Raw genomic sequence first — 72,089 nt, 5'->3', positions numbered from 1 at the left:
CGGAAGTAAGTGGAGTGAAGGGTGTAACCTGGTCAGTGACTGGAAGAGTTTGCTCAATCTGCACTTGAGTTGGAGGAATTGTTGATTGATCAGCAGAGAGTTGAGGTTGAGAAGTTGTAATGCGAATACTGTCTGTGCTGACGGCAGAAGGATGGGGAGTCAGCACCATGCTTGAGGAAACAGCATGAACAGTAGACGACTCAACCTGACTGGTTGATGTTGCTGAGGCATTGGGGTCGGCATGTTCCTGTTGAGAAGAAACAGAGGCTTGTTTTTCCAATTACGCCGATGTAGTGGAAGTGGATTGGCGATTGAAGAATTTAAGTTGGACGGTAGAAGGGTCCTTAGTTGTCTTAGAGAGGACAATGTTAGGAAGAGTTGGAAGTTGCACAGGAAGTTCAATGACTGGTTTTTCACTGGCCTTAACCAACTTTCGCTTTCTGCGAGGTGGAGTATCAGTAGGAGCAGGTTCTTCTGAGTGAGTAGGAGAGGATCCCTGTTGCTCAGTATGAGTCTGGTCAGCTTGCTCTTTACCTTGATCAACAGTGTGTTGGTCAAGTACTTACTCAACTCCAGTAGCCAACTCAGTGTTGACATGCACATCTCCACCAGCTAACCCAGTGTTAGCATCCTCAGCTTCAATTTCGCTGGCATATTCCTCAGAATCCTCAGCGTCATCCTGACCGCTGGCTTTTTCTTCTTCTTCTTCCTCAGTACTATCTCCATCAAGTTCTTCCTCAACTTGAGAGATGAAGTGATCATCTAGTTGGACCTCAGGCTCCTCAGACTCAGCACCTGTACCTTGACACTGGGTGAAGTGAGAGTCACCCGGTACAATGAAGTCGGTCGGTATGGCTTCTAGAGGAGTCAAAGTTGAAGTCTTCTGCTTCTTCTGAGGTTGCTCAACAGCTTCCTCGGTTCCAGGCTCACCTTGCCTGGTTCTCTTCTCAGCTGACTTACCAGTTGACCTGTGCCTCTTCGCTGGAGACTCAACATTTTTAGAAGGAGTCTCAGCAGATTTCCTCTTGCGAGAAGCTGGGGCCTTAGTTCTTCGCCCTTTCTTTGGCTCAGAAGTTTCCTCAGCTTGCCCAGCATCAGCAGCAGCAGCAGCAGCAGCTTTACCTTTCTTCAAAGGCTGTCCAAACTTCAGTGCCCTCAGCGAGGCAGCTGTGATCTCGGTTCCTCTGAAAGATTCCTCACCTTCGAGGTCAATCTTGTGGTCGATGAGAATCCTTGTGATAATTGACCCTAACCTCAGTGTACCCGTGCTGTGTAGGAACCCAGCAACTAGGAAGACCGGCATGTTGATGGCTGTGTATGTCAGCATGTGCCATATGAAGCACTGTTCAAAGTTGGTTGCTGATGTAGTGCAGTTGATCTTTGGGTAGATAAAATAGCTCAGCAGGTAGTGAGCCATTTTCTGATGCTGACCCATTGAAGAAGCTGAGACTTCTCCTGAGTAACCATCTGGCTTGCAGAAGGTATGGACATAGTTGGTTTTCTCCTGATCACCTGACTTCCTCAGGCTTACTCCCTCAGTCTTGAGCTGGAGGAGATTTCCTATGTACAGAGGGTTGATGAAGATGGTTTTTCCTCTTACCTCGGTGCATAGGTAGTCAGCATTGTCATTAGCGACCTTGAGGTTGTGGTAAAACTCCCTCACTTCGTCAGGATATGTCTCATCCCTGACCGAGAATAGCCCAGTCTATTCGTTTTTAGAAATCCATTCGGCAAATGGCTGTTCATGTTGCACGAAATGCTCAGAGACCCATCTGGAGGGCTCAACCTTCCATTCGCGGACATTTTCGAAGACCTTGGAATAGGTCCTGATCTTAACAGCTTTCCCTTGGCCAGAAGTTTGGCCAGTTTTACCCTTGCTTGGTGTAGAAGGGTTTCGTGAAGGTTCATCGGAGCTGGACTATTGGTGGCGGCACCGGAGACGTTGAAAGATAACTTAGTCATTCTTCGAAGATGGAGGAATTAGAGGAATTTGAGAGAAAAGAATTGATTAAGCGTAAAGAGTAAAAGATGGGGAAATACCCATAATTTATAGACGAAATGAACGGTGTGGATCTTAATCGAATCCATGTGTCAGTTTTGCCTTGGGATCATGTACCGACAACGATCCTGGCATTTATGACACATTACGGCGAATACGTCATCCTAGGCTATACGCGTGCTTTGCATTTATGCTAACGGATTAATCACTCAATATTTAGAATGTCAAGCGTTTGATATTCTGAGTGGTCAGTGCATTATTTAAGGGTGATTTTAAGTTCAAGTTCTAAACTAATTTACTCAGTGTGCAAGTTTACTCAGTATTGTATATTCAGTCAGTTTCAATGAGATACTCAGCAAACAAACAAATCATTCAGCATGTAATTCACTCAGCATTCATATTCATTTAGCACAGGAATTTACTGAAGAGGATTAAACATACCAATTGCTTCTCTCAGTATGCTGAACTGCTCACGGGCCAGTGGCTTCGTGAAGATATCCGCAAGCTGTTCGTCCATTGGGACAAAGGTCAGCTTGATCTCACCCTTGAGTACATGGTCTCTAATGAAGTGATGTCTGATGCTGACATGCTTCATTCTGCTGTGTTGAATTGGGTTCTTGGAAAGATCAATTGCGCTTTTGTTGTCACATTTGACTTCAATTGTTTTCGTTTGAACACCATAGTCTTCAAGCTGTTGCTTGATCCATAGGACTTGAGCAACACAATGACCAGCAGCAATGTACTCAGCTTCAGTGGTGGACAAGGCTACTGACGTCTGCTTTTTGCTGAACCAGGATACAAGACAGCTTCCTAAGAAGTGGCATCCTCCAGAGGTGCTTTTTCGTTCCAGCTTATCTCGTCCATAGTCAGCGTCAGTGTATCCGATGAGTGTAAAATCATGAGTATTTGGATACCACAAACCTGCGTTCACTGAGCTTTGCAAATATCTAAGGATCCTTTTTACAGAAATGTAATGAGATTCCTTAGGGTTAGATTGATATCTAGCACAGTAGCATACTGAAAACTGAATGTCCGGTCTACTGGCTGTTAAGTAAAGTAGAGATCCTATCATACCTCGATATAACTTGCTGTCTACAGACTTACCATTCTCATCAGCGCAGAGGACAGTGTCAGTGCCTATAGGAGTGGATATTGGCTTGCAATTTTCCAAGTCATATTTCTTTAAGATCTCCTTGGCATATTTGGCTTGACTGATGAAGATGCCATTCTTTCCTTGTTTAATTTGAAGACCGAGGAAGAAGTTGAGTTCTCCCATCATGGACATTTCAAACTCAGTCTGCATTTGTTTGCTAAACTCCTTGCACATTGATTCGTTAGTTGCACCAAATATTATATCATCAACATAAATTTGGGCCAGCAGGGTATCTTTACCCTTTTTCTTAATGAATAAGGTTGTATCAGCTTTACCCCTGACGTAATTTCTAGTCAGCAGGAAACTGGTCAGCCTCTCATACCAAGCACGTGGTGCTTGCTTGAGGCCGTACAGAGCCTTTTTGAGTTTGTAAACTTGGTTTGGGAACTTAGGGTCCTCAAAACCTAGAGGTTGATTTACATAAACCTCCTCGTTTATAACTCCATTAAGAAATGCACTTTTGACATCCATTTGGAATAATTTAAAATTCATGTAAGATGCATATGCACATAATATTCTAATTTCCTCTAGCCTTGCCACTAGGGCAAAGGTCTCACCGTAGTCTATACCTTCTTGCTGACTGTAGCCCTGAGCTACAAGCCTTGCTTTGTTCCTGACTACGTTTCCTTGTTCGTCCATCTTGTTCCTGAAAACCCATCTTGTTCCGATGGTCTTTTTACTCTTTGGATGAGGCACTAACTCCCATACATCATTTCTTCGAAATTGATCGAGCTCCTCTTGCATTGCGTTCATCCAGAATTCATCGTACTCAGCTTCAGCGAAATTCTTCGATTCTTGTACTGAGACGAAAGCAACATTGCTGAGGTACTTCCTGAGTTGATTCCTCGTCATCAGGGTATTCCCAGCAGAATCAAGGATTGCACTTTCGGAGTGCCCTCTTGGAATCCTTATTTCTTTGGGTAGATTTATGTCTTGTGCTGTTCCTGTTTCAACAATCTCTGCAGAAGTAGATGGGTCAGTAAAAGTAATCTTAGGTTCACTCTTACTCTTGGTCAGCCTTTTCGTGAATGACTCAGTAGCTGGTTCTGGGTCAGCGATGGTTACTGAGTTTGGATCATCTTCGGTCAGCGGCTGATATCTACCTGCAGGGTCAGTTTCATCGAACTCTACATGTATTGACTTCATTCGGGAATACTTCCTTTATTGCCCCATGCTCTAAGGATTGCTGATCTGACTCTAACCTGGATAGATGGTCCGCTATCACGTTTTCTACCCCTTTCTTATCTCTGATCTCGATGTCAAATTCTTGGAGTAGTAAGATCCAACGGATCAGCCTAGGTTTTGCATCCTGTTTGCTCATCAGATATCTCAGGGCTGCATGGTCAGTAAAAACAATTACCTTAGATAACACCAAATAAGATCTGAATTTGTCAAAGGCAAATACTACGGCTAGCAATTCCTTTTCAGTTATTGAATAATTCTGTTGTGCATCATTTAAGGTTTTGCTAGCATAGAAAATTGGGCGAAAAAGTTTATCCACCCTCTGCCCAAGACAGGCTCCTACAGCCAGATCACTAGCATCGCACATTAACTCAAAGGGAAGGGACCAATCCGGGCTTACCATAATGGGTGCTTCAATTAATTTCTTTTTCAGCAATTTAAATGCAAGCATACATTCTTCATTGAAATTAAAATCAGCATCTTTTAGCAATAATTGAGTGAGGGGTTTAGTGATTTTTGAAAAGTCTTTTATAAATCGTCTATAAAACCCCGCGTGTCCTAAAAAGCTCCTAACTAATTTCACATTAGTAGGAGGTGGCAGTTTTTCAATCACCTCAATTTTTGCCGGATCGACCTCGATCCCCTTCCCCGACACCTTGTGTCCTAATACTATGCAGTTTTGGACCATGAACTGGCACTTTTCCCAATTAAGTGCCAAGTTCTTGTCTTCACAACGTTCTAAGACTCGGTCCAAGTTTTCAAGACATTGGTCGAAAGTAGGTCCTACAACATTAAAATCATCCATGAAAATTTCTAGGAACTCCTCGACCATGTCAGAAAACATAGCCATCATACAACATTGGAACGTGGCAGGGGCATTACATAATCCGAAAGGCATCCGTCTATATGCAAAAGTCCCATAGGGGCAAGTGAATGTTGTTTTCTCTTGATCCAAAGGGTCCACAGGGATTTCCATATAGCCAGATAGCCCATCTAAAGTGCAGAAAAATTCGTGCCCTGCCAATCGTTCCAACATTTGATCAATAAATGGTAAGGGAAAGTGGTCTTTACGGTTGGCCTCATTTAATTTCCTATAATCTATGCATACACGCCAACCCGTAACCTTTCTAATTGGGATTAATTCTCCTTTTTCATTTTCCATTACCGTTGTTCCCCCTTTTTTGGGCACACATTGAACCGGGCTTACCCATTGACTATCAGAAATTGGAAAGATGATACCTGCGTCGAGGAGTTTTATAACCTCGACTTTTACCACCTCTTTCATGTTAGGGTTGAGCCGTCGTTGAGGTTGGGAAGATGGCTTGATCTCCTCCTCAAGAAAAATTCTATGTGTGCAGATTTTGGGGTCGATACCTTTGATGTCGTGGATTGACCATCCAAAGGCTCCTTTATGTTCCATCAGCACCTCCACCAATTTTTCTTCCTGTTCAACTGTCAACAAAGAAGAAATAAAAACGGGTAAATCTGTGGGAGGTTGAAGAAAAACATATTTCAGGTTGTTGGGCAAGGGTTTAAGCTCCAACTTTGGAGGTTCCTCCAACGAGGTCTTAGGTTTAGGTTTGATCTCACGATCAAGGTCCTCTTTTCTACCCTTAACCCAATAACATTTTTCAGGTGGGAGATCTTCAAATGGCTCACTTGAGTTTTCACATGTCTCACCACCTAGACCGAGTTCTAAAGAGGCATTTCTTATATCGAGATCAACTTCCTCAACACATTCATCTATAAGTGCATCCACAAAGTTACAACTTTTGGAGCGTTCTTGAGGAAATTTCATAGATTCATAAACGTTAAATGTTACCTCTTCGTCCTGCACCCTTAGGACCAATTTACCTCCATGGACGTCTATTAGTGTCCTACCGGTTGCAAGAAACGGTCTCCCGAGGAGAATGGGGACGGAGTCATCTTCTTCCATATCGAGGACCACAAAATCGACCGGGAAGATCAGTTTGTCCACCTTTACAAGCACATCTTCAACTATGCCTCTAGGCCGTGCAATTGACCGATCCGCTAGTTGCAGTGTCATGTTTGTTGGTTTAGGTTCTCCGAGCCCCAATTTCCTGAAAATTGATAGAGGCATAAGATTAATACTTGCTCCTAAATCACATAATGCCCTATCTATGTGCATGTTGCCTATCCTACACGGGATGGTAAAGCTCCCTTGATCTTTAAGCTTGGGGGGTAATTTATGGGTGATTATGGCCGAGCATTGTTCTGTTAAAGCCACTATCTCGTTTTCCCCAAACTTTTTCTTTTTTGACAACATGTCTTTAAGAAATTTTGCATAGTTCGGCATCTCCTCTAGTGCTTCCATTAATGGAATGTTTATTTCTAATCTACTAAGGATTTCCGAGAACCGGGCAAATTTCTTATCTAGGTTGGCCTTTTTCTGCTTCTGAGGGCATGGCAGTTTTGGTGTATAAGGCCTAACCACTTTTCCTACAGCTTTTTCAGAGGCTGAAGTTTCAGATGCGGGACCGGGGTTGCTTACCACTTCCGGTTCCCTACTTACCTGAGGTGACAGAGGTATTTGCGATGGAGATGCCACGAGTGTATCCACTTCCTTGCCGCTCCTTAGGGCGATGGTTTGAGCCGCCTCTCCTTGCAAGAGGAACGCCTCGTGGCATTCCCTTTCTTCTTGTCTGATTGTGGCGAGTTGGTCACTCAGGGTCCTGCATGCCTTCTCGTTGGCTGCCAGTCGGACGGATATCTCTTTTAGGAGAGTCATTATTCCTTCTGAGTACCCTGTTTGCCTGCCATAAAAATCAGAGTTAGAATGAGGACATGGAAGGGTATCCATAGGTGCCACGTAGGGCGCCGGTGGATATCGTGTATGCTCCTGATCGTAGTAGTTGTAAGTTGAGGGTTCAGAATTATACCTTTCATGATTACCCAAATAACTTACATTCTCACCTCTAGGTACGTAATAGTTGATGTGGCATACCCTACCGGGGTGATTCTGGCCGCATCTCTCGCAGAATGGTATCCTTGGTTGGTTATTTTGGTTGTATGAAGCCACCAGGAAGTCCAATTTTGTGTTGAGATCGTTCATGGACGGGTTTGATGCTCTGTTGTCCATAATTGCTGGAAGAACGATCCAATTTAAGTAATAGTATATCAACAAGTATATATATCTATACAAGTATGAATGATATTAACAAGGAAAGTATTCACAAAGAATGCCTAAACTAACAAGTTGACCTTTGGTTCGATATTGCAGAAGAAATAAATCCCCGGCAACGGCGCCAAAAACTTGATGCGGATTCCGTGAAGAACCCGATCTGAGGGATAAGTGTACCCCGTCGTTATCAAGTAATAAATTTCTGGGTTTAAGTCCAGGTTATCGTCCACAGGATTTATTTCTGCAAGTATCAAGCTACTCGATCTCGGATGTTATCTAGGCTTAGGGGGTTTTGAGTTTGGTTTTGTTTAATTAATCTACTCCTAGGTTGAATTACACTAATTCTAATTAAGTTATCTAATTCTAGCTAAGTTATTCTAAGCCTAACTAAATTACTCTACCCCTAATTGATCTTTTACCAAAGCAATTAACTGAATGAACATGAAGGAATACGATGATAACAATGATAGAGTGTTTAAGCAATTGAATTGAAACTAAGTCGCTTATGTCCAAGGCGATTAACCCGACCTATCCTCCTAAAGTCCCTAGTTCGTGATTCCCTTGTAAGGCCGAAACTAGCTCTAAGGCTCAGTAATTTGGGCTTAATCTTCTATAGGGTCGTCAATCCTATAGGCACTGACTAGGTCAGATTCAGCTCGCAATATGTGCCAACCTAATTTTGGGATTATCGAATGAGTTAAACCAATCAGACAAAGCGTAAGACAAAGATTAAAACATCAAAACAGTTGAATAAACAAAATCTATATTATATATCAAAGATGAAGGAATTGTCACGAAGTTACAATAAACCTAGAATTCATAGCATGTATCAGAGGCTAGACAGAATATAAAAGAAGAAAAATCCCTTTCAGGGAACCTGTCTACCAATGCAGGCGTCTTTCTAGGATTTAAGGATGGAGCTTGAGTAATCCTCGGTGAACGGAGCTTCGGAGGTGTCTTCAATGGAGGTTTGAAGGTTATGGAGGAGGTGGAGAGGATTTCTCAAGGTGGAAGCTAAGCTAATTACAAAAGTAAAAGATTTTTAATTTACAATTGAAAATTCCTATTTATAGACGCGTCTCGGGCCTCGTTTTGACCTAATTTCGTGTCCTTGTTGGTGTAGGAAGACGTGGGGCCGAATGTGGCTTTGTGGGGGCGGAATTGGTCTTTTTGACCAATTCCCGCAGGTCTGCTCGTCGAGCAGGAAAGGCTGCTCGCCGAGCAGAATTGCCACGAGCAGCCCCTGCTCGCCGAGCAGGCGCCTGGTGGCCTGCTCGGCGAGCAGGCTCCTGCTCCTGCTCGCCGAGCAGGCCACCAGGCGCCTGCTCGGCGAGCAGAAATGGCCCGAGTGGCCCTGCTCGCCGAGCGTTTTCGCTCGAAGCACGCTCGATCCGTACCGGATGACTTCCAAACCCTTTTTCGTCCGAACTTACACCTGCACACGCATAAAAACTCCAGAAAACATTAGTCCAAAAGCCGAATTGATCCGTCAATCGCTTATTTTGAGCAAACGCTTCGTTTGGTGCGACTTTTGACGGACCAATTAGCTTCAAAAGATAACGGAATTCTAATATGCATGTTATTTCGGCCGTATTTGCCTAAATTGATCACAAAACGAGCCTAAACGACGAAAAGTAAATAGAATGTTTCCAATTTCTAACTAACTCACACAAAAGCATTTAAATGCGAGAATTGCTCGCTTATTAACCAAATAACTCTAAAAACCGTCCTAAAACCGTACCCAAAGATAGGGGTTTTTGACCCCTATCAAACCTCCTCGCACTTAAAACTTTACTTGTCCCCAAGTAAACTAAAAAACTAAACCCGCCATCGCAAGCAAGCTAGAAAACTTCCCAGTTTGACTAGGTGCTTGACACAATTTCGAGCATCTGTAATTACATGCATTCGGAAATACAAAGTAGAGACACGATATCCAAAAGCCGCATTTCAATTACAATAGGTCATAGTTTTAAGTAAAGGGACACATGTTCAATTGAACGAGCTTGAGGGGATCGCTAAGTAAAACACCTCACCATAGGTAGTTCACTCATTCACACAATTTTGGTGGCTAAAGTGTTTACTCTCGGCTTATATTCTTGCTTAGGATTACGTTGATTTTGAACGTTCATCCGAGTTCCTCTACTATGCTATATGACTCCGATGATATCAAAAACAGCCTCTAATTGGGGTTGTAATGTGGTTAGAGGGTTAAAGGTACAACAAAGGTTAAGTGTTCTAGCGCTACAACAACAAAGTTTAAATGGCTTTAGCAAATATGAAGTGATTGAGCTTTTTATTCGTCCCTTATTGTTTTCTTTTTGGGATGTTTTCTTTGAGACATTTTTTATTTTTCTAAGAACTAGGGAATGGAGTTCTTCCCTTTTGTTCGTCTCTTTTCTTTTCTTTTTCTTTTTCTGTTTTTCTTCTTCTCTTTTTTTTTTCTTTTGGGATAGTGATGCTCATTCACTTCTTAGCCTTTTGGCTTGCTACTATAATGCCATAAACAACGATAAAGCGCTAGAGAAAAACAAAGGCTCAATTTGAGCTTTGCAAAAACAAAGGTTAAGTAGCGAACCAAGTTGTGGTTCGCAAAAACGGGTTAGAACGAAAGAAAAATCTACAAACTACAATAATGTCGGCTCAAAGGGGCTTCCTAGAGTGGATGAAAAAGAAAAACAAGGTAAAGAAAAGGTTAATTCTAATGAGGCTGATTCATCATTTATCATCTCAAATCATTGCATGTAGGTTCAACACAGTATTAGGTGCAAAATCTGTAATCTTCCACAAGTCAAAGCATTCACACAAAAATGTCAAGAAAAAGAGCTTTTTGATGTTCGCTCTTAGGCTCAAATTCAACTCACAATTCTTTGGGTTTCAATTTTGTGTTTACTAGTTTTCCCCAAACTCAAGTTTAATATCACATGCCTTCAATTCTTAAGTTATCTACCTAAGTAATGATTTTAGCATTTCTTCAAAAGTAGGGTCTAAATGCAAACTGTAGCTCATGCTTTTACAGATACAAGAGTTGTGTCCTACGCCTAAACTAGTTGTCATGCAATTTTAGATTCGGTTTTCAGCCCTCAAAGACAAATAACGAAGTTTAGATTCGAAGGAGGTTCACGGTTTTAGGTCCTAAACATGCAAAAACATAAGTAAAGCAAAAATAAAACACCAAAACGCAAACCTAAACTAGACACAACGCAACAAAAATTTAAAAATTTATACAATTTTTGTAAGTTTGTCTACCCCTCCTCCTCACACTTAAAATATGCAATAAGTTCCAACATTGCATCACAGATCATGAAATACGAGTGTAAAAAGTTAGGGTGGAGAAGACAACTTACTGATCATCTTGAAGTCGGAGGATTTGGACACCCGAAGTGTCTTTACCGAGATAAAGTTTAAGTCGGTGTCCATTAACTTTTTGGGTGGTTCCATCTTTCAACATGATCTCAACCATACCGGAGGGATGTGCGTCAAGAACTGAAAATGGTCCATACCATCTACTCTTGAGCTTGCCTGGGAAGAATCTCAATCGGGAGTTATAGAGTAGCACTTGGTCGCCTTTTTGGAAGGTTTTCCGCTGTACCTTTTTATCGTGCACCCGCTTGGTTCGTTCTTTGTACAATTTGGCATTCTCGTAAGAGTTATATCGGAGCTCATCCAGTTCGTGCAGTTGTGTTAACCGTAGATCACCTGAAAGTTTAGGGTCAAAGTTTAGAAATTTTAGCGCCCAATAAGCTTTGTGCTCTAATTCAACAGGCAAGTGGCAAGATTTCCCAAAAACCAGACGGTAGGGGGACATTCCTATGGGAGTTTTGAATGCTGTCCGGTATGCCCAGAGAGCATCGTCCAGTTTAAGACTCCAATCTTTTCTAGCATTCCCTACCGTTTTCTCAAGAATGCGTTTTAGCTCTCTGTTTGACACTTCTACCTGACCACTTGTCTGAGGGTGGTAAGGTGTTGCGACCCTATGGGCTACGCCATACTTTTGGAGCAATGTGTCAAACTGCTTATTGCAGAAATGGGATCCCCCATCACTAATGATAGTCCGGGGTGTACCAAATCTGGTAAAGATATTCTTTTTCAGGAATTTTATCACTACTCGAGCATCGTTTGTGGGTAGGGCTTCGGCCTCTACCCATTTAGAGACATAATCAACCGCAACAAGAATGTATTGGTTGGTGTGTGACATAAGGAAAGGTCCCATAAAGTCTATGCCCCAAACGTCAAATAGCTCACAGACGAGTATGCCTTGTTGAAGCATTTCATTTCTCCTAGAAATATTCCCTACTCTCTGACATGCATCACAATATTTAATATAATTATTGACATTACTATGCATTTGTGGCCACCAAAGTCCACTTTGGAGAATTTTAGCCACTGTCCTATCTGGCCCGAAGTGGCCGCCTGGTTCCCTAGAGTGGCACATGTTAATCACTGACTCTACCTCTTTCTCAGGTATACATCTCCTAATCATGCCATCAGTGCAGAATCGAAATAAATAGGGCTCTTCCCAAAAATATTGTTTGCTTTCAAACAAAAACTTACGTCTTTTATTTGCATCTAAATCAAGAGGAAGAATGTTACCGACTTTGTAGTTCGCGATGTCTGCAAACCAGGGGAGAGTTTTTACCGAATATAGTGTTTCATCCGGGAATACTTCCTTTATTGCCCCATGCTCTAAGGATTGCTGATCTGACTCTAACCTAGATAGATGGTCCGCTATCACGTTTTCTACCCCTTTCTTGTCTCTGATCTCGATGTCAAATTCTTGGAGTAGTAAGATCCAACGGATCAGCCTAGGTTTTGCATCCTGTTTGCTCATCAGATATCTCAGGGCTGCATGGTCAGTAAAAACAATTACCTTAGATAACACCAAATAAGATCTGAATTTGTCAAAGGCAAATACTACGGCTAGCAATTCCTTTTCAGTTATTGAATAATTCTGTTGTGCATCATTTAAGGTTTTGCTAGCATAGAAAATTGGGTGAAAAAGTTTATCCACCCTCTGCCCAAGACAGGCTCCTACAGCCAGATCACTAGCATCGCACATTAACTCAAAGGGAAGGGACCAATCCGGGCTTACCATAATGGGTGCTTCAATTAATTTCTTTTTCAGCAATTTAAATGCAAGCATACATTCTTCATTGAAATTAAAATCAGCATCTTTTAGCAATAATTGAGTGAGGGGTTTAGTGATTTTTGAAAAGTCTTTTATAAATCGTCTATAAAACCCCGCGTGTCCTAAAAAGCTCCTAACTAATTTCACATTAGTAGGAGGTGGCAGTTTTTCAATCACCTCAATTTTTGCCGGATCGACCTCGATCCCCTTCCCCGACACCTTGTGTCCTAATACTATGCAGTTTTGGACCATGAACTGGCACTTTTCCCAATTAAGTGCCAAGTTCTTGTCTTCACAACGTTCTAAGACTCGGTCCAAGTTTTCAAGACATTGGTCGAAAGTAGGTCCTACAACATTAAAATCATCCATGAAAATTTCTAGGAACTCCTCGACCATGTCAGAAAACATAGCCATCATACAACATTGGAACGTGGCAGGGGCATTACATAATCCGAAAGGCATCCGTCTATATGCAAAAGTCCCATAGGGGCAAGTGAATGTTGTTTTCTCTTGATCCAAAGGGTCCACAGGGATTTCCATATAGCCAGATAGCCCATCTAAAGTGCAGAAAAATTCGTGCCCTGCCAATCGTTCCAACATTTGATCAATAAATGGTAAGGGAAAGTGGTCTTTACGGGTGGCCTCGTTTAATTTCCTATAATCTATGCATACACGCCAACCCGTAACCTTTCTAGTTGGGATTAATTCTCCTTTTTCATTTTCCATTACCGTTGTTCCCCCTTTTTTGGGCACACATTGAACCGGGCTTACCCATTGACTATCAGAAATTGGAAAGATGATACCTGCGTCGAGGAGTTTTATAACCTCGACTTTTACCACCTCTTTCATGTTAGGGTTGAGCCGTCGTTAAGGTTGGGCAGATGGCTTGATCTCCTCCTCAAGAAAAATTCTATGTGTGCAGATTTTGGGGTCGATACCTTTGATGTCGTGGATTGACCATCCAAAGGCTCCTTTATGTTCCATCAGCACCTCCACCAATTTTTCTTCCTGTTCAACTGTCAACAAAGAAGAAATAAAAACGGGTAAATCTGTGGGAGGTTGAAGAAAAACATATTTCAGGTTGTTGGGCAAGGGTTTAAGCTCCAACTTTGGAGGTTCCTCCAACGAGGTCTTAGGTTTAGGTTTGATCTCACGATCAAGGTCCTCTTTTCGACCCTTAACCCAATAACATTTTTCAGGTGGGAGATCTTCAAATGGCTCACTTGAGTTTTCACATGTCTCACCACCTAGACCGAGTTCTAAAGAGGCATTTCTTATATCGAGATCAACTTCCTCAACACATTCATCTATAAGTGCATCCACAAAGTTACAACTTTTGGAGCGTTCTTGAGGAAATTTCATAGATTCATAAACGTTAAATGTTACCTCTTCGTCCTGCACCCTTAGGACCAATTTACCTCCATGGACGTCTATTAGTGTCCTACCGGTTGCAAGAAACGGTCTCCCGAGGAGAATGGGGACGTAGTCATCTTCTTCCATGTCGAGGACCACAAAATCGACCGGGAAGATCAGTTTGTCCACCTTTACAAGCACATCTTCAACTATGCCTCTAGGCCGTGCAATTGACCGATCCGCTAGTTGCAGTGTCATGTTTGTTGGTTTAGGTTCTCCGAGCCCCAATTTCCTGAAAATTGATAGAGGCATAAGATTAATACTTGCTCCTAAATCACATAATGCCCTATCTATGTGCATGTTGCCTATCCTACACGGGATGGTAAAGCTCCCTTGATCTTTAAGCTTGGGGGGTAATTTATGGGTGATTATGGCCGAGCATTGTTCTGTTAAAGCCACTATCTCGTTTTCCCCAAACTTTTTCTTTTTTGACAACATGTCTTTAAGAAATTTTGCATAGTTCGGCATCTCCTCTAGTGCTTCCATTAATGGAATGTTTATTTCTAATCTACTAAGGATTTCCGAGAACCGGGCAAATTTCTTATCTAGGTTGGCCTTTTTCTGCTTCTGAGGGCATGGCAGTTTTGGTGTATAAGGCCTAACCACTTTTCCTACAGCTTTTTCAGAGGCTGAAGTTTCAGATGCGGGACCGGGGTTGCTTACCACTTCCGGTTCCCTACTTACCTGAGGTGACAGAGGTATTTGCGATGGAGATGCCACGAGTGTATCCACTTCCTTGCCGCTCCTTAGGGCGATGGTTTGAGCCGCCTCTCCTTGCAAGAGGAACGCCTCGTGGCATTCCCTTTCTTCTTGTCTGATTGTGGCGAGTTGGTCACTCAGGGTCCTGCATGCCTTCTCGTTGGCTGCCAGTCGGACGGATATCTCTTTTAGGAGAGTCATTATTCCTTCTGAGTACCCTGTTTGCCTGCCATAAAAATCAGAGTTAGAATGAGGACATGGAAGGGTATCCATAGGTGCCACGTAGGACGCCGGTGGATATCGTGTATGCTCTTGATCGTAGTAGTTGTAAGTTGAGGGTTCAGAATTATACCTTTCATGATTACCCAAATAACTTACATTCTCACCTCTAGGTACGTAATAGTTGATGTGGCATACCCTACCGGGGTGATTCTGGCCGCATCTCTCGCAGAATGGTATCCTTGGTTGGTTATTTTGGTTGTATGAAGCCACCAGGAAGTCCAATTTTGTGTTGAGATCGTTCATGGACGGGTTTGATGCTCTGTTGTCCATAATTGCTGGAAGAACGATCCAATTTAAGTAATAGTATATCAACAAGTATATATATCTATACAAGTATGAATGATATTAACAAGGAAAGTATTCACAAAGAATGCCTAAACTAACAAGTTGACCTTTGGTTCGATATTGCAGAAGAAATAAATCCCCGGCAACGGCGCCAAAAACTTGATGCGGATTCCGTGAAGAACCCGATCTGAGGGATAAGTGTACCCCGTCGTTATCAAGTAATAAATTTCTGGGTTTAAGTCCAGGTTATCGTCCACAGGATTTATTTCTGCAAGTATCAAGCTACTCGATCTCGGATGTTATCTAGGCTTAGGGGGTTTTGAGTTTGGTTTTGTTTAATTAATCTACTCCTAGGTTGAATTACACTAATTCTAATTAAGTTATCTAATTCTAGCTAAGTTATTCTAAGCCTAACTAAATTACTCTACCCCTAATTGATCTTTTACCAAAGCAATTAACTGAATGAACATGAAGGAATACGATGATAACAATGATAGAGTGTTTAAGCAATTGAATTGAAACTAAGTCGCTTATGTCCAAGGCGATTAACCCGACCTATCCTCCTAAAGTCCCTAGTTCGTGATTCCCTTGTAAGGCCGAAACTAGCTCTAAGGCTCAGTAATTTGGGCTTAATCTTCTATAGGGTCGTCAATCCTATAGGCACTGACTAGGTCAGATTCAGCTCGCAATATGTGCCAACCTAATTTTGGGATTATCGAATGAGTTAAACCAATCAGACAAAGCGTAAGACAAAGATTAAAACATCAAAACAGTTGAATAAACAAAATCTATATTATATATCAAAGATGAAGGAATTGTCACGAAGTTACAATAAACCTAGAATTCATAGCATGTATCAGAGGCTAGACAGAATATAAAAGAAGAAAAATCCCTTTCAGGGAACCTGTCTACCAATGCAGGCGTCTTTCTAGGATTTAAGGATGGAGCTTGAGTAATCCTCGGTGAACGGAGCTTCGGAGGTGTCTTCAATGGAGGTTTGAAGGTTATGGAGGAGGTGGAGAGGATTTCTCAAGGTGGAAGCTAAGCTAATTACAAAAGTAAAAGATTTTTAATTTACAATTGAAAATTCCTATTTATAGACGCGTCTCGGGCCTCGTTTTGACCTAATTTCGTGTCCTTGTTGGTGTAGGAAGACGTGGGGCCGAACGTGGCTTTGTGGGGGCGGAATTGGTCTTTTTGACCAATTCCCGCAGGTCTGCTCGCCGAGCAGAATTGCCACGAGCAGCCCCTGCTCGGCGAGCAGGCGCCTGGTGGCCTGCTCGGCGAGCAGGCCTCCAGAGGCCTGCTCGGCGAGCAGAAATGGCCCGGGGGGCCCTGCTCGCCGAGCGTTTTCGCCCGAAGCGCGCTCGATCCGTACCGGATGACTTCCAAACCCTTTTTCGTCCGAACTTACACCTGCACACGCATAAAAACTCCAGAAAACATTAGTCCAAAAGCCGAATTGATCCGTCAATCGCTTATCTTGAGCAAACGCTTCGTTTGGTGCGACTTTTGACGGACCAATTAGCTTCAAAAGATAACGGAATTCTAATATGCATGTTATTTCGGTCGTATTTGCCTAAATTGATCACAAAACGAGCCTAAACGACGAAAAGTAAATAGAATGTTTCCAATTTCTAACTAACTCACACAAAAGCATTTAAATGCGAGAATTGCTCGCTTATTAACCAAATAACTCTAAAAACCTTCCTAAAACCGTACCCAAAGATAGGGGTTTTTGACCCCTATCACCTCTCCCCAAAAATACTTTGGAAGCCTATGCTCATCCAGCATTATCCTGGCTATTTCAACCAGAGTTCTGTTCTTCCTTTCTACAACCCCATTTTGCTGAGGTGTTCTAGGAGCAGAAAAATTGTGGTCAATGCCGCTGGCTTCACAGAATTCAACAAACTTTTGATTTTTGAACTCTCCACCGTTATCACTACGGATATGAGCTAATTTTAGGTCTTTTTCATTTTCAATTTTTTTAACCAAATTTGAAAATGTCTCAAAAGTCTCATCCTTGCTGGTCAGCAAGATGACCCACGTATACCGAGAGAAGTCATCTACAATGACCAAGGAAAATCTTCTTCCACCCAGACTCAGCGGCTGGACTGGACCAAAGAGATCCAAGTGTAGTAACTCTAACGGACGTTTAGTTGAGACAATGTTTTTACTGTGAAAAGATTGTTTGGTTTGTTTTCCAGCTTGGCAAGCGTGGCATAATTGATCTTTTTGAAATTTAAGTTCAAGCAGTCCCTCAACCAATTGCTTTCTTGCTAGTTTGGCCAGGAGGTCCATGCTTACATGACCAAGTCTCCTGTGCCATAGCCAGGAATTTTCTTCCTTTGTTACTAAGCACACAGTTTTTGAAAACTTTTTCTCTAAGTCTAGCATAAAGACATTATCTATCCGAGGGGCAGTTAAAATTAACTCATTTGTTTTACTCTCGTATATTTTACATCCAGTAGCATCAAATATAACTTTTCTCCCATTGTCACATAGCTGAGCTATGCTGAGTAAGTTATATTTGAGTCCGCTGACTAGGGAGACAGATTCAATAGTAGGATTACCTCCGATGGTTCCTGAGCCTACTATCTTACCCTTCTTGTTGTCTCCAAAACTTACGCTCCCTCCTCGTTTACGTTCAAACGTGATGAACTGAGTTTCATCACCCGTCATATGCCTTGAGCATGCGCTGTCAATATACCACATCTTTGACTTCTCGGCACATCTCAGGCATACCTGCATTGTAACTAGTTACTTTTAGGTACCCAATTCTTTTTGGGTCTTGACTTGTTAGGTGCAACAGATTTAGCATCATACTTTATTTTATGGCGGCATACATGGACAGTATGGCCATTCTTTCCATAGAAGTCACAACTGACCTTCTGTTTAGGATTTTTTACTGACTTGTTAGCACCTCAGTGCTGAGCATGCCAGCACACCTTAGTGGTGTGTCCTAACTTCCCACAAAAGTCACACTGGACTTTTCGCTGGGGATTCCATCTCTGCCGAGTACCTTGGTACTGAGTTCTCAGAGGAATGTTATTTTTATTTGGAACCTTTAGTTGGTTCTGGATGGTTGTGACGTCCTTCCTCAGTTTCTTTGAAACTGACTGGACTTCAGAGACATACTCATGCATGATCTTCATGTTATCATGCAGAGTCGAATTGTCCTGAAGAAGGTATCTGAGGTCACTTAGTTTGACCTCTTCCACTTCGTCACAGCGCCTGCTGAGTGCTCTAACTTTCTTATTACACTTCTTGACAAGTGTATAGAGATCACTCAGGGCATTAACCATATCGTTTCTGAGCTGGGGAAGAGAAATTACCTCATTTGATTGTTCCTCATCATCTGATGCGATGGATGGGTCAGCATGCTCAGAGACGCATGGCTCAGCAAGTTCGTCAGCCATGAAGCATATCTTCGCTGACTCGGTGGCCTCAGTTTTTGTGGATGAAGACTCATCGCTGTCGCTCCAAGTAGCCACCATTGCTTTCTTCCCACTTTTCTTGTCTTTCCTCAGCGTGGGGCAGTTTGACTTAATGTGGCCAGTTTGATGGCACTCAAAACATGTAATGGGCTTTGAGCTGTCCTTTCTGTATTTGATGTCCCTTGAGTCAGCCTTATACTTATCAAACTTTTTGTAAGGCTTTTTAGAGTATTTGTCATTCTTCCTGAACAGCCTTTTCATCTTCCTTGTGAACATAGCCATCTCCTCATCATCAGTTGAACTCCCGTCAGTGGAGTCAGCTTTCATGACAAGTGACTTCTGCTTCTTGTCATCAGATTTTTCCTTCACCTCAAAGTTTTTCATGGATATTTCATGGGTCAACAATGAACCGATGAATTCGTCATATTTGTAGGTGGTTAAATCCTGAGCTTCCTCAACTGCTGTCTTCTTTGCTTGCCAGTCCTTCGGAAGACTCCTGAGTATCTTTTTGACTTGTTCTTCCTCAGTGAAGATTTTCCCAAGTCTCTTGAGCTCATTTATGATGTTGGTGAACCTTGCGTTCATGTCTGAGATGCCCTCATCATTGTTCATCTGGAACAGCTCGTACAGTCTCATCTGCTGATTCACCTTGGATTCTTTTACTTTGTTTGTTCCCTCGTAGGTGACTTCCAGCTTTTTCCATATCTCTTGTGCTGACTCGCAACCTGAGATTTTGTTATATTCTGCAGCATCGAGCGCACAGTGAAGCATATTGATAGCCGAAGCATGGTTTTGAAGCTTCTTAAGATCATCCTCTGTCCATTTGGCCTCAGCTTTTATAACTGTTTGGCCAGCCACAACCTCGACAGGTACAAACGGGCCTTGGACTATGGATAGCCAGGCACTCATGTTTGTAGCCTGAATGAAGTTTTTCATCCTATTCTTCTAGAAGGTATAGTTTGACCCGAAGAATAGGGGATGCCTAGTAATGGACAGCCCCTCAGGCAGTATTTGAGTTGTTTGGTTTCTAGGGAGAAACCGAGTGCTATTTTCGCCCATGGTAGGGATCAGCTCAAGGTTGTTAGACCTTTTAGAGTGAGCTTTTAAGCTCTGATACCACTTGTTGGTCCCTTGTTTAGTTGCAAGTATAGTTCCAAGGGGGGGGTTAGGAACTATTTAAGCTTTTTGCAATTTAGGCAGACTTCTTTTTCTAAAGAAAAAGATTTGAACAGCGGTGCTGAGTAAACAATAAGATACTGGCTTAGTCAACAGGTGACTAGGTCAGTTTCTTAGCTTGAGTCAGGAAATAGCACTTAGAGTCTATTCCTGAGCTCAGATGTTCAACGCGCACAACTCAACTTGACCTCTTTACTTGGTCAGTTTTGATTATTTAAAGCAAGCAATATAAATAAGGAGTTAAGGTAAGAAATACTTCACTCAGCAGATTTATCCAGGTTCGGCTTCTTCTAAGCCTACGTCCTGTCCCCGGAACACGTTCCGAGATTTCAAATACTCTACTGAACTCTTTAAAGGTAGAGCCTCAAACCTTTTACAATATCAGCAATTGAGTATGACAAGAGTACCTTCCTCTATACTTCTACTCAATCCTAATCTCTCCGCTGAGTACTTAAAACCGAGTACTCAGCCTCTCCTTTCTATCTCTAGAAATGATAAGTGTTTTGTCCTAATACAAAGATGTGCTAAGACACTTTAGACGATTTACAATCACTTTAGACTTTTACACAGATATGAGAAATGTAGTGTAAGAATTTTTGCTTTGCTTCTTGCTTGCAGAACTTGTAGAGATTTGGTCAGCGTAATGGCTTGATCAAGTTCTGTATATAATGAAGCTTGTGATGGCACTATTTATAGAGACGTCTGGGCATCGGTCATTTCGAATTTCGAAATAACCGTTGGAGGGAAACGGCTATATGTCGTTGTCATCCTGACTTGCTCAGAGCTCTCGGCCAATCACAATCGTGTATCTTCTGTCCTCGGTCAGCTCAGCAGATGGTCTCTCCTTTTATGGTAAGGTCAACTGGACAGCATACTGTGTCGTCTGAACTTTGCCAAAAGAGGAAACATTTTGTCTGGAAGTTTTCCTTCGCCAGCTGCTGTCTTGTACGTTTGTCGAGACTACTCAGCAGCTTCATCTTGAAGTTGTTCCCGAAGGTCTTCTAGATCCTTCCGTTTGCTGAGTTGCGTTTTGTTCAAAACGACAACGTCTTGACATACGCGGGCCGAGTGTACTGAGTTGTTTGACTTGGGCCTTGGCTTCCGTATTGGGCTTGGGCCTTTTTATCCTTATGTCTTATAACAGTTTTAACTCAATATTGAACAAACACATTAGTAGAATAAATCAAAGCATTTAAACTTAGTGTGTTTAGAATATGTATTTTAAGTTATACTTAAACAATTTTGTCAAATCAAAATTATGTGGAAAGGTGTTTCAACAGTACCCCTTTTAAGCGGTTTGCAAGTACCTTGGCAGTGATTTTATACATCACATTACAGAGAGAAATGGGCCTTAGGTCTTTCATTGATGAGGGGGTCTCACACTTTGGAATGAGGGAGATAATTGTTTCATTTAAGCCATTAGGGAACATACCAGATTCAAGCCAATTTGAGCTTGCTTGGAAGATATCCTCTCCCATTAGAGACCAATAGCGTTGAAAAAAACCAGGACTGAAGCCGTCAGGGCCCGGGGCCTTATCGGGATGCATCTCAAACAGTGCAACTCGGAATTCCTCCAATGTAAAGGGTCTAGTTAATTGCTCATTATCGCTGGTTGTGATTTTGGGTTGAATTAAATCAGTAATCGTGCTGAAATCGCCCCTCTCACCTGTAAATAGTTTATCAAAGTAAGCCCGAGCCGTGTCACACAAACCATCTGAATCAGAGACCCATTCACCATCATCCCGTTGTAATCTGACAATCCTATTCCGCTTCCTTCTGCTGTTTGCAACTGCATGGAAAAGTTTTGAATTGATATCGCCATCCACAAGCCACTGAAGCTTTGCTCTTTGCTTCCAGTGGTCCTCGGCTTTCAGTAGATTATCAATTACATTTAATCTGGCTCTTTCGTATTCGATTGCAGCCTGCTCGGATGAATCACGCCTCAACTGATCCAATTGGTTCATATATTGTTGCGTCTCCCCTCGTTCCTTACGCATCAGATTCTTGCCCCAACCTTCTAGCAGGCCTGCTAAATTAAGCAGACGATCAGTAACCCCTCGGTGCCTACTGTCATGCCAACCCCGCTGGACCGTAGCATCAAGAGACTCCTCTTTGAACCATTTTGACTCAAACATAAAGCGAGGACTTGAGTTATGAAGGGTCGACGGTGTGGTTTGCAGCAGTATCGGACTATGATCCGAGAGAGGAGCCGTAGTATTCAAGGAAAAACCATTAGGAAAGCTATTCTGCCATGATTCGTTGACGAAGACCCTATCAAGTCTTTCCTGAACTTCGTTAGGTTTACCCCGATGGCGAATCCATGTATATTGGTAGCCATGTAAAGGTAGAGCAAACAACCCACGATCATTAATAGCCTCCCTGAATCCTCTAAATATACTATCTTTTATACCATAGTAGAAATCAAAGTTTTCTATATTTCAATATCATGTAACATTATTTCAAAAAAAACTCATGTAACACATTGATGAGAGCAGAAATTCCGAAAGTGTTCAACCATTTGATAAAGTTTTTTATAATATCATTTTCATAAACTCACAATGAAGATTTATATGCTATTGAGAGGTCATTTTTGAATGACTAGTATGTTAGTAAAGTGCAAAGTTAAAAGGATAGATTGTTCAATTTTGAAGTTCACGGGTGTTAATGAAAGTATAAGCGAAGTTAAGGGGCCATAGGCGTAATTTACTCATGGATTGGGTTAGATGCCGACCGCTTTCCGTGCGGCAGCAGTTGGCTGTTGGTGTCGTTAATATTTGTTTCAGCTTTATTCTGTAGAAATTTCGAAGAAAAAGAAAATGCCGAGCAAGAAAAACTGCAAGAGGAAGAAACCGGAACGACCAACTATCCATCCCAACAACAAATACGCAAATAACCCTCCTGATTTTTCTCTGCTAGCTTCTCTTTACCCTTCTTTTAAGCCTTTCGTTTTCTATTCTCGTGACGGTAGACCCAGAATTGATTGGACCGACTTCAACTCCACTCGGGAGCTCACTCGAGTCCTCCTTCTCCACGATCACGGCCTCAATTGGTATTCTTTGATCCTATTACAGTAATACTGTTCGATAATTTTGCAATTGAAGCTTAATTCCTCGTTTTAAGCATTTTTCGAGTTTTTGTTAGGTTTATATTTATGCGTTTCAAGGGGAATAACCTTTGTTCTAATTTCTGATTCATTTGGTGTGATGTTTTTCCCTTTAATAGTGCTGACAATAGATGTTTGTGTTTGAATTAAGTACCAGTTCCATTCATCAGTAAGCAAAGAATTCATTAGTCACTGATTCACTCATGGAAATTGAAGAAATATTAATTCAATACACATGATAGAACCACTTTGGTATTTAATCTATTAGAGCCTTTATTTTGGATTTTCCTTTTCTATATGTTTTAGTTTCAAGTAGTATAGGAAAGGCTTCTACATAAATACTGAAGCTTTTATCCATGTGGTGTTTGTTTATTGAGGTTGACTGGCTTTGTTCGTTGGGTTAGTATTTGTTGTCACTTGTTACATGAGCTCATATACATACTTTGTAGGTGGATTCCTGATGGACAGCTGTGCCCTACAGTTCCCAACAGATCTAACTACATTCATTGGATTGAAGAGCTTCTTTCTTCTCATGTCATTCCAGAGAAAAAAGGCAATGGCGAAACTGTGAGAGGTCTTGATATAGGCACCGGAGCGAACTGCATTTACCCACTACTTGGTGCATCTCTTCTAGGATGGAGTTTTGTTGGGTCAGGTAGCGTTGTACTTCATCACTTTCAGAAGCAAATGTTCATAATCAATTTGCATACTACAAAATATCTATAATTTTTTTATAATGCATAATTTGGATGCAGATGTGACAGACGTAGCACTTGAGTGGGCTGAGAGAAATGTAAAAAATAATCCACATATTTCAAAGCTAATTGAAGTAAGAAAAGTTATCAACTGCCAAGGTACCCTTTCTATTGAAGATGTGCATAATGCACAATCTGTAAATGGAGAGAGAAAAATGGATGTGAATGAATGCATGAGTAATGAATATGATGGACCACCCATTCTTTCTGGTGTAGTCAAGGATGGTGAGAAGTTTGATTTCTGCATGTGTAATCCTCCATTTTTTGAGAACATGGATGAAGCAGGACTAAACCCCAAAACTGCCTGTGGTGGGACTCCTGAAGAGATGGTTTGTCCAGGTGGAGAAAAGGCTTTTATCACTCGTATCATAGAAGATAGTGTTGTGTTGAAGGAGTCATTTAGGTTTGTTATCATCTAGCATCTTGTTGTCATGATTTAATTTATCAATACGCTTGGTTGTGAAGTATGTTCCCTTCTTTTTCTTTTGGTAGATGGTACAGTTCAATGGTTGGGAGGAAAACAAACCTTAAATTTCTGATCTCAAAGCTTAGGGAGGTTGGAGTAACCATTGTAAAAACAACTGAATTTGTCCAGGGGCAAACATGTCGATGGGGGCTTGCTTGGTCTTTTTTGCGTCCTATCAAGAAGATCACTTCACCTCATGTGGCTGCGAAGAGTAGCATATCCTTCATGCTTGAGGTGTGTGTATGTGTTACTCCTTCCTCTCTCTCTCTCTCTAATCTTCTGTCATTAGTATGTCTTTGACAAGTCTTTTTTTTTTTTTTTTGAGTTTTTCCCTCCAATATCTATGACTACAATATCACTATGAATTTAAAGATATGATGTTGCATACATGGGATATACCTATCCGGAACATGGCCATAGTGTTGAGGGGCATATTAGCCTCTATATTGACTATAAGATTGCTTTGGTGTCCAAAATATGTTTTAAAAATGGTAAATTTATCTAATTTTACTAATCCGGATAATTGTAATTAGAGTATGTTATCATTTCACATTTGTAGGTTTAGCTTTAAAATATTGATAAAAGAGGTGGATTGTCTTTATCCCTTTTTCCTTGTTGCATGTCATAATTATGAAATAGAGCTAAAAACAAAATAAAAGAATGTATTTCATGAAGGTGGATTACAATATCAAATTACCAAAAAGTACTAAATAGAAATACCAATTTTATCAGTCAAGCTTTGCGTGAAAGTTAAGAAAATAGATTAAGAAAAGTTTTCTATGGTTGTTTAATTTCTCAAGCCAAAATGATTATGATTATGAAGTTGTCATATTTTCCCTTTATCCATATAAGATATACTTTCTTGATAAAACGTTATTTATCATGAAAGTAATACTCTTTGTATAAGCTCCCACTAAAAAAAAAAGGTATTCAAATCGATTTATTAAATTAAATTTATTAGACTGGAAACTAGTTTCAGGCCCTACTGGTCATAATTTGTCTCCACAACCACAACTATGTGATTATTTAGCTACCTACATATTTTCTGCCAACTTTGTGACTTCAATTCATGCTTTTTATCAGTCTAATAACAGATTGTACTGCCACCATTGCTTTTCTCCAAGTTCATACGTTCATTAACTTGCAGATAGATGAGAATATACTTTACTCTCATTTACAGGCTTGCAGGTTTTCCATAGAGTTGAGATGAATAATATAACCTCCATTTACCAGTAAAAAGATGGCGTTTTAACTTTATTTGTCTGCAAGGGGAAAAGTAACAGACTTCATATACTAGTTTTATGTAGTTCCTACAGGCCAATCAACCTTTATTAGCCAATTATTCTCCTGGACTCATGTTCTATTCGTCACCTGCATGCACATTTTACATCTTGTTCTTTTGAATTTGCACGTCAATGAATTTTATGTAAAATTATGGTATCTTGCCAGGGAATGCAACGCCAATACAGTGCCATAGATGTATTAAAATCAGTTGAATTCTATTTCTTCTCGATGGGTGCATCCTCAAAATTGAACGTGCCATCATTTTCTGTTGATGTAAGAACTATCAATTTTGATCCACTATATCCTATTTTGTGGTGTGTGATAGATAGTTGTGTGTCCTTACATGCAGTACAATCTCATTTTAATAGATTACTCTATCAAATGAACAATGTGATGCACTTCTAAAGAATGAAAGGAAACATTATGATGAACCTGCCAATTGCAATCTTGTGGAGGGTAATTTTGCCAGTTCAAGTTGTTGTAACCTTCCTCCAAGTGACATGTCTTTTCGTATTTCGGTATGTTCCAAGTGCCTAATGTAAACAGAATCAGCTTTTCTGTTGGAGTCTCCATATGATTGCGATATTCATTGTTCAGGTTTTTCAGCAAATTCCAGGCACCCTTTTGGTGAAAGGATCTCTGCAACAGAGAGATAGCACAGTTTCAGGTTTGTTGCGAATATTAATTAATCTATGGGAGGTTTTTGTAGTCATAACGAAATCTATTAGTGTTGTTTCTGCTACCGTTTGTCATCTATGACCCAAACTTTAAAGTGTTGCTTAAAAACTACATAATCACTAGGAAGCACTGAAACTTCTAGGAGGTTAATATATGAGTGTCAGACACTCTCCGGACTCTCTGAGAACACTGGGGACACAAACCTGACACTCCAAAATAAGTGTCTTTTTTTTTAAATATGGGGATACTTCTGGGACGCATCTTCTGAGTTAATTAAGTAGAATATAAGTTTTTTTTAATAATTTTACATAAAAGAGGGGTTGATATATAAAAAAGTAAAAGAAAACCCTAATAAAAAAATGAAATCAAAATCTAACGAAAAGAATATAGCGGCCGCCCCTTTTTGGTAGCTTAAATAGTTTGAAGCATTAAATGTTTCTTTTTGATGAATTAATGACTTGACTTATTATGGATGTTGTTTATGGTTTATAATGACTATGAATGTTATCTATGATCTCTCTCTCTATATATATAGATTTGGTGTGTCCCCACCGTACCCTTGTCTCTTATCTTTTAAAAATGTCGTTTGCCGCACCCGTATCTGACCCGTACGAGTACCCGTGTCGGTGTTTCCTAGATACATCTCCATCTACTACCAAATATTGGATGGAAATACTGTTTTATGCGATTTTTCTGTACCAAGGGCCATATTTATTGTTTTTCCAATTGCATGTACGAAGTCTCTCTCTGTTCTTCCATTTCCTGACCTTTTGTGCCTTCCACTTGAAATTGCAACTCTTGAATGTACCCCTCTATGGTTGCTGATCATCATATATATATATATGATGCACGGAAACTTCAACATACCACATTCCGGCGTGTCACGTTTCCGATACGGAAACTCACGGAAACTGCTGGGATACGTTTCGGGGCCGTTTCTGTAATATTCAGAAGTTGGATACGCGTATCTGTCTGGGTTTCCCAGACAAAAAACGGTTGGATTTCATTTCAGGAAAAAAAACATAGATAAATAGAGCAATTGTGGTCGATAGTTATTTGAAGGGAAAACGAGTAGGAGTATCCAAAAGAGTATCTGTATGTGCAACGAAAATAAAATCTGAGATAAACCAAAAGACAGACGAAAGCTTTCATTGTCTTATCTTTTTTTCTCAAAACGTTTTTTGACATTATTTATATTTCATGTATTTAATAATTACGTTGAGATAAGAGTTTTATAATTTCTTTTATATGTGTTTATTTAGATATATTACAAAAATTCAAATATAAAAATATATTTTTAATATTTATAAATGTGCCCCAATATTTTTAATATTCACACGTTTCCCCCACGTTTCCGTGTCCTATCTTTTATAAAAAAGACGTTTCCCATGTCCGTGTCCGTGTCGGATACCATATCCGTATCCGTGTCCGGGCAACATAGTATATATATATAACAAGCTTCTTGCAAACTCTTCTATTTTCTATTATGACATTCTTATCTTCTCCGCATATGTGGAACCATTCCTACGCTTGCTTCTTAATTCTGATTGGCATGTAAACCATATGTTATCATATTCTTTCCAAAGATAGTGAAGGAAAAGAGTGGAACGAGTTTTTGGGCTTATTTAGTCTTTACAAGATGGAACCTGAGCCAACCATGTAAAGTTCAGGGATTCTTGAATAGCTGTTCTTCGATCGATAGTTGGAATTCGTCATATTGCATTCAATCTTGTGCAGTGATTCATATGCAACCACTTTATGAAAATAATTAAGCTGTTGTTGCTACAACCTTCATTTCTGAAGTTCATGAACTGTTCTTTTGCAGGAATGTTCCCATCTGTCATCCAACTTTTAGAGGAGACATTGAGATGCAAGTTTTGTAGAGCTAAGCCTGGTGTCAGTTAAATTAGTCTGATTTTGCAATATACCAGAACAGAATCTAGTCTTGCTGCACCGTGGAATTGTTGATGGCCAAGGCATATTATTATTCAGGGTTTAGACTTCCCAAAATCAAAGGTATTGTAGTATTATTTGGTTTGGAAGAAAAGCTCCACATTTTGTTGTCTAAATGCTAAAGTTGGAAAATGACCTGTCATTGAATGGATATGCCAAGGAGCATCGAAATTCGAAATTCCACTTGCAAATCAGTATCAGTTATACTGATTTGAACCAATCAATTAACTATATATGTACACATTTCTATCTTAACACCAATTATCTTTTTATGAAGTAGTATGCAATATTATTTCATTGGTTGGATATATTACTGGAGGAGTATTATAAAATTATATAATTTCTCTTAATAGAAAGAGTTTTGCTAGAAACTTTATTTAATATCAAAAAAGTCCGACAAAAGAGTGAAGAATAAATGTATTTATACCCGTTTCAGAACCCGTTTAATAGTGTAAGAATGTTCCTTGACAACGACAAAAGAAACCAAGAAGGGCCAAAAACCAAAAAGTTGCAAAAAAATGAAATTGTGCATTGTTGGATAAAGAGGGTAGACAACCTGTCTAACATGGGTGGACGGGTCAGTCCACTCTGGGTATGCTTTCTTTTACTACTGGGAAAAAATGGCGGAGGACTCAGACCACTCCGGGTCTGTTTCATTTCAGGCTCCGATTGTGAGGGTGGATTATGGTAGGTGGAGTGGATGGCCAGTCCACCTATATGCTTTTTCAGAATTTTCATTGTTTTCCTTATTTCTCTTCCATTACAAGAGATGACTGCATCAAGGACATTTCTTTTTAAGTAAATTGTTATAATACAAAATATGAACAATGCATCGAAAACAATTTAAATGTGTTGCTGTAAATGAAGCGATATAGTTAGAGAAATTGAAAGCAATGTATTTTATAGAGATTCCACAAAATCGTCTACGTCGTCTTCTGGATAACATCTTGTGATTTATTTTATGAGCAAAAATCAAGTCGACAAATTGAAAAGCTTTACACATCATGCTTCCAGGTGTTTCGCAAACCTAAAATCGCTTTTTGTAAATTAAAATGAAATTCTTTACAACGTTAAATTTAGGAGTGCTTGACAAACTTTGATTCACTTTTGAGATCATACTAAGAAGCGTTACACAATCACTTGTCACATCAAGTGAGAAACTAATTATTCCCTTACACTATCTAGTGTTCGCAAAGTAATTCTTATAATCAATTTGATAAAAAACACTCCATATAAGCTCAAGAAGTATTGATGTAAGACTTTGGATAATCTATCAGAAAACACAAATAACACTTTAAATTCACCAATACTCAATCCAATCCATATGCACAAAGTTTATGAACTTACAAAGTTTATGAACAAACAAGTGGATAATAAATGATACATCCCAGAAACTATAATTAACAGATTAAAAAAGATTAAGCTTTGCCCTCAACTCTAGCATATGCAAGTCCAACACAAGCATCAACAAAATCTTCATCAATAAAATCCGTAGAAAATATCTGCAACTTATCCCCATATCCCTTTGAAACACACTGAGTTATAAACAGCCTAGCATATCCATGAATCCGCCCGGTCACTGGTTTCACACACAATACTGGATTATCTGCCTGTGGAGTTACTGTATTCTCCACCCTGTAAAAGTATTTCCTCGAAGATACTGGCGCTTGCTCGCTTAAATGCTTCATATTGCTCTCAAATTTCGTCGATGGTAAATCAGTATCAATCCAATTATCTTTCAAATATCCACTGCTCCACAACGGACCTCCATGTTTCGGCTGCGGCGCTTTCCTTGGCTTCCACACACAGATTATTCTCTTCGGCAATAATGCAGCAACTGTCTTTCCAAACACATGATCATCCTGATGGATCAGATATTCTCCGAGCTGTTCTTCCAAGTACTTGTCGAAGTCAGCCGGATCCTGGTGGCCGAATTCTGTCCTGATTTCGAGAATTATGATCTCTGATTGAGTCTCTGATAAGAATTTCTTGATGTCGTTCATAACAATATCGACACTGTAAGTTTTCAGGATTCCATGGCAGACAAGACGATCTTCCTGGATCCGAATATCAAGAACTCTGGTGCCTCTGCAGAGTTGATTGTAGATGGACAAGGATTGACATTGAGCAAATGGACGAGAAACGAAACGGATTCCGATCTTGTTAGTAGCAGAATCATGAGTTCCAGGCCAAACAATTTGATTGATATGAAGTTTATCAGGATTGAGACCGGCCATCCAATTCTTCCTGTCAGGAGGACGATAATCGGAACCAGGAAATCCGTCGCGGCCGCAGGTTCCGTGCATTTCACAGAGATTCTTTTTCTGAACGGAGAGGGCTTTTCGCCTCTCTACTTGCTTGGAGACGTGAGCACCCATATTGTTGGGTATGGGAGACGAAGAATAGTGAAGAAGAAGAAATCTTCCCCTCGATTGGAGAGGGTAGACATAGAAAAAGAAACTGTTTTAATAAGGATCATTATAAGGTGAATGTGGGTTGGAATTGGTAGCTGTTCCGTTTGATAATAGACGGATTATGTTATGTTATGATTATTGTTTATGTCAATTCAATAATGTTGTATTAATAATAATTTGATTAAGACATGGTTGTTGTGTTGTTGGTGGTGGGGTATGTTTTGCCATGAATTATTGGAGGAGTGTATCCACCTGTATGGCTGTCCAAATTTGTCTTCGGTTTAAAGGCAATGCTAAATCCACCAAAGACAATAGAGGTTTGTAAGCCCAACGAATTGCCACTTGGAACCAGAAACAAGAATTCCCTACAGATGAGATTATGAATTGAAGGTCAATATAGTTTGTGAAGTTCTTATTCATCATCAAGATATCAATTCAGTTTTTATATTTCATTTTAATTACAAATCAGTTTTCCTTTTTTATTGGAAGAATATACAAATCGGTTTTTAATACTTAATTCAAATTTATATAGTATAATATCTTGGTTATTTTTTCAAAATTTGCTAATATAAAGACTGATATGATATGTGCTAAATCGGTTAGACAGTATGATTATGTTTTTTTCCATCAGTGACGCGATAGAAAATTAATCTGGTTAAATAAAGTAATCATAGGATCTACTGTTAGCTAGTAATATGAAATGAATCGTTTTAGCTAAAAGCTCGAGCTGATAGTTAAAGATATAAAATATATATTCCTAACAAATCAAATATCTAATCATATTGATCTCCATGTAACCATCTACGACCCACAGTAACAGTCAGGAGCGGAGTGTCACAGTGGATCGGCGACCCTCCAAAACACCCCTTGGGATGGTGGTTTCAGTGGGCTCCATCAATCATTGTATTGCCATGGCTCGGAGCTCCTACAGTCATGGCAAGTCTTTTGCAATTCTTTCGAAGGAAGATAAATTAGAAAACCTAAATTAAACGGCGTCGTTTTGATTTAGGCATTTAGAAACAAAAAAAAAGATAAGAAATACAACAACGGAAATCCAGATTTAAGGCTTGGAATAGCTCAATTCTTTGTCTTTGAGCTTTTTAAGGTTTGGAAAAGCCCAAACCTTTTTTAGCTTTTTCAATCCGCACTCTTCGCGTTCTCTGTATTATATTAGGGTTTTTTTTATTGTTGTTTTCAAAATAACTTCTTAAGTTTTATTGATTAGTCAATATTTTGGTGTTTAATGCTAGGTTGTAGTTATTAGATTTAGGATTTGTTTTGTTTAATTTTATTAATTATATCATTTGAGTGTTAGGTTATTTATTTTTATTTTTTATATTAGGTTTTTATTTTTATTTTTGGGTAGTTTTAATTTTTTTTATTAGGTATTTTTATTTATTTTGGGGTATTCAATTTATTTTTTTTATTTCTTGGAGATTAATTGAGTTGGACTCAAAATTGCCTAAAGCTCCATTTATTTGCCAAAAATATTGTATAGAAACATTTTTTTTCTTGTGCTTGTTTGCTTAGAAAAATAAGTTAATAGAAAAGTTTAGGTTAATTAATAAAAAATTATATGAAGAAAGTGAGGAAAATGTTTTACCATTTTCAAAAGAGAAAAATATTTTTCAAAACTTTTGAAATTTTGTTTCATTCCTTCTTGGCTTTTGAAACAATAGTCACCCACCATTTGTTTCTATTTTCCGATGTAATAGCCGAACACCGGAAAATATTTCATTTTCCAACACAAATTTTTATCTTATTCTTTTTTTTTTTTTTTTTTTTGGTAGAAAAGGAAAAGAAAAATGAATAACAACAAACTACCCAGGAATTAGCCTAGGGAAGCTAACCCCAATCCTATCTTCTAAGAGAAGATGAGAGATGAAACTAGGGGAAACAGGAAGGGTAGTAACGCCTAACGTCCCTTCATGGCCCGTCGCCGCCAAGCGATCAGCAACACGATTCTGCTCTCTAAAAATGTGTCTGAACTCTACGAACTCAAAGGAGGAGCAAAGCCTTATAATAGCTTTGATGAGGTTGCGACTGTTAAGACCCATAGAATGATTCTCAGAAATCATTTTGATTGCTTCCAAATTATCAGACTCCACAGAGAGCCTCTTAACACCCAGCCTTTTAGCAAGATTGATTCCAGTAAGAATAGCCCAGAGCTCCGCAGAAAAGGAAGAACCCAACCCTAAATTCTGGGAGAACCCAGAAAGCCAGACGCCCCCTACATCTCTAAGCACACCTCCAGCCGCAATCTTACCGTTACTGAGGCAGGAACCATCAGTATTCAGCTTCACAACCCCCTCTCTTGGCCTGCTCCATCCCACGAGATGGACATCACAACACTGAGAGGCTCTGGCAAGGGACTCTCCTTTGAAACTATCGATAATAGAGAAAAGTTTTTTCGAGAAGAAATCAGCTAAGTTTGTCATAAAAACAGTTTTATCTCCAAAAATCTCCTCGTTTCTCCATTTCCAAACTTGGTGACAGATAATAGCAAAGAAAATGTCACCATGCTCCATGTATGGAAGCAACTTTCCTCTAACACCATCAGAGAACCAGTCGACCTCAGAATGTGCCATGAAGGAAGAGAAAATATGGTGTGGGAGAATTTTCCTCCAAACCTCTTTACTATTAGAGCAATCTCTAAGAGCATGGCACAAAGTCTCAACATGGCCTCTGCATCTACTGCAAGCTCCAGAATCAGCCAAGTGCCTTCTGTGCCTATCCGAATTAGTAAGAAGCCTGTCCTTAACGCCCAGCCACAGGAAACTCCTAATACGGAAAGGAACTTTAAGGGTCCAAATCGACTTCCACACATCCGAGGGAGGATCAGATCTAAAGAGAGAGAAAGCTTCAAAGGCCGATTTGCAAGAATAAAATCCATTGTTAGTCAGCGCCCAACAGTGCCTATCCAAGTCTTCCTCTTGATTACTCACCTTCACTCCCCGCATTCTAAGGAGAGTCTCAAGGCTAAAGAAAGTATCAAACTTTGACCAGATCCAGTCCCCTTCCGAGTCAACCACATCGGCAATCCTCCAGTTGCGTATATCACTAGGCGGGGGGGAAGAACACACCTCAATTAACGGTTTATCCCCAATCCAGTTATCAAACCAGAAACTAATGGACTTACAATATTTTGTAAAACATAATATTTCCCAGGAAACAACTGGAATCTAAATTACATGAGCTTTTAAGCTTTAAGAGACATGCTTTAACGTTTTGCTTATTTCTTCGACTTGTCCGCAGTCATACCTAGAGCATCTCCAACACTAACTAGCTATTTGACTCTCTAAAATAATATAAAATATTAGTTTAGCCAAATTTAGCTAGTCAAATTTATTTGCTCCAATCATGCTAGCTATTTGGCTTTCTATTTGATTATTTTATCACTAAAAGTGATCAAATTTATAGAATGAATAAAAAATAGAAATAGCTAGCCAAAGAGGCTAGTCAAATTTAGCTAATAAAAATGACTAGCTATTTATTTTAGAGAGTCATGTTAATGATCACCCTCTAAATAGTTAGCTAAATTTGATAATTTAGAGAATTATGTCATCCAATAGATGATTTTAGTTTGTACTTTAGAATGTACATTATATATACACTCTTCAATAAACCACATTGCACGTATATATTTAGCATGCGATAAAAATAATTAAGGTAACCCATAGTGAGCCTTTTAAGGCTTGGACCCATTTCTTTCCTTATTGAAGCAAATCAATTTTGCATGCATAAAGTTTTTGGAATTTTATTGATTATACATTAAGGGTCCGTTTAGTATGTCGTAATGCAATGTAATATAATCAATGTCGTAATGTAATCAAAGTTGTAATGTAATGGAATGGAATAGTAATTCTATTACCATGTTTGGTTGACAATTGTGATGGAATGTAATAACCATTACAATACTTATATTTTCCTAATTAAATGTAATTATAAAATTTTATTTATCAATGAAAAACATAAAAAAGTGAAAAGCACACAAAATGTGAAAAAACGAATCGGAATCAAATACAAAATTAGATTTATATAGTTTTTCGCTTTTTCATATTTTTTTCGTTTCTTTTAATTTCCATTTTCAATATTTTTCACCGTTTTTTTAATTTCCATTTTGCAACATTTTTCACCGTTTTTCTATTTTCTCTTTTTTTTCCGGTTTTTCGTTTTTTTTTTTCATTTTTTGCATTTTTTCGGTTTTTCGTTTTAATTTTTCTTGTTTTCAATTTTCATGTTTTTCTACTTTTTGGGTTTTTGACAAGAATGAGAGGTGGGATTTGAGAAATGAGAGGTTAGATGACAATGTAATGAGAATTCAAGTCATTTTTCTATGTAATGGGGATTATAAGATTTTTTTTAACAAAATTTAATTGAAAGTTTTCTCATTCCATTACAATGAAATTGTAACATGCAACCAAACATGGTAATAAGTCTTCAATGTAATGGTCATTCCATTACGAAGGTCATTACATCTTACCAAACGGGACCTAAGTGTAGATCAACTTTTTGTGTGTTAGGGTACCCACCCATGCCCACCTTATGATGGGTGTACTTGGACATAACTATTTTAAAAACAGTGTAGCCTGGCCCAAACTTGCTAATATCAAAGTACATATATGATTTGGTCTTTGTGTAAGTTTGTAAAAAATATTAGCCAAGTTGGGCTCAGCTTGCCATTTTAGTGGCTGCCTCATAGCATGATCATGGTCTAAGCTCGCCCTACTATGGATCATGATCCAAAATTCCAACTCTAAACATCGGCAATGAAGGTTAGACTCATAATTCAGGCAATGATCTATCATTCTTGGATCTAGGTTGCGAAATGGAAGATTAACCGGAGAGGAGTCACCGATAGGATTGGGGTGTCCGGAAGCCATTTGAGCTGATATAGTTCGTCTGATATAAGTCCCACTCTGTAGAAATACTGAACTGGTGTATTTTCATCATTATGTAAATCAGTAACTGGATTACCATGTAACTTAAGTATCCTTAATTCAAATTTAAACAACATAAATTAGTCTTAGATTACATAAATAACTGAAAATATATAGCTCAATTCAGTTCAAAACATAAAGTGCCATAGGCCACATCTGTACCTCAAATGCACAGTTGTGGATTCATAAAAGAGCTTTCCCTTCTCTACTTCCAAATACTCCTGCCACACCATAATATATAGTGATGACTCCACATGCTATAACACTAACATAAAGAAACTACAGTGTTTTTAAGAATTGTTGTTAGATTAAATTAGACAGAAAAATTGATGAAATAACATAAAATAAATCAACCTTGATGGGGACATTAGGGCCATTGTTTTGAGCACTCTCTCCATCACTCTTAAGAGAGAACTCTTTTTCCAGAATCAAAAAAAGAAGTTACTAATTAGTAACATAAGAGTCTACGAGACAATAGTACCTTAACTAAGGTTCGACTAGAGCTCTGAACTTTGCTCCAGCAGCTCCCAACTCTTGTATTCATTCATTATTTAGCTCGTTGTACTTAGCAAGACGTTCTGATCTACATGGAGCTCTGGTCTTGATCTGTCCCTGTTTTACAAATGAGATATAACAATGAATGATCAGCTAATCATCAATTCAAGAAACTCATGCGTTCAAGGAGAGGAAAAACAAGAAAGCTACCCTCACCATGGCCAATCCAACTGAAAGGTCAGCCATAAAAGCATTTTCTATGTCGTCATGCAATGCAAAGAATATGGACAGCCAGAGTCATCAATCTCATTCCGAAGACAAGGATAGATCTTCCATGGATTTCCATCACACCCCACCCAGCAGGCTTTGACGTTTTCACAGCTTCTATACTTTCAGTTGCAGAACCAATTTGATGCACCTGCCATATTGTGGTCTTAGCTAAGCAACTTCTTTTTCATTGGGAACTGTAATTAATCTCCAAAGAAAAAACACCTCTTTAATGCCTACCAGTAAATGAATAGTACCTTCAGCAGAAGAGCATTGAAGATCTTTTCTTTAATAGCCTTGTCTACACGCTGCCATAAATAAGGGCAAAGCATATCATAAGAAGAGAACAATTTTTAACTATAACCGCAATTTTTAACTACAACCGGACATTTATACTCAATGGACTTTCATCTCAAGCTTTGCATCATCTTTTTTGTTTTTCTTGGGGTTTGTGACAATGAGATCATCACCAACAATCTGCACATGCTCACCAATTTCAGCTATCATCTTTGAGTAGTGCTCCCAATCGTCCTGATCAAAGGGATCCTCAACGGAAACAATTGTATAATCACACACAGAGGAAGAGACGAAAATGAAGAGAACTGTTTCTGGACTGAAGAAAGGAAACCCAATGGAAAAGACCAAAAACTTTGAAGTTTTCAACTCGGATCACAAAAGGAGCTGCTTTCCAGGTTAATTTCACTTCCGGAAAAAATCTCAAGGCATGCAAAAATGATTCATAAAGCCACATCAGGCAACTCTCTGCTTGATTTTTATGAGGCACTAACATTTCCTCAGTAGGAATAAACCTGTTAATTCCTCTCCATACGAATCAACAAGTAAGTTTTACATAAAAGAAAATTACTGAAATTTAAGAGCCGAAAAACAAAAGTTCCATATACATATAAAGGGCGGCCCCGTGAACTACGCATCCCCGCTAAGCGAGAGTCCAAAGAGGGGTCCCACCACAAGGGTGTATTGGGGGCAAGAATCCCCTGCCAATTTTGTTGGCAAGAGGGCGCTCCTAAGACTCGAACCTGTGACCTCTCGGTCACACGACAACAACGTTTACAGTTGCGCCAAGGCTCGCCCTCTAAATGTTCCATATACATATATATCAAGAAAAAAAGTTCAAGGTTGATTGACATCCATATCATACACCTGCAACAGACGTATCACCAAGTTTCGCTCAAACAGGAATTCTACAATTTTGACTTGAAAAATGTTCATTTCCGATTTCTATTCCATAGTTAATAAAGTCGTATTGCGCAGTAAAGCGCAAAAGGGTCCTAGAGCCTTGGGTGCTAGGCGACGGCATGTACCTTAGTGACACAAGGTGCACTAAAAGAATAAAATTTATAAGACTACGATACTCCTTCGTCCCATTATATAAGTCGTTTTAGAAAGTGATTCTTTTTCCAAAATATAAGTCGTTTTAGTTTCCCAAGAATTTCTTTTTTGGTTTTCAGGTCCAAGCATTGAAATTTTGTCTTGTATCCATGTGTTCTTTTAACATTCCAATATTTATCTCCAATCATTACATGAGAGAGATTTTTTTTTTTTAAAATTAACCAATGTAAAATTCATTAATTTAACTCTATATTAATTAATTGTATTTCTTAATTTATGTGAAAAACTCTATAATGACTTATATAATGGGACGGAGATAGTAATATTTAAAATATAAGAAATGATAAATTCTAAAATCAAAATGCAATAAAATACCAAACCATGACAATATATAAATAAATTATAACATGTAATAAACCCCACATTCTAAATCTAAAGTTCTTAGTTGGCTAATAGCTAATTCAGTATTGTTTTTGTGTGTGGGTTGGCTGCTTCTTAGTTCTTTGACTTTCTCTATTGTTCTTCTCTTTTATTTCTTCTTTATTTTTCCTCTGCCTGTGTCAGTGCCTTTCTTTTCCGTTGCAAGTTCGTAACGTTGTACTTGTGTATATCTCTTCAAATTAGACAGATATAAATCCTTTTTCTATTATTACTTATTTTAGACCCTAGATGTGTCTCTAATCTAACGGCGAATATTAAACCTATATTTAACTCTTTTGAAACCCTATTTAACTCTTTTGAAACCCTAGTTAACTATTATAAAACCATCTTTCAACATGGCGCGCCTTTTATCAACTTGTCTAGGCGCGCACCAGCACGACAGTGTCCACCATAGGGAGTTTCTGTGGCGCTAGGCCTAGGGCCTTGTGTGCCATGCACCAAGTTGGCGTCGCCATTAACAACTATGTTCTATTCCATAAAATATCTCTTAGAAAAAAAACATTCTATAAAATACAGAAATCTAATCAATTTCTAGATCCAACAGGAAATAAGTTAAAATAGGAATCCTACTCCTTGTTAGAGGCTTAGAACTTAACTCCACATGAAATCTTACTTCACCATTGGTAAGCAATAAGATATATATTTATTTCATGTTGATGTATTCCGAGATGAATCAAAATATTATTCATGTGATTGTCTATTTGAAATTTTCGGAATAAAATCTCTCAAGTATAATATTGCCGAGATCCAAATCTATCAAATGCAAAACTGAACCGGATACTCCGGTCTTGAATGCTCAATTAAGTAAAAGGAAAATGGTACATGTTGAGCAAAGCTGAATACAAATAAAGCACTTGCACACCTACCTCAATAACACCCGGTTAGAATAGGGACACCAAAAATGATTCTACCTTCCACAATCATGTGACGAAACTTCTTCTTCCATGTGGCCAGCAAATTGATCCAAGGCAGAATATATTACTTCTTTAGAAGGGTGTAACCTATCCGAAACTGTGAAGCTGTGCACCTTATTCTCAATCTCTATCGAACTAATTGCTCGATCCTTCTTTGCACTCTCATCCATAAGCTGTCTCACCTTATCTACCAATTCCCAACTACCAAGTGCAGCATACATGCTTGATAGTAATATATAAGCTGCAGAGGATTGAGGCTGCAATTGAATAAGTTGTTCGGCTGCTTCTCTTCCAAGCTCTGAATGTCCATGGATTCTAAAAATGCTAACTAAGGCATTCCAGATTCTCTCATTTGGTTTACATGGCATCTTATCGAGTTGGTACATCAACTTGTCAAAACTTCCTGTTCGACCTAGGAGATCAATCAAGCATGCATAATGCTCCTGATCTGGAACGACACCATGATAACATGTTATGGACTCGAATAACCATGTATCTGGTTACCATGATCAAGTGAAGACATAGTAGCACAAGCACAAAGACAACTACTATAAGTAAATTGATCAGGTCTGATGCCAAGTTCTATCATTTTTCTGAACAGCTCAAGCACAACGTGCCCCAAACCATGTCTAGCATACCCAGAAATCAAAGATGTCCATGAAACAGAATTCTTAACAGGCATCAAATTAAAGAACTCATTAGCAGCGTCCATATCACCCCATTGCGCATACCCCGAAACCATTGATGTCCAAGTAAGAACGTCCCTGATGTTCATCTCATCAAATAGTCGCCTTGCATCATCCATCACACCGCATTTTGAATAGGCATCGAGAACTGAACTCGAAATAACCAAATTGGATAAAAACCCAGCAATAAAAAAACTGCGCATGGGCTGCCTAATAAGCTCTAGTTCCTTCAACTTCACACAAAAGTATGCGCATTATAAGCTATCCCTAATATCCTCAAATCCATATAAAACCTCAAAGCCTCAATGTAAAACCCACTCTTGGCATGGGCCATCATCATAGTATTCCAGGACACAACGTCTTTCTCCGGCATACTGTCGAACAATTTCCTAGCAGGCTTCAACTTGCCCAATTTAGCATACCCTGAGAGCAGATTATTCCAAGAGTCCAAATTTCTTGTAGACAATTGATCAAACAGCTTGTACGCAGATAAGAGATCGCCGCATTCGCAATACATTCTTATTAGACTATTGGTCAAAAAAGTATTGGGTCGCTTCAATCCAGTTAACTTCATATGAAGGTGAACCCATTTGCCTAATCTAAGTGATTTGGTGTTGCCACACTGCTGGATAAGGAAAGCTAGAGCCTCAGACGGCACATGTATGCCTTTGCTTGCTAAAAGTGAGAGAGAGGAGATTGCTTCAGAAAGGTGACCTTGAGAGCACAGATTAATAAAGGATATAACTATGCAGGGGAATTTTCTGGGATTTGAGTACAATTTGGAAAAGGAAGAGCATTTAGGCGGAGGGAGTGGGGGCATTGGAAAGAGAAACCATATGAAGTGAAGGCCGTTACGTTTAATGGGGTGTCGCCTCCGACGGGATTGTCATCCCTCGGTGTGCTGATTTGATAAAGCAGGTCTCGATCTGCCTGCCCTGCTCGGCCTTCGTTGAGACCCAACGAGGCAATTAGCGTGTCTGCCTGCAAGTGAGGTGAACTATCGTTTACAATTTTAGTCAAAATGAAAAATGCAATATGATTAGGTTCCTGATTCATGAATCTAAGTTCATGGCCAAGTCCATCAAACCATGGCTTGATATTCCAATGGCATAAGCTTTATGTCTTCGCCATTAACTAAGTTGAACGTCAGAATGCATTTAGGAAACCGCTCATTTCTCTCTGTTATCTGGTGCGGTGAGCGTGGAGTAGCACACAACTCTATCTTGTTTTCAAACTTTTTATCTCCCAACGGCTAGCTTTTCCTCGAAACCTCAAGTGATTCTTACTCTAGTGAAGGGGATGGTGAATTCTTCGAACCCAAACACAAGCTCTCCCCCTATTGATAACTGTCAGGGGGCCTGAAATTTCACAACAGAATTTGCATCCCCTGCTCATGGAAACCGAATCAAAGAACCATCAAGATAGCTCATCAGCATGATGAGGAACTTTCAAGGCACCCAATCCATTAAAATTACAGCGCAAATGAAACTACTTGATCTGTAGCAAACTCTTCAAGATGACAACAAGAAGATTCAGGAGTTTTTTGAGGTTCCAGATGTCTATACAGCAACATCCGTCCTCATCGACCCAACCAGCGGTAGAGGTCTGGGCACCGACACTAGTTAATGAGGTAACCCCAACGGTTTTGCAACTGGTTTTCCAATAGGTGGAGGATCAAATGTCGGTTCACATCAGTTGCCCATCCATAGAGCAATGGTCTAATGGAAGTTACCAACCGTACCATCCTATACAGTCTGAAAGCAAGGTTATATGATAGAGGCCCTCCTAAGGGATCATTTACCCTTAGTGCTCTAGTCATGCCGAATCACTCCCCACACAGCAATGGCACCGAAAAAAGTCACCTTCCGTATCCTCTAAGGTTCAAACTTATGAGCAATAACCGAACGAGGAAACCCTTATCAATGCAAATGAACGCCTAAAAGAAGAGGGACTCAACTCAATCCTAACTATTACCGCCTATAAATAGTAGGTAGCCCGATATCATAACTAGAGGTTTCGATCGTGCAGTTTCAAAGTAGATGATTTAGTGCTACAAGACATTGCAGCATTATAGTCCTTCTTGGGAAAGGCAAACTCGGGCAAACCTATGAAGGACTTTATAAACTCATAGAAGATCTCCAAAACAGAGCCTACAAAATTGGCATATCTATTTGGAGAACCCATAAATAATTCATGGAATATACAGACGCTTTGGGAAATGTAATATCACTATTACTCTTTCCTGGTTGAGTAGATTTCTTACACTATCTAACTAAGCCCTTATTTATTTTCAAAAAATAATAAAAAGAACAATTATATTTCCCCTTAGGAGAGCGACGCCCACCCCTCCCCCAACGTGGCGATCTCTCCCCACAGGCTCCCCGAGCCAACCATCATGCATGGAACCGACAAAACATAAAAAATTAAGATACATTTAACAATAATGAATTAAAAAACCAACAATTGTGATATTACATTCTCATCATAACAAAAGAAAGGCTACATGTTAGCCACACAACCTCTCTTAATGGACCACATCATAAAGCTAATCTAACAAAACCTACGCCCCATCAACCATCCCGAAATGGATCTGGAATAGCATCGCCATCCATCGGCAATTGGTACATATCTCTCAAATCCTTACACTCATCAGTGTTATGGCCATCTAATAGTGGTGAAGACATTTTTGCCCTCATGGTAACTTGATGCTCATGATTAGGCAGAATAATCACGATAATCCCCTACTGGTAAAATGCCTATAATGCAATACTTTGAGGCTTTAGATGATCTACAAAAGTTGGCCCGTCAAGGTCGATAGGAGACACATACTGATCTTTCCTACACTACGAGAACACAAAATCTACAGGGATCCTCGACATGCAGATATCCTCATCATTTAGTAAAAAAAATATCCATACAAGATGATGGCATGTTAGGTCACCCGCCCTCTGCCCGAACATCTCATGGTTTCCCTCCATCACACTAGAAGATTTGAACGGCCTCACATTGATAGTGAAATGATTAGCAACTCCTTCCCAAGAACTCACCCTCAATCTCGTCTGGGAAATTATAAGACTCTGATGAACTCTTACCACCTGGTTTCTATGAACACAACACAATACATTACCATAATTGGCTGCATCCTCTAAATTAGGAACCCTTTCCTTCTCCAGAGTATTAGGAATCTGGTAAACATACTAGTAATGCATCTCCGACATCTCAACTCCCTTTTCTTGACCTATCGACCAGTCTCAATGAGCAGTCACAACTCGCCTAAAAGTAAGCCTTCCGCTTTAGAAAGGCTCATCGTTAGACTCTAGATTAGTGAACTTTTAACTCCATCCGCTCAGAAGGAATTTTTGATGACTCGCTTACACCTCCAAACAACATCTCCCATAAAAAATGTGCTCCTAAACACACAAGGAAGCAAAAATTCCGGTAACAGTTGAATGCCTCCTCTATAGGGCCAAAATCTTTTATAGCAGAAACATCGGAGTTATGAGGCCCACCAACCCACTTTCAACTCAGAAGAACTTCGTAACGGCGGAGAAGGGTTTCCCCTCGAATCCAAACGATTTCTTGTTTTTATTATCTTAAGATATTTCTAGTTATAACTTTTTCGAGGGATCAATTGACTCCGAAACATAAAGTAACAAGACCAGAATGAACTATGAACTAACAAAAAGAAGAATGGCCTTTGAGCTCTTGTTCGAGTTCTTCCTTGATGACCGGAAGGGGAGACATAAGTATCAAATGCCTCTTGCCCCTCCATATAACACTTTTTTACCGGCGAGCCATACAGCGTAAAAAAAAAATGGAAGCAATGCAACTAAAATAACCAACATCAGAATAAGGAAGAAAAAGATATCGTAATGGTTGTCTATTATTCCTTGCAAAAAGATCATCCACTTTCAAATTTGTGTAAAAATTGGTAATTCGACTTTCTAATAATCCCTTCCGCGGTGGGTTATAAACCGGTACCCTTAGTACCGAAATGGGTTCTTTACAAGAAAGAATTACTTCTACCAAAAAAGGGGCCCATAACTTCCATTCAAGCCGTTTATGTACCTGCGGATGATTTGACTGACCCCGCCCCTGCCACGACATTTGCACATTTAGATACTACTACCATACTAGCAAGAGGATTAGCCGCCAAAGGTATCTATCCAGCAGTAGATCCTTTAGACTCAACATCAACTCTAACTGTTGAAACACAATTTCCCTACTCAATTTTGATTATGACAAAAATATTATAAGAAAATTAATATTCCATAATTAGTTTAAATACATAAATTAAATGTTGATTTAATTGGATTTATTGTTTGTTAAGTGTGTTTGCTGAATTAAAAGAAAGAAAGGAAATTAAGTAAAGGCCTTGAATAGGACTAAAAGCCCAAGAATCAATTTCGGCCAACAGCTGGAACAATCCAAAACCCGAGTCCAATACAAGAAGGCTAATTCATCCGGAAGACAAAGATCAAACCAAATCAGGGAAGATCAACATTGACCCTGGACACTGACATTGCATCTCTATATCGGAAAAAAAGTACAAGCTACAGGTTGCTTGTCCCCTTGGACAATTGGAAACTTTACCTTATTTGTGCAAACCGTCAGACTGCTTCTCGCAGAGCTCAAAGGCATGTTGTCTCCTGAAGACAAAAGGAAAAGAGAAGTTCAATGGTAGGCTTTTTGTACTAAATACTGAGGATGAAAGCGACAAAAGGAGTGTTTCCCTCCAACGGTCTTTCTGAATTTCGAAAAGATCCATCCTCAAGTGTCACTATAAAAGCCCCATCAAATGTTTCATTTGGACTTGATCATCAACTCTGAAATCAAAAGAGAATCATATTTGAAGTTCCAAAAAGCAAAAGCAAAAAGCTCATACACATTCATAGTTTTGATCTGAATCATGCTTAATAGCCACAAGTGAAGTGCATGGATTGCTACTCTGCTACGAGAGATGAGATATCACCGACATTTGATTAATGAAGATGAGAAGTGTGTGGCTACACCCGAATGAGGCAATCATAGTTATTACTCATTCGATATAATCAATTCACTTAGAGATCAAAGAATATCTGAGAACTAGACGAGGGTGACAATACCATGCCTCATGCTCGACTTGATATCAACTAACAGGGATCACATTAAGATTTCTATTAGGGTTTTTATCTTTTTATATGCGACATTTATCTAATTTTGGTTGCCATGATGGCTTGCTAGAGTGCGCATATGACTTGTGGGGTAAAAGCACTTTTCGGGCCCGATATTAGATTGATCTACATGACCGCACACATAAAAAGTCTGGTTGAAATGCACATTCAGGATAGCTTCAAATCTTTATAATAGTTATATACATGCAAGCAGAAATGTATAATTGATAAATCAGGCTTGAGTGAACTAAATTTTAATTGGATTAAGATACAGTTTAGCCCAATATCAAAGGAAAATTACCTTATAGTAAATTATATTTCAATTGGTTGAAATATAAATCAAATAATAATATTTATAACTAGTCCTGCACCCGTGCGATGCACGGTATGTAAAATATTTTTAAATATATTAAAGGGAAAAGTATAAAAATAAACCTTGTGAATACACCTATTTTCGAACAACACTCATGTGGTTTAAAAGTTTGCAAAATGGTACATTGAGGTTCATTCCGTTAGCAAACACATACAAAATTGACTAACGGTATTAAAAGTCAAAGGGAAAAGAGTTAATTTGGTACTTATATTTATTTATTTTATAAATTAACTCCCATTATTATCTAATTATCATAAACAAACCCCAAAATAAAAAATAAAAATCAAATATACCATCTTCTCCAATTTTTTTCTTTTTCTCCTCTCTCTCCTCTTTATTAATTTCTCTCTCTAAAATCAATTGATTTTCAAATCTCTTTCTAAATAATCAAATACAAAGAAAAAACCAAAATCATCATGGTGGGTTTTTCAATTTCCACTAACCCTTTTCTCATTTTTTCAATCTGTTTCATCCATTGAACATAAATAAGAACATCAGCTCTAAAGAAATGACAAACAGGAGAAGCACCTGGTTGAGTCCCAAGAACACGAAACGAAGCATGATAAACACTAACTGCTTCAACTCTTCCTCCATTATCACCTCCTAACGAAACCATAAACAGCTTATTCTCACTCTTCTAGCTATGGCAGTATAACACTCTATACGGATACGGCAGCGTATGCCAAGCTACCATATTCGGAACTCGAATCTCCTCCGGCTCCGATAAGATCGTATAGTTCTCTAAATTCATACCTGATTTTTCAATATGATTAGTTTGTAAAACTCTGAATTGAGTTTCTAATCCAAAGGTTTTATGTACAAAATCAATTGTAGATTCTAAACAAGTTGCGCATACTTTAGTTTTGCCTTTAATTGGATTAATTTCACACTGTTTGAGTGTATTTTCCATGGATTTCGCTTGAGGAGAATCTGGTGAGAATGAGAATAAGTGAAGGAGATAAGGAAAATGAGTGTATGAGAAAGGAATTGAATTAGCTTCATTTTTGGATGAATCAGCTAGTTGCTTCGAGTTTTCTTCCTCACTGGCTTCAAGTTCTTCTAACTAAAAAGTTCTTCAACGCCTGTGTAATTCAGGAAGAAGCTAAGAAGAACGAGAAAAAAAATCAGACTTTAGTTCAATGGATGAAACAGATTGAAAAAATGAGAAAAGGGTTTGTGGAAATTGAAAAACCCACCATGATTTTGGTTTTTTCTTTGTATTTGATTATTTAGAAAGAGATTTGAAAATCAACTGATTTTAGAGGGAGAAATTAATAAAGAGGGGAGAGAGATGAGAAGAAGAAAAATTAAAAATTAAAAAGAGTTGGAAAAGATTTTTATTTTTTATTTTGGGGTTTGTTTGTGATAATTAGATAATAATGAGAATTAATTTATAAAATAAATAAATATAAGGACCAAATTAACTCTTTTCCTTTTGACTTTTAACACCGTTAGTCAATTTCGTATGTGTTTGCTAACGGAATGAACCTCAAGGTACCATTTTGTAAACTTTTAAACCACATGGGTGTTGTTCGAAAACAGGTGTAACCACAAGGTTTATTTTTGTACTTTTCTCTATATTAAATATAAGTAAATAATATGAAAATATGTATGAATATCTAATTTACAATCTAACTAATTTTATTATAATAATTCACTATAAATTATTAAAAATCTCTTTGAATACAACATTTTGAGTATGATTACATATCCTATCTTCATCGTCGCAAATAAGAATCTTCAATCCACTTTTACTTTTGACTCTAGATACTGCAACATACATCTGACCATGACTAAAAACTGAACGGGGTAGATATAAACCAACATGTGAAAGTGATTGCCCTTGACTTTTTATTGTCATTGCAAAACAAACTGCTAAAGGATATTGTCTTCTTTGGAATTTAAATGGCAATCTGATATCCGAAGGAGCCAGAGCAAGTCGAGGAATGAAAACCTTGTGGCCTATATTGCAACCAGTAATTACTTTTGCTTCAATGACATGTTTTCCCAATTGAGTGACTACTAATCGAGTACTATTACACAATCCAGAAGTTTGGTCTATATTACGAAGTAACATCACAGGTACACCAATCTTCAATATCAATTGATGATTTGGCAAACCAGAAGATTTAATAGTATTTAAAAATTCTGGAGTATAAACATCCTCATGACTATCAAACTGATTTTCAACTTTGCATATAGTATCAGAACTTAGATAAGCTACTCCTTCACCTGCCCATGTAGCCAAAATATGATCATTTACCTTATTCACAATATCTAATGTAGGTGCAAGAATTGCACGCTCTTGTAAATATCCCGCATCTCGACATTTCTGCAACAAATTAGGATATGTGCTATCAACAATTGCTCTAAGAGGATTTTCAGTAACTTTGATTAGGATATCATTAGGTACATCAAATGTAGCTTCACCATCATTTTCTCCACCAATTGTTCCATTTCCAATGCTTAACATCCATTAAGAAAATGATCTCAATTTATTATAATCAATGTCGGAATCACCAGTCTGAAGCCTCATATTCTTGTTTAACTTAAGCACTTTACAGTAACTCTATAAGTAAGAAGAATTGAGAGAAGCTGAAACTATATTTTGTCTACTGCCTTTTGGGATAACATGTAATATTTGTTGAAAATCTCCATAAAAAACAACGACCTTTCCACCAAATGGAAAATTCAAGCTATTAGGCCTCTCGAATCTCAAAATATCTATTAGAGTTCTATCTAATGCTTCAAAACAGTGTTTATGAACCATTGGTGCTTCATCCCATATAATAAGCTGAGCTTTAACAATTAACTCAGCTAATGGACTTCCTTGCTTAATGTTGCAAGTGGACTCTTCATTTATTACTAATGGAATACAAACTTGGAATGAGCAGTTCTACCACCAGGCATGAGAAGAGAAGCTATTCCACTTGAAGCTACCGTGAGAACAATATCACCTTTGGATCTCAGAATAGATGATAATGTTCTCTATATGAACGTCTTTCCAGTACCTCCATATCCATAAACAAAAAAGACCCCTCCATCATTTTTTTTCACTGCATCCATGATAGTTTCGAACACCATTCTTTGATCATCATTTAACAACAGAATCAACTTTTGACTTTCTTCTGCCAATAAAACTCTATTGTAATTAAGTTCATCATGAAGAAGCCTATTTCTTCCCTCCTCAACTAATGATAAATCTGGAAATGGTAAAGTAGGAAATTCTCTTAAGCTTCTCCCACTTCTCTTGAGAAGTTTCTCAATTTCAGCAAGTGCATAGTTCATCAACTGCTCATCTGTCATTTGTAGATCTGTAAATACAAAGAAAAAAATGAGATTATTAATTTGTTCCAAGAAAAACTAATATAATATGGTAGAATAAGATAATATAAAAATCGATTGAATATATAAGTTACACAAAAACATATTAAATTTTGAGCATTAAAAGTTGAAATTAATAATATTGGATAAATATATTTGAAATTAATAATTTATTACCTTGAACATTGATCATTTTACGTTGGCGATGAAGAATATCTTCAGATAAAAGATGCCATGTGTAACGTTCTCAAGCCTTGAAATACAGTTTGAAAACAATAATGTAGTAAATAATGATCGTAGATAATGACCTGTTCCCCAAAGAGATGCTTCTATTATTGCATCGACATACTCCTTGTCATCATCTAGTAGTCCCAATGTGAAACATGCATCCTTGAAAGTTGGATGTAATACACCATTTACAGTTTTGATGTCATCGTATTTTCTTGGACCTTTCACAATATTCAACAAAATCCTCAGATAGTACAATTCACCAACTCCGGGATGAACATAAAATATTCTTCCAACACTCATACCACGCTGCCTTGGGCACCATTTTTTTATCTTCTTTTTAGCTCCAGATGATTCAATATTCTCTTCAACTTCTTTCCACACAAACTTATTTGGAAATTCTACATAAGTTAATTCTCTAGCCTCAGGATATTGCTCATTTGCCTTCATCCATTGTTGAAACATAGTACTGTCTTTGCCACCTTTTTTTACAACATCATCAATAGGGTCATCATCATGAAATATAATACTTTGCTCATCTGGAAGATGAAAGCTGAGTCTTTCCACTGCAGGCTCACGATGATTAATATTAAACCCAAATATTTTCCAAGCCGCCTCACACGGAGAAATGTACCTGCAATCATAATACATTTTCACTTCATCAAGTTCTCCATTATCACCATGTCCATTCAGCTGATAAAATGATGTAGTTATACGATCATTTCCTTTATTTATGTACTTGAACAAATATTTGATGGCCCTGTGTTGATTGCACCACTCAACATTTATATGTGCATTATATTTCAACAACAATTGAGTGTTATAATGAACAACAAATCTGTTGTCAAGAAGAATTTTATTTTTCTCAACAGTTCTTCCATTATGTCTTCTTCTATACAAAGGATATCCTTCTTCATCAACAATTGTCTCCTCGATAAAATTTTTGGGGAATCGTTTTGAACATTTCCCTTCATTCATACATGGTGAATTTTTATTTGAAGCACCACAAGGACCATGTATCATGAAGTTTTTCACAGTCTCGTATAAGTTAGGATTCTCCTCTTCATCCGGAATCTCAGCTGAAATTATCTTATCAATATCTTTTCCAGATGGATGTTTGTCTTTTGGGTGCAAAAACAACAATATATGTGCATGAGGGAGACCACGTTTCTAGAACTCTATTGTATACATAACTGCAATAATAAATTAAATTAATATAGTCTATATAAAATATTCACTTAAAAAATATTGATATGAAAAAAAGTTGAGAACACATACGTGCTTTAACCCTCCCAAATATTTTATCTGTTTTTATATCACGAACAAACCTATCTAGCTTCATTTTGAAAACTCTGGATATTATATCAGGTCTGTCCTCAGGTCTGAGACATGTTTTATCAACAAATCTCTGTATTTCTGGCCACTTAGAATTACATGTGAAAGTGATGAAAATATCGGGATATCCAGTCCATCTACATATCGCCATCACATCTTGATAGTTTTGTATCATGTACCTTAATAAAACAAAACAAAATTTGTCACAAATTTATTATAATAAAATTATCAAGGTGCATGTGACTTATATTATTTACATGTATAAAAAAATGTTTGCAATATGAGTTTCAAAAAAACACACCTTGCACCACTTGTATAAGATGATGGTAAGATAATCCTTTTACCAGCCGATGATGGATTTGCCTCCCCTCTCAATACTGCTTCAGTTAATCCTTTGTATAATTCTGCCCTAAGATTCTTTTGGTTGTGTCTGATGTATGATAATTTTTCTGCCTCAATCATTGTATAAGCATTAACTATAAACTGTTGAAATAACTTCTTTGAACTTAAAATGGTTGTTGGTTCATTATTTCTCTGTTGTATTCTAAAGCAAAAAAATTGACGCATACTTATAGTTTCCCTTTTTCCTTTTTTTTGATTCACTGAACTGAATATCCTTTCTGAAACCATCTTCACCACGTGGGAAAAGTAAAGGATATTGCATTGGGAGATAAGATGGCTGCAACTCATTGATGTGTTTCAGCATACCGGTCTTATTCTCAATGATTATGTCTCTTAAGTTATTTACACTGTCAATGTCACCAATAATTAAACCAGCTACTTCTGAAGCAGTAGGCATATTGTACCTTCGTCCATCTGATTTTTTGCCTCCAATCAACCTTAACTTCAATTCTCTACATTCTTGAGTAGACATTCTATCTCTAGCCAATCTAAATGATTGAACCAAAGCATTATTATCATCAAGCATTTCTTTCGAGTCATGAATTATAGAATGATCAAAATTTGTCATAGTACTTCGTGAACTGTTAAAAAAAAATTTAAAACAACACTTATATATTATTCAATGAATAAAACCATAAATTATTTACAAAAATAAAAAATATTATGATAGGATACCTTATAGCACCGGCTCTGTTTGAAACCTCACTTTCTGTATCATAAATACATAGTTGTGCAAACTTCGGATTTGATCCAGATTCTGGCATTAGACTTCCAATCATATGACAATTTTGGCCATGAAGTCTAAATACGTAAGGACCATTTCCATTATTCACAGATGTATCGATCTGACCACCTATTGAGGTAAATGAGAACATCATATTATAACTCCGAATATTCTCTAAGAAATTATTACTTCTACTATCAACCCGAAATTATTACGGCTATGGTGGTTTACAAGCCCTTTCCTCCTCTTGATTTGGTTTACTTGCTTGGTTATCCTTCCTCGTTTCTTCATTTCCAGGAACAGCTTGTTCCAGTTCCCCTTCAGCCTCTTTGGATGTTCCTGCACGCCTTAACACACAGATTAAAAACACCCTGTTTCACAGAAATTTCAGCTATAAATTTGTTGCTCTCAATCCCCGGCAACGGCGCCAAAAACTTGTTGTCTTGTAAACAGACTCTAGCAAGTGCACTAGATACAAGTAATAAAGTGATAAGTGAGTATCGTCTCCACAGGGATTGTGATACAAATAAATAAGAGAAATTGTTGCTAAACAGTGTGTGTTATACAAGTGGCTTCCTTTATGGTTGTTTGTTTGATATTGGTTGTTTTAGTGACTCAGGCAGGATACTCAATCAAGAAAATAAGGTTACTTTTTAACGATTAAAGGAAGAGAACAGGCTTTACATGACCGAACACGGTGTGTTACATCTTACAACATTCGATGAATAAAAGATAATGCCAACGAAGCCAAAGTATCAGTTTTTGAGTGAGTTTGAGTCAACTTTCGTGTGTTCTCAAACTCCTAAGATTTACTAACATCTTTAGCGTCCTAAAGATACGTTCTTTCTAGCATTAAGAACAAAACTCCATTTCTAGATGAGAAAACCCTCGACACAACCTTCTAACTTGTCAGCTTCGAAGTTGGGAGATCAATAGAGATATCGGTGAAGATGAAAGCAGTGTCCTAACATTCATCTAACACATACATACATGCTTACGCAAGAAAGTTAAATCCTCATTGATCACAACATTGGCAAAATACTAAATATCATTAAAACGTTGTAAAACTTACATCACCGGGCCGGCCATGCCGTGCCCGTTTAAAATGTCTACTCACTCATATCGAGCAGTGAGCAGAGGAAGGTTGTTGTTACAGCTTGAGACTCCATGAGAGCTCTCTTCTCCTTCTATTCTACTTGTTAAAAAAAACTAAAGCTAAGAAAAAATATCTGATTCCTAAACCTTCTCTGCTTTTCCTATTTAAAGGGAAAAGACCGAGACTGTCCAAAATTGGTACAACTTTCGTACCCTTCTTACAAACAAAGTCAACTACTTACTACAATTATCAAACTAAAGAAATGATTAACTTTTAGATTAACCCTTGAACACTCAAGGGGGTGAGACTTCAAATCATCATGCTACTTTGGGCAATCCCATCGCCACACACTTTCACCTGCTTTTCCTGCCGCTTTCCTTTCACTGCCACCAACGATCTGTCGCTGTCCGTCATTGGATAATCCGGCGTTTGACCGCTGGACACAAGTAAGGCTCCACTCCTCATTGGCATTAGCGAAACAAGCTGTTTCCAGTGAGTTTAGCATTTTTCTTTGCTTATCTGCACAAGGACATTAATTAGCCCTTATTCCTTACAAAATGATATAAAAATTACCCGAATTCCCTTATAAATTATCTGTTAATCTTAGTCAATTTCATGCCTAATAAATACCCCCAAATTGAACTTTTGCTTGTCCTCAAGCAACAAATTGTAAGAAGAGAATAAACAAAAAGGGTTAGGAATGAAATTTGTTCAATGACTGAGAACGACGAGTAAAGAAACATAGAACGCTTGGCACTATTAGGAGATGAACAGATGCATGCTAAGGTTTCATCGAAGAGTAAAAGCTTGTTTTGAAAGTTGTTTCCTTTTGCTCAAGAAATTCCTCAAATCTTAAAATTTAGACTTCCTTTTTCACAAAGAGTTACCAACAGCCAGACATGCCTCACTAAGGAATGGAATACTTCACTCACTCTCACATGGCATCTTTTTGCCATAGGAAAACAAATGCTATTTCACTCCTCAACTTAGACACCACACCCTTAGGGTGTGAGTTTGCCTATTGATCCCGAGTCTATGGGTCAAAGTTCCTCCTGACATAGTCCAAAGGACTTTGTAAAGGTTGTAATGTTAGGCTAGGGCTCTGGTTTGACAGTGAAAAGCTATTTCAGTGTATGAATTCTGTCTTTTTGCACTTTATTTATCATACGCAGCCTATAATGATTGCTGTTTACACACACTTTGTCTACACAACCTGTTCACTCATAACCCAGTACTCTTTTGAATATAAAGGTTCCTTCCTCCCCACATTATATTCCCTAGTTCATTCAATCTTTTCCTTAAACGATGTTTGCTCAATTGCTTATATTCGCATAACTTAAGCACATGATTTTTATTTTAAACAATTGGCAATTCGAGGCATAAGATAGAACTCAAGGTATTTTAGAGTTTAAGTGAAGGGAGAGGGCTATTATTTGTGGTTATTCAGAAAGAGCAGGTTATGGCTCGACTTGGTTATCCTAATAATTGGGGTGCATAGCACAGGTGCCTTTTGTGTAGCGGAGGGAATAACTAAATGCCTTTTTCCTCCTATGAAAATCAGAACCAATCACCATTTCATCAGGGTACCAAGGCAAATTCTCCCTAAAGATAGTGAGTGTTGGCCCACTCAAAAAAACAATGCATACCATGGATGCATTATAAGGCTCAAATTCTCACTATTTTCGGGAAAAAATGCAGTAAGGCCATGATTACTAATTTTGACAGAGGAATTAAAGATTTCAAAATTTTTGGAACTTCCTGAATTAGGGAACACGAAATACAAACAAGCAATTAACACAACCTAACACCAAATAGCATGCACAGTCTGCTCTATGATTCCTACATAACACTAAGCAATTCTCTAGATGGAACAAACATAAGCGGAAAGAAAACAATGGAAGCAGACAATAATTACCAAGGATATGCACAAGGATTCTCAAGGGATATTTGTTCTACATAAAATCACTAAATTAAACCAACCGATTTGCAGCATTTATCATGTTATTTCCGCATAAATTATAAATTGTGATGCACACAGCACAATCCCCACCCCCAAAAGAAAACAAAACATTGTCCTCAATGTTAATAATCACGACAGCAGATTGTACAAGATAGGCGGAACAAAACATGAAAGAGTAAGGGTGTTAGAGGTTACCAGATGCTAGGACAGCGAATATTTGGTCAGATCATGCGTGATGGGAAAGAGAGGAGTTAACCTCTCTATCCACAGGGGCAGGAATACCCTCCTCCTTCGAGGAGGCGGCAGCGTTAGCCTTAACATTGGCACTAGCAGGTGTTTCAGGCACTTGTCTTACCAGACTTTTCATAGAGAAACCAGAGGGACTTTCTTTGGCATGCTCCTCAATGCACATGCTCTTAAGCATATCGATCTCGCCCTGTTGCGATGCGTACTTTTGCTCCATGGCGAATATCATTTCGCGGTTTGCCTGATTCTGGGCAAACAGGGCATTGAATCGATCCATCACATCCTCGCAGGTCATCTTTGCACATTTCTTATAAAATGCCAAGTCTTTAGGCTTCTCGACTTGCTCGGAATCTGACGAGACTGAAAGGGTAGGCTCGCTTTTCCTTTTCCGGCTCTCAGTCTGCCGAGATGTAACAAAATCAGACATCCAGACCCACTTCCCATTCACAATCTTTCCGAATAACATCTTTTGGAGGCTTTTGAGATCAATGGGGCAGGGTGATTCACAATCGTGAGACGAGAGTGGTCTTCAGGTTAAAAAACCCCGATTGACTCCGCAATTCTGGTGACTATATGCTTCCACAACAGATGACTGACGAGTTTTTCTTGGAAAAAGCGCTGATGTACTCTCCAAACCAGAATCCCAAATTCATTCTCGGTCCAACTGCCATACTCCACAATGCGGTGAGATCTGCATGTGGCATGGTGGCTTGGTTTTCCCGGGCGAAGATTGTACCAGAGATCAACTTGTGCAAATACCGAACAGCGTAATCATCGATATTGGACGCCTTGGTCGAACTGCCGTCATAATGTTTCTGTCCTGAAAGTGATTCCCAGAAGGCCACAGGGTCGAAAACATCAGGCGTTGTGGTGAATGCCTCTTTATAGCTCTCGGATTCTAGATCGTCATCGTCGGCAGCACCAAGCATCTGGTTGAACAAGTTAAGCGAAGGCCTTTGGGAGTGACCCATGAGCCTGAAGCTAAATTTTCCCTCTTCATCAGGTTCGGTTATCTCAGTGTTGTGCTTAAAGGTTGCCAAGAACTCGAGTGTTAGTTCCCGATAGGCCGGTTCTGTCATTTCAAAGAAACATTCAAAATGACCAGACTTCATGAGGGTGCGTACACGATCCTCGAGGTTTAGCCTTTTTAGGGATTCCCAGCAAACTGTTCGGATGGGTCTGAACTGAAGTTTCGCTAGCTCATCATAGTACGCCTGAACAGAGGCGTCTTTGAACTGGGAGAGTTTCTTGACCAGCTTCTCATCTGGGACAAACGCCACAGTGCATGGTTCCGCCATTTTTGCCTTTGCTTTTTCTTTCTTGGAAGAACCCTCAATTTTCACGTTTTTGCCCGAGCCTCGGGTTCTCATTTTGCTTTCAAGTTTAAGTAGGGTTTTCCAGTGGTATAGGGCATAGATCATGAAATGCCTTTGTGAAAAGAAATCTCAAAGAAAAGAAAGAAATATGGTGATAGAAGGACTGAATTGACATAAAGCTTCTTTAAGTAGGGAAACGAGGCGTCTTCTCGCCAATCTGTCAGTTTGAGGCCGAATCAAAGTCGGCCACCTGGACAAATCGGCAGAAAGGCGCGTGTTTTTGAATCAAAATGAGGGTAGATGAACGGTCAAGATTTAATTTTAGCATTTATATCCCCCCAACCGTTCAATCTTATCGAGGAGAAAAACAGGCGGTATGATTGCCTATTTGGCATAGGAGTGGACGTTCCACTTTTCCTAGCTTTAATAACAAATTCCTACCGCCCAAATCTCTACGATTTTCCCTTTCCCTACAACACAGGTACAATTGTACTACCTCACCCTTGGAAGGATTTTTAGGTTTTACAATTGTGCCTAGGCAGAAATTACTCAAGATGAAGTCAACTTCAGACACACTTTACACCACGGAAACAAAAATAAAAATAAAAAGTAAAGATAAAAATCAATAAAATGCAAAGTTACTTGTGCTACAATTGGTGTTTGTAGTGGACACCCTGTTCTCTTGCTTTTACTGTCCTGGGGGATCCTGGAAATGAACAGTATCGATCTTCCTTGTGTGATCGTTCTCTAAATATGGTTTTAATCTTTGTCCGTTCACCTTAAAAGGATCACCCCCATCTTTGAAAATTTCAACAGCTCCATGTGCAAATACACGGTTTACAATGAATGGTCCCAACCATCTTGACTTGAGCTTTCCCAGAAAGAGCCTCAATCGTGAATTGAAAAGAAGGACGTTTTGTCCTTCATGGAACACCTTGTTCATGAGCTTTTTGGCATGCCACTGCTTGGTCCTGGCTTTGTAATTCACCGCATTTTCGTATGAGAACAGCCTGAATTCCTCCATTTCGCTCAGCTGTAAGCTTCTCTGTTCACCAACAGCCTGCGTCTCAAAATTTAAAAATGTTAACGCCCAAAATGCGCGGTGTTCCATTTCCACCGGCAAGTGACAAGATTTCCCGTATAACAACCGAAAAGGAGACATTCCAATCGGTGTTTTATAAGCTGTACGATATGCCCAAAGAGCATCATCGAGCTTGTTTGCCCAATCCTTTCGAGAATTGCCAACGATTTTCTCTAAGATTCTTTTTATTTCTCTATTGGAGATCTCCACCTGTCCACTGGTTTGTGGATGGTATGGTGTGGCAACCCTGTGTGAGACTCCAAGTTTTTCCATTAATTTTTCAAATTTTGCATTACAGAAGTGGGTCCCTTGATCACTGATGATCGCTCGCGGGACCCCGAATCTGGCGAACAGTCTTTTCAGAAATTTGACTACCACGCGGACGTCATTGGTGGGACTTGCTATTGCTTCGACCCATTTGCTCATATAATCCACAGCCACTAGGATGTATTTATTCCCTTGGGAAGTTGGGAATGGTCCCATAAAATCTATGCCCCAGATGTCAAAAATTTCGCACACAACTATGTTGTTTAGGGGCATAGCATTTCGAGCTGAAATGTTTCCCGTTCGTTGGCACTCATTGCAAGTTCCAACGAATGCATTAGCATCCTTAAAAAGAGTGGGCCAGAAAAAACCTGATTGGAGAACCTTTGCCGCGGTACGGCTTGCACTATGGTGTCCTCATGCTTCGCGGTTATGACAGTGGCTGAGAACATCCTGTCCCTCTTCTTGCGATATGCATCTTCGAATGATTTGGTCCGCGCACAACCTGAAAAGGTAAGGGTCATCCCAAAAATAATATTTGATTTCGGAGAAAAACTTCCTTTTTTGATTTGTGGATAGGTTGTGTGGTTTGAGCGAAGTTGCAAGGTAATTAGCTATATCGGCGAACCATGGCGCAGACTGCGCCGCATACAGATGCTCGTCAGGAAACCTTTCCACGATTTCTATTTGTTCAACCCTGCCCTTGTGATCTATCCTTGACAAATTATCTGCAGCAACATTCTCCGTTCCCTTTTTATCCTTAATTTCCAAATCGAACTCCTGAAGTAATAGCAACCATCGGATCAACCTTGGCTTAGCATCTTGTTTTGCGAACAAGTATCGCAACGCTGCGTGATCTGTGTGAACAATCACCCTGGATAAAACCAAGTAGGGCCTGAACTTGTCGAAAGCATACACAACCGCCAGAAGTTTCTTCTCGGTAGTTGTATAGTTTTGCTGGGCCACGTTCAATGTTTTGCTGGCATAGTAAATAGGTCGAAACCTCTTCTCAATCCTCTGTCCAAGCGCTTGCGTCGCACATTATTTCAAAAGGTTGCTCCCAATCTGGTCCTGCTAGTATAGGTGAGTTGATCAGCTTAGTCTTTAAGAGCTCAAAGGACTTCAAACAGTCTGCATTAAAAGAGAACTCGGCTTCCTTATGGAGTAGGAATCGAAAAACTCCCTGGATCTTTTAGCTTCTTTGGAAGCTGCTGCTTGTTTTGGAGTATGGACGAACAATCTCTCTTGAGTTGTATCATGGAAATGTTCTCCAGTTTCTTCTTGTTTGACAAGATATCTTTGAGGAATTTTGCGTATGTCGGCATCTGTGCCAGTGCTTCCATAAAAGGTATGTTGATGTGCAATTTTCTCAAAGTGTCCAACACTTTAGAATTCTGCTCCTCCAACTTCTTGTTGATCAGCCGTGTTGGATATGGCACCAGTGGGACATACGGCTATGGTGGTTTACAAGCCCTTTCCTCCTCTTGATTTGGCTTACTTGCTTGGTTATCCTTCCTCGTTTCTTCATTTCCAGGAACAGCTTGTTCCAGTTCCCCTTCAGCCTCTTTGGATGTTCCTGCACGCCTTAACACACAGATTAAAAACACCCTGTTTCACAGAAATTTCAGCTATAAATTTGTTGCTCTCAATCCCCGGCAACGGCGCCAAAAACTTGTTGTCTTGTAAACAGACTCTAGCATGTGCACTAGATACAAGTAATAAAGTGATAAGTGAGTATCGTCTCCACAGGGATTGTGATACAAATAAATAAGAGAAATTGTTGCTAAACAGTGTGTGTTATACAAGTGGCTTCCTTTATGGTTGTTTGTTTGATATTGGTTGTTTTAGTGACTCGGGCAGGATACTCAATCAAGAAAATAAGGTTACTTTTTAACGATTAAAGGAAGAGAACAGGCTTTACATGACCGAACACGGTGTGTTACATCTTACAACATTCGATGAATAAAAGATAATGCCAACGAAGCCAAAGTATCAGTTTTTGAGTGAGTTTGAGTCAACTGTCGTGTGTTCTCAAACTCCTAAGATTTACTAACATCTTTAGCGTCCTAAAGATACGTTCTTTCTAGCATTAAGAACAAAACTCCATTTCTAGATGAGAAAACCCTCGACACAACCTTCTAACTTGTCAGCTTCGAAGTTGGGAGATCAATAGAGATATCGGTGAAGATGAAAGCAGTGTCCTAACATTCATCTAACACATATATACATGCTTACGTAAGAAAGTTAAATCCTCATTGATCACAACATTGGCAAAATACTAAATATCATTAAAACGTTGTAAAACTTACATCACCGGGTCGGCCATGCCGTGCCCGTTCAAAATGTCTACTCACTCATATCGAGCAGTGAGCAGAGGAAGGTTGTTGTTACAGCTTGAGACTCCATGAGAGCTCTCTTCTCCTTCTATTCTACTTGTTAAAAAAAACTAAAGCTAAGAAAAAATATCTGATTCCTAAACCTTCTCTGCTTTTCCTATTTAAAGGGAAAAGACCGAGACTATCCAAAATTGGTACAACTTTCGTACCCTTCTTACAAACAAAGTCAACTACTTACTACAATTATCAAACTAAAGAAATGATTAACTTTTAGATTAACCCTTGAACACTCAAGGGGGTGAGACTTCAAATCATCATGCTACTTTGGGCAATCCCATCGCCACACACTTTCACCTGCTTTTCCTGCCGCTTTCCTTTCACTACCACCAACGATCTGTCGTTGTCCGTCATTGGATAATCCAGCGTTTGACCGCTGGACACAAGTAAGGCTCCACTCCTCATTGGCATTAGCAAAACAAGCTGTTTCCAGCGAGTTTAGCATTTTTCTTTGCTTATCTGCACAAGGACATTAATTAGCCCTTATTCCTTACAAAATGATATAAAAATTACCCGAATTCCCTTATAAATTATCTGTTAATCTTAGTCAATTTCATGCCTAACAATCATTGAGCATTATATTGTTCCCATCAATAACTTGTTCAAATGTTGAGTTCATTATAGAGGAAACTGCAAAAAAAAAAAAAATCATAATTACTAAATTTTTTTATTACTCAATCGATTCTGTTATTATTTCCGTCAATATGATTACTACTGCAAGCTGCATTGCAATTACCACATTAAAATCTTAAGAGATAAATATTATTTTAATCATTTTTTATTTGTAAATTTTAAAATTTATGAGATCCTTACAAATTGTAGTGAACTCTAAAAATATACCAAGACAAAAAACTATTTGATGATTTGAATATTTTATTTTTCTACGTATATATTCAACATAATATTGTTCAAATTATATGAGTTGGAAAAATTAAAAATATTTAATGATTGGTAACAAATAATTCAATGATTAAAAAATTACCTCCACCAACACCATGAGACCTTGAAAGCTTATTAGGAAATCGTTTTTCAATCATTTTGTTCTTTCTTTTCAACCTTGCTAGACGTGCTTGTGAACCCAATTCATTGACCACATTAAAAATTAGGATTATTTTCATCCATCTATATAAACCACGTTAAAATTTATATTAATAGTGGTAATATATCAATAAAGTAATAAGGGAGGTTAATTTATAAAATAAATAAATATAAGTACCAAAATAAAGATGGTTTTATTGATTTTTATTTTTTATTTGGTGGTTTGTTTGTGATAATTAGATAATAAAGGAGGTTAATTTATAAAATAAATAAATATAAGGACCAAAATAACTCGTTTTCTTTTGACTTTTAAAACCGTTAGTCAATTTGGTATGTGCTTGCTAACAGAATGAATCTCAATGTACCATTTTGTAAACTTTTAAACCACAGGGGTGCCGGTTGAAAACAGGTGTAACCACAAGGTTTATTTTTATACTTTTCCCAAAAATAAATAAACAAAATCAACAAACATGATATGTTTATAATATTTAGACCAGCATTGTTATACATATCGTGTACCAGAAATGGAGAGAGTCTGAGAGAAATCCTAGAGTTTACCTGAAAGAGAACAACACTAACAAAATTAACAACGTAAAATAACACTCTCAAATTGAATTACCAAAAACTTTGAACTCATTCAAACCGATTTCAACAAACCTTAACATTTTGTTCATCATGCATTAACAGTGATTATATCTTAATTATGATGTGTTTGTAAGTGAATCAATGATATATATGAGTAGTGAGATAGTTTGATTGAATTAGAATGAACAAAATAGTTCATGAGAGAGGCTAAGAAAAAACATTGAGAATACCTGAAAGAAATGTAGAGCTAGAGACTACAAATTGTTTTAAAAAAATTAAAAAACAAATGAATTTAAAGAGGACGAGTTAGTGTCTGGGTCGGAGAAGTAATTGTTAGGAGAGAGATTGTATGAGCTAGAGTCCTAATTAATTACCATTCCTCTAATTTCAAGCTCGGCAGTGGTTATTTTAGAATTAATTTATCATCATATTTAAATGAGTATTGATCATCATACTTTTTCATTATCTATAGCATATTTTATAATTAATTAAAGATATAAGTGTTTGATTCCTTCTAATATTATATATAAATAAAGTTAGTTATCTCTGCTTATAGGAATATATATCCTAGACCAATATTTCATTTGTTTTTTTTTCCGTAAAATTATTTAAAGAAACACAAATGTTTTGTAATTGAATCCATAGAAAATTTTAAACTTTATTTAAAATCGTAACACAATTTAACAGTTTTTTTTAGAATGGAGACTTAATTGATGATTTTTTGTTAGTTTAGGGACCTGATTGATGGTTTTAATAATTTAAGGTCTTAATTAATTTTAAAATCTTAGTTTAGGGATCCAAATGGATATTATGCCTTTTTTATGGGTACATATAATTAATGAAAGGGTTAAGGTGCAAAAATACTCCTAACGGTTTGGATCAAGAGCAATTTTACCCCTAACATCTAAAATTGTGTAATTTTATGCCTAACGTTGAAGGTTAAAAGCAATTTTATGCCTAACTTATGATTTTATGTTGCGATATTTTGAATGATAGATAAAAATGGTTTTGTCCATCTAGGATTGCCCGGGGTAGGAGTTGTAAGTTGTAAGACCATACCTAAGGGCGGTATGGCCAGAGTGCACGGCTGGTAGTCCTAACGTTAGGCAAGGTGAGATATGAATGAGATATCTCGATTATTGATATGATTGATGTTATGATAAGCTACACGGGTGGAATTCAAGGATGGACACACACGTAAATTTTGTATTACATTTTGATAATGTTTGATGATTTGAATTATAATGTTTTACGTTTGTTTGATTACGAGTCGATTTGTTAAAGCGATTTATTTGATTACGAGTTGGTTTGTAAGCGATTTATTTGATTATGAGTCGGTTTGTTAAAGCGGTTTATTCGATTTGATTCGTTTTGATAAAACGTTGTTCGATTTGATTCGTTTTGATAAAGTGATTTATATATATTAAATTATATAGTAATAAAGTGAAATATACAATTAAGTTATTAGCGAATCAATCAACGTGTCAATAATAAAATGAGTTCATACCTATTAAGAGAACTACCTAAAATTGGTAGAACTACGTGGCTTTGATTTCCGGTTTAAATATTATAAGACGTTCGGGATACGTAGGAAGCTTGGTAGAATTATCAAGTCCAAGCCAAATAATAAATAAAACTTTAGGTACTCTAAATAAATTTTTATCTATTAGAAAATCGGTTCGGCTTTCAGGCTGTTAGGCATTCGGTATCCTATTTTCCGTTCATACCCGATGCCGTTTTGGGTCGGGTGTGACAACCCCTCTTATATTTCTATTATTTCAGTTTAGCTTAGTATGTATGATTTCCATCTCTGGTTAATTAGAGAATGGCTTAATTCATTAACTCAGAAATTTGTAAAAAAAACATTAATTAACTATAACTTAGATCAATAAAAGTAGATGTATGCTAAATATATATCACCACTAAAAGGTCTAAAGAATAACTATAACTTGAATATATTTAGAAGATTAAACCCTACATTAGGGATCATCAAACTAAAGATGACTATAATTAATTTGTTAATATTTTAAATAAATTGCCACAATTAAACTTTACTTAAAATCATACTTGAAATATTTTATAAGGAATTTGAACTTAAAATACCGTCTTTGGGATGTCGTTTCTGATTGCCGAGATAAACTCTCAGTTTTCCTTCTTAATGCCACAAGCTCCTATTATTTCCTTTACTTTCTTTTTAATTCTAATGAGTTTTCCTCACTTTTATCCCTCTTTTTCCATTCTCCCCCCCCCCCCCCCCCCCCCCCTCTTTTATCATAGGATTTCCATCTATATATATTCCCTTTCTTATTTTAATTCATGCGTAGATGTCATGGTGTCCAACTTAAATTGTTTCTATGTTTTAAGAATGACACATGTTAATATATAGATTTAAGGATGATACATGTACATTTTCTCTCAATTGGAAATGACACCTTTTCTATTTATTGAATTTAGTCCCACTTACCAAATAGTATTTTATTCTTATTCAATGTAAGGTATAGAAGGTAATAATTTCCAAAAACAAATTCTGAAAACCATTATTATAATTTAGTTTAATTTTAGCATAGATTTCAAACAAATGAATAATACAATAATTTAAAAAGATCCTTTTCAAATGTTGGTGTATCATTATTATTTATTATTATTATTATTATTATTATTATATAAATTTAATTGTAACATACGTGTATATGGTTTTAATTGGGAAAAAATATTAATTTTGATCCTTTTAATTTATAACTTTTTATAAACTTACCCAAAGTTTTTAATTTACACCTAACAATATCAAATTAAATACAATAACATAATTATATATGACATAATCTTAATTTAATATAAAATACGTTAAAAATTTTGGACACGGACGTGACAGATACAATATTGTGATACATACCAAGTACAAGAAAGGAAGAGAGTGACCGAGATAAAAGTTAGAGTTTACCTGAAAGAGAATAAAATACATAAAATTATATTTTAAAAAAACATGAATTAAATTATGAAAATGGTGGACGTGTATCCAAGGATCAAAGGTCAAACCTAACCATAAAATATCAAAATTCATAAACAAAAGTAAACTGAAAATCGAGAAAATGGACTCGGATACCCAAATTATATATAACTAAATTTCCAACTAATTTAACTCAAGTTAGTTAACTAATACAATAAACAAATCCAACTTTTTAAACCATAATAAATATGTTAAATTGTTCAATTTCGTGTAAAAATTGAAAAATAAACCTCAATGTTTGATAGAACCTACCACTTCCAGATCTCTAATTGTCTCTGTCGAAGTTATTTTCTTCGTACATCCTTGCCAATCTTCTAATGTCAGTTGCAATCATCTGTACTATAACAACAACAAAAAAAAAAAAAAAAAAAAAAAAAGGGAAGAATATAGAGCAGTGGTAGGAGTTTGGAAAATCATCGAAGTTGATTAGGAAGAAGAGGAAAGAAAATGGTGAAAATAGAGAAATAAGCAGTGACCATTTAATATTAGGATTGGAATTTGGAAGAGAGAAGAGATAAGAACAGGAGGCAGTTATAGAGATAAAGAAGGAGAGTTAGAAATTCATAGTTTTATGAAGTTTGAAAGAGGTAGTAATGATTTTGAAGTGTGAAAGAAGTTGAGCGAGAGTGGAGAGTGGGCAGTGGATATACACATCAAAAGTGTATCAAATTAATAAAATGATAAACACTTGCACTGAAAAATTGTAGAAATCTAACGATTAAAGTAATTTACAATATACACGGCAGTGGATATACACGACAGAAGATTGTTATTTAAAATTTCGAAATAATTTACAATATTAGTTCTTAATTTAAAAGTTGTGGGAAGAATTGTATTATCATCCTATAATTTATTTAATATTATTAATGTATTATGGAAACGAGATGAAGTTGGGATTTAATATATGATATATCTATTATATTTTATTTAGATGGATATATCTATATTTTGTCTAAGCTTTTTATAATAAATATTTCGTCAATGTTTGGAAAAAGTAATAAGAATTCACATCCTAATGAAACAGCTTTTTTTATCTTTTATCAAATATCGAATATCATTCCATTTAATATATCTTCCATCAATGACCAAATTTGAAATTTGGGATATTTTTTCTTTAAATTTGGGATAAAGTAACATGGATGTGGAAATCAATATAGATTCACGACTAAAATTAAAATTGGATTGGATACTTTAATACTTAAGTCAAACAATTGAAAAAAAATATAATTCATCAATATTATGGGTAAAATTGCTGTTTGCTACCAACATTAGAGGTAAAGTTGCACCATTTTAGACGTTATGGGTAAATTACTCCTGATCTAAAATATTAGGGTATTTTTACACCTTAACCCTTAAAGAAATACAAACATATGTTATGATGGAATCTATAGCCGATTTTAAATTTTATTTAAAATTCTAACAGAATTTAACAACTTTTCTTATGATTAAATCGTATTTGAAATCCTTGAATATTATCTTTGGAATTTTAATCAGTCTAGATATAACAGCGAGTTTAAAAAAATGTGAACATTACTGATAATTTTTTTTATCGTTTATCCATATGATATTATTTGATAACATTTATCTCCTCAATTGTTTTCATCGGTGACACTTAATTCATTTTGAATGGAAAACTAACCAAATTCAACTTTTTTTTATCGAGCAGGATTAAAATTGACCTTCCTTGTAAATATTAGAGTTAAATTTATACTATTTCATATGTTAGGGTTAAATACGCATATCGTTTAAAACGCTAGGAGCTAAAATTGGTCCTTTTTTTGGGTTAAGGTGCAAAAGTACCCATAACGTTTTAGGTCAGGAGTAATTTTACCCCTAACGTCTAAAATGGTGCAATTTTACCCCTAACGTTGGAAGCCAAGAGCAATTTTACCCCTAACGTTGATAAATTGAGTCAATTTGAGAAATAATTCATCAAACTGTCTTCTCGATCATGAATCTTGTATATCAAGTTTTTTTATATTAATTAATTTTTTATGAATATCAAGTTTAATAAATTATAAATAATAAGGATTTAAGAATCTCAATAGGTTATTCAACTATTGTTTGAGAATACAACTATTTATTCTCAACTATTTAATAAAGAAACTCATTCATTCAATATATTTCTTAAAAATGGAAATAAAAACTATTGTAAAAAAAAAGTAACATCCGAAAAATTAAATAAATTTCTTAAAAAAACCAAAAAAACAAAACTAAATACATCAAACATCTGTTAATGTCTCGATAACAGTTAGATATAATACCTAATAAATTTATATAGAATAAAAGAAATGAAAAATCGCGTATCCATACATCCCAGATAACCGCTGCCGCTGTCCTGTAACCTAGCCGCCCTCGCCGCCGCGAGTCCGGTTGTCCCTCCTCCGCCGCCGGTGCTGTGAGAGTCTGCTCCTGCCTTGTGTTGATCGTCCCTATTTGCTCCTATCGGGCCCTTGTCGCTAGTCGCACCGCTGTCCCTGTTATCGTTGTCCATCCCCGGCAACTGCTTGTCTCGAATTGCTCTCTGCTTCGCGAGCCCTTTCGCACCTGAGCGCCCGCCTGAAACTGGCTCTGCTTGCACCCGTTTAGGGTGGTTCGGGTTAGTCTCTCTGGTTTACATTCTTGTGGTATCGCTGAGTATTGAGTCAGATTGGTTCTGTTACTGTTGCTTCTCTAGTGTGTGGTTTTGTGATTAGATTGAGTTCTGTGGTTCAACAACGTATTTGAGATCTTGTTGTTGCTGGTGGTTTAGCGATTTTTGAAGTGCATGATGTTGGTCCCTTGTAAGGTTGCAAATATAGTTCCAAGGGGGGATTAGGAACTATTTTACCTTTTTAAAGATAATTTGGGCAGATTTCTTTTCTTTAAGAAAAGTTTATAAAACAGCGGCACTTAACACTCAGCAAGACACTGGCTTAGTCAACTAGTGACTAGGACAGCTTCGTTGCTTAGGTCAGGAAATAGCACTTAGAGTCTATTCCTGAACCTGCTCGTTTGTAGCGCACAACTCAGCTTGACCTCTTTTACTTGGTCAGTTTTAGTTTGTTTTAAGCAAGCAATATAAATAAGGAGTTAAGGTTTAAGAAAACTTCACTCAGCAGATTTATCCAGGTTCGGCTTCTTCTAAGCCTACGTCCTGTCCCCGGAACACCTCCGAGATTTCAAATCCTCTACTGAGCTCTTTAAAGGTAGAGCCTCAAACCTTTTACAATATCAGCAATTGAGTATGACAAGAGTACCTTCCTCTATACTTCTACTCAATCCTAATCTCTCCGCTGAGTACTTAAAACCGAGTACTCAACCTCTCCTTTCTACTTCTAGAAATGATAAAGATTTTGTCCTAAACAACAATTGCTAGAACACCTTAGATGATTGAAAAACAATCACTCTAGACTTTTACACAAATGAATAGACTTTGTAGTGTAAGAACTTTGCTTTGCTTTTGATGGAGAACTTTTGTATACGTTTGGTCAGCGTAGCGGCTCTTGCTCAAGGTTCTCTACAGAATGTGGATTCTGAATGGACTATTTATAGAGAGCTGTGAGAGCTTCTGGTTATTTCGAATTTCGAAATAACCGTTGGAGACAAACGGCTACAGGTCGCTTTCACTGAGTCTGCCAGCAGTTCTCATTAGCGAATCAGATTCCAGCGTCTTCTGTTCTTCGGTCAGTGAGTCAGTATGTTCCACCATTTTGGGTAATGTCAACCAGACAGCTTGTTGTGTCTTCTGACCTTTACCTAATGAGGAAATACTTTGTCTGGAAGCTGTCTTATGGTCAGTAGCTGTCCTGCACGTTTTGTCGAGACAGCTCAGCAGCTTCATACCGAAGTTGTCTACGTGGATCTTCTCGATCCTTCTTTACTCAGCATGCGTTTCATCACTTTAACGGCGACGTTTTGGAGATACGCGGGCTGAGTGATCTTTGGCTTGTTTGACTTGGGCCTTGATTTCCATATAGGGCTTGAGCCTTATGATCTTTATGTCTTATGATAAATTATAAACTCAACATTGAACAAACACATTAGTAACACTAAATCAAAGCATTTAAACTTAGTGTGTTATAGAATATTTACTTTCAATTAATTAATTTTGTCAAATCAAAATCCTGTGGAAAGGTGTTTCAACAAACTCCCCCATTTTGATGTTGGCAAAACTAATCAGCAAGGAACTCAGTATGAGCTCCCCCATGATAGTTGACCTTTTTAATTAAGTGAACTCCCCCGTAAGGATAGAACTACTGACTTAGTTTTATTCTAAACATTCTAAGGTTTAGCTGAATAAGCCTAAGATCAGTTTTCAGCTATAGGTCAGCTTATGGGACATATTCTATTTTACTCAGTATGCAGCGGAAGTGATGTATAGTGACAGAGCGCTGAGTAAATCATTTGTTCAATGGTTTATATTTGACAAGTTCAAACATCTATATGCAGCATGCATTTATATAATACTTGGCATTTAAAGGATGAATAATCAGCAGTTAAAATATGAATGCAAGTATTTCAGGAGTAACAGAAGTTAGGCAAGTTAGGCATAAAATAAAACAACACAAAAACAAACAGATAAAGTTCTTCTTCCTAACTTCTAACACTTAACACTCTAGAGTTCCTTCTCCTTAGTTGCCACTTTTCTCCCCCGTTTTGCCAGCATCAGCAGTAGGCAAATTAACGGTAGGGGCAGGAGATTTGGCCTGATCCTGCAGCACACGTATTTGACCCTCCAAGGAATTCATATGACTGACCATAGCCAGCATGAGTTCAGTCATTCTGGTCATGTGAGCATGTGTGGGTTGCTGCGTCTGGTCAGAGGAGAAGTGATTGATTAATTCATGGATTTCACGCAGAATATGGTGAGTGACAGGTGGATGAGAGGACTGAGCAGGAGTTGATGGAGTAGGTGCTTGTTCTTGAAGCAGAGTGCTTACTGAGGCGATGATACACCGACCTGACTCAGTGGCACCAAGGTGTGCATATTTGGCAGAAGTGGGTTCACACTGAGGGCCTTGTGTAGTGACAGGACTACGAGGCGTGTTGACCTCAGGTGCTGAGTTGCTTTGAGTTTGAGGTGGGAGTGGAGCTTCTTTTGGACTTACAGGGGTCTTGGCTTGTTTCTCTACGGGAGGAACAGAGGCTCGATTTTGTGGAGACCCCTCTTGAGCAACATGACCCTCAAGAACAGGTTCTTCAGCTGTTCGCAGCTTCTTCTCAGCTGACTCAGCTAGGTCTTGATCAGCTTTCCTCTTGTTGCTTTCTATCAGCCTTATCTTTCTCGGGACAGTATGAATATCCTTCGAGCATGCTCCCTTTTTCTTCTTCTTCTCAGCTTCAGCAACCTCAGATGGCACAGTGGACGGATTCTCAGTTGGAGGTTCATTGATTGGTTCTGTACCCTCAGCAGTGTGAGCGGCTTCAGCCATAACATCATTTATAATGGCATCCAGGTTAGCCAGATTTTCCATTTCTCCAATGGGTTGCTCATCCTCAGCCATAAGATTCTCCTCCTCAGGAGTGGCATTTTCATCATATCCTCTAAGAGGTTGGCTATGTGAGAGTCCATTCAGCAGACGTGCAGTGATAGCAGTTCCCGTTGAACTTATTTCACCAACAGTCTCTATGTTCTTGTCTTGTATTATCCTGGTGATGAGAGAACCTAAACGGAGCTTCCTTCCGCTTCTTTGGAAAGCCCCGACCAAAAATACAAGCATGTTGAAAGGAGTGCTGGTCAGCATATGCCAGATGAAACATTGTTCAAAATTAGAGGCAGATGAGGGAGAGCTGAGTTTAGGGAAGATAAAGTTGGTCAGCAAGAAGTGGGCCATCTTCTGATTTTTGCCCATGCAGGTGCTGGGTACTTCTCCCTTGTAGTTTCTGGGTTTACAGAATCCCTTCATCTTCTCTGCGATGGCTTTCGGTATCGGCTCCTTTGTGGTTCTGAATTGGATCCCTGTATTTGGTATCTCTAGCAATGTAGCTAGATATTCAGGGGTTATCACTATCTTTTGACCCTTGACTGTGGTCTCCAGATAGTCAGAGTCATCTGCATCAACATGCAGGTTGGAGTAGAACTCTCTTACCATTGTAGGATAGGTTTGCCCGGACAAAGAGAAGAGACTTGTCCATTTGTTGTTTTTGATCCATTCACAGAATGGAGTCTCTGAAGAGATGAAGTCGGGATGGAAGAATCGACTCCTTAGTACCTCTTGATTCTTGGCCCAAGAGTGTACTTTGATCATTTTTCTCATTAGGCTAGTTGAAGGACCAGCCTGGTCAGAGGATTTGAGAGTTGGAGAGAAATAACTTTCGTTATAAGACATTTTTGAAGTTTTGAAGCTCTTTGGAAAATTTAGAAGCTTTCTTAGGGTCCAATGTATATGTGACGAGGGTAGTGGGTTAGTATTTACTATTTATAGATTTTATGGTTTAGGGTTCCGTTTGAATTTTATCCAGTTTTGCTCTGGGTTGTCCAATCGACAGAAACCCTGACACTTATGACACTATTAAGACGTTATTCGGCGCATGCGCAGTACAGGTGTCACTTCGCGTGTAGTGACATTAAATGCTAATAAGTGCTTTTACTTAGCGTTTGTTGATATAAACGTTTCATATTCTGAGTAGTCAGTACATTCTTTAGGAATGGCTTTAAGTTCAAGTTCGAAGCTAATTTACTCAGTGTGCAAGATTACTCAGTATTGTATATTTAGTCAGTTTCAAGAGATACTCAGCAAACAATAAATCATTCAGCATGTAATTCACTCAGCATTCAATATTCATTTAGCACAGGAATTTACTGAAGAGGATTAAACATACCAATTGCTTCTCTCAGTATGCTAAATTGCTCTCGTGCTAGAGGCTTTGTAAAGATATCAGCAAGCTGCTCGTCTGTTGGCACATAAGTCAGCTTGATTTCTTTCTTGAGTACATGATCTCTGATGAAGTGATGTCTTATGCTGACATGTTTCATCCTGCTGTGTTGAACTGGGTTCTTTGAGAGGTCAATTGCACTCTTATTGTCGCATTTGACTTCAATTGTCTTTGTTTGAACACCATAATCTTCAAGCTGTTGCTTAATCCAAAGGACTTGAGCAACACAGCTTCCAGCAGCAATGTACTCAGCTTCAGTTGTGGACAGGGCTACTGACGCCTGCTTCTTGCTGAACCAAGATACAAGATAGCTTCCTAGGAATTGGCATCCTCCAGAGGTGCTTTTTCTTTCCAGCTTGTCTCGTCCATAGTCAGCGTCAGTGTATCCGATGAGTGTAAAGTCATGAGTATTTGGATACCACAGACCTGCATTTACTGAGCTTTGCAAATATCTAAGGATCCTTTTTACAGCTATGTAATGGGATTCCTTAGGGTTAGCTTGATATCTAGCACAATAACATACTGAGAACTGAATGTCCGGTCTACTTGCTGTTAAGTAAAGTAAAGAGCCAATCATACCTCGGTATAACTTGCTGTCTACTGACTTACCATTCTCATCAGCACAAAGGACAGTGTCAGTGCCCATAGGAGTGGATATTGGCTTACAATGTTCTAGTTCATATTTCTTCAATATCTCCTTGGCATATTTAGCTTGACTTATGAATATGCCATTCTTTCCTTGCTTGATTTGAAGTCCGAGGAAGAAGTTGAGTTCTCCCATCATTGACATTTCGAATTCAGTCTGCATTTGTTTGTTAAATTCCTTGCACATAGATTCATTAGTAGCACCGAATATAATAGCATCTACATATATTTGTGCCAGCAGGGTATCTTTACCCTTTCTCTTAATGAATAAGGTTGTATCAGCTTGACCCCTGACGTAACCTCTAGTCAGTAAAAAGTTGGTCAGCCTCTCATACCAAGCACGTGGTGCTTGCTTGAGTCCATACAGAGCCTTTTTGAGTTTGTAAATGTGGTTTGGGAACTTAGAATCCTCAAACCCTGGA

At 38.1% G+C, this 72,089-nt stretch overlaps 3 protein-coding genes, 2 long non-coding RNA genes and 1 pseudogene across 10 annotated transcripts; 1 reads left to right on the top strand and 5 right to left on the bottom strand.

Annotated features, from left to right (window-relative positions):
• Positions 1-22,647: 22,647 nt before the first annotated feature.
• LOC136223715 (uncharacterized) lies at positions 22,648-28,408 on the top strand. 6 transcript variants are annotated; one of them, XM_066011853.1, is made up of 8 exons: positions 22,649-22,942; positions 23,446-23,651; positions 23,752-24,154; positions 24,244-24,457; positions 25,667-25,774; positions 25,870-26,019; positions 26,099-26,168; positions 28,005-28,408. In XM_066011853.1, the coding sequence occupies exons 1-8, from the start codon at positions 22,710-22,712 to the stop codon at positions 28,082-28,084; spliced, it is 1,464 nt and encodes a 487-aa protein (XP_065867925.1). In that variant the 5' UTR covers positions 22,649-22,709; the 3' UTR covers positions 28,085-28,408. The 6 variants fall into 6 exon arrangements, with proteins under 6 accessions (XP_065867929.1, XP_065867927.1, XP_065867925.1 ...); XM_066011854.1 differs by having other exon boundaries at positions 22,651-22,942; positions 24,244-24,451; XM_066011857.1 differs by lacking the exons at positions 25,870-26,019; positions 26,099-26,168 and having other exon boundaries at positions 22,648-22,942.
• Positions 28,409-29,408: 1,000 nt separating this feature from the next.
• LOC136224759 (uncharacterized) lies at positions 29,409-30,602 on the bottom strand. Its single transcript, XM_066013181.1, has one exon. The coding sequence runs from the start codon at positions 30,508-30,510 to the stop codon at positions 29,551-29,553; it is 960 nt and encodes a 319-aa protein (XP_065869253.1). The 5' UTR covers positions 30,511-30,602; the 3' UTR covers positions 29,409-29,550.
• A 4,552-nt stretch (positions 30,603-35,154) lies between these two features.
• Positions 35,155-36,660, bottom strand: LOC136221572 (uncharacterized). The gene is made up of 6 exons (XR_010685178.1): positions 36,645-36,660; positions 36,489-36,556; positions 36,198-36,399; positions 35,968-36,098; positions 35,649-35,707; positions 35,155-35,481 (listed from the first exon to the last, which is right to left on the bottom strand). It is a non-coding gene; the product is annotated as an uncharacterized lncRNA (long non-coding RNA).
• A 2,050-nt stretch (positions 36,661-38,710) lies between these two features.
• On the bottom strand, positions 38,711-41,770 carry LOC136221571 (pentatricopeptide repeat-containing protein At2g21090-like). Its single transcript, XM_066008942.1, is given in 3 exon segments — positions 38,711-39,432; positions 39,435-39,883; positions 39,886-41,770. Coding segments are annotated over 3 exon segments (1,509 nt in total). The 5' UTR covers positions 40,460-41,770; the 3' UTR covers positions 38,711-38,946.
• Positions 41,647-46,364, bottom strand: LOC136222661 (BURP domain-containing protein BNM2A-like; annotated as a pseudogene).
• Positions 46,365-59,445: 13,081 nt separating this feature from the next.
• Positions 59,446-64,763, bottom strand: LOC136223652 (uncharacterized). The gene is made up of 4 exons (XR_010686063.1): positions 64,417-64,763; positions 64,051-64,098; positions 61,092-61,130; positions 59,446-59,993 (listed from the first exon to the last, which is right to left on the bottom strand). It is a non-coding gene; the product is annotated as an uncharacterized lncRNA (long non-coding RNA).
• Between the last annotated feature and the right edge of the window lie 7,326 nt (positions 64,764-72,089).

Source organism: Euphorbia lathyris, chromosome 3 (genome assembly GCF_963576675.1).
Source record: "Euphorbia lathyris chromosome 3, ddEupLath1.1, whole genome shotgun sequence".
Lineage (NCBI taxonomy): Eukaryota > Viridiplantae > Streptophyta > Magnoliopsida > Malpighiales > Euphorbiaceae > Euphorbia > Euphorbia lathyris.
This window is presented reverse-complemented; position numbering and strand designations above follow the sequence as displayed.

Bases quoted from the DNA above. Each gene is read 5' to 3' on its own strand.
- LOC136223715 (XM_066011853.1), top strand. From the start codon at position 22,710: ATGCCGAGCAAGAAAAACTGCAAGAGGAAGAAACCGGAACGACCAACT. The intron at 22,943-23,445 runs GTATTCTTTGAT...CATACTTTGTAG, and splicing joins CACGATCACGGCCTCAATTG to GTGGATTCCTGATGGACAGC. The intron at 24,458-25,666 runs GTATGTGTTACT...GTATCTTGCCAG, and splicing joins CCTTCATGCTTGAGGTGTGT to GGAATGCAACGCCAATACAG.
- LOC136224759 (XM_066013181.1), bottom strand. From the start codon at position 30,510: ATGGGTGCTCACGTCTCCAAGCAAGTAGAGAGGCGAAAAGCCCTCTCC.